At 33.4% G+C, this 59,446-nt stretch overlaps 8 protein-coding genes and 1 pseudogene across 19 annotated transcripts; 5 read left to right on the forward strand and 4 right to left on the reverse strand.

Moving 5' to 3' along the window:
- The first annotated feature begins 1,585 nt into the window (after nt 1–1,585).
- Nucleotides 1,586–2,885, forward strand: LOC107413273 (putative glycine-rich cell wall structural protein 1). The gene has a single exon (XM_016021182.4). The coding sequence runs from the start codon at nt 1,887–1,889 to the stop codon at nt 2,556–2,558; it is 672 nt and encodes a 223-aa protein (XP_015876668.2). The 5' UTR covers nt 1,586–1,886; the 3' UTR covers nt 2,559–2,885.
- Nucleotides 2,886–6,454: 3,569 nt separating this feature from the next.
- On the forward strand, nt 6,455–7,605 carry LOC107413264 (putative glycine-rich cell wall structural protein 1). The gene has a single exon (XM_025072045.3). It carries the CDS (start codon nt 6,814–6,816, stop codon nt 7,309–7,311), a length of 498 nt encoding a protein of 165 aa, XP_024927813.1. The 5' UTR covers nt 6,455–6,813; the 3' UTR covers nt 7,312–7,605.
- A 1,137-nt stretch (nt 7,606–8,742) lies between these two features.
- Nucleotides 8,743–15,948, reverse strand: LOC107413279 (protein BTR1). 7 transcript variants are annotated; one of them, XM_060819654.1, is made up of 9 exons: nt 15,713–15,948; nt 15,489–15,618; nt 12,838–13,076; nt 12,637–12,743; nt 11,612–11,805; nt 10,758–10,882; nt 9,521–9,619; nt 9,379–9,440; nt 8,743–9,291 (listed from the first exon to the last, which is right to left on the reverse strand). In XM_060819654.1, the coding sequence occupies exons 1-9, from the start codon at nt 15,713–15,715 to the stop codon at nt 9,195–9,197; spliced, it is 1,056 nt and encodes a 351-aa protein (XP_060675637.1). In that variant the 5' UTR covers nt 15,716–15,948; the 3' UTR covers nt 8,743–9,194. The 7 variants fall into 7 exon arrangements, with proteins under 7 accessions (XP_060675637.1, XP_015876674.2, XP_015876678.2 ...); XM_016021188.4 differs by having other exon boundaries at nt 15,489–15,621; nt 15,713–15,947; XM_016021192.4 differs by having other exon boundaries at nt 15,777–15,946.
- A 2,867-nt stretch (nt 15,949–18,815) lies between these two features.
- LOC107408356 (histone H2B.3) lies at nt 18,816–19,481 on the forward strand. Its single transcript, XM_016015738.4, has one exon. It carries the CDS (start codon nt 18,906–18,908, stop codon nt 19,332–19,334), a length of 429 nt encoding a protein of 142 aa, XP_015871224.1. The 5' UTR covers nt 18,816–18,905; the 3' UTR covers nt 19,335–19,481.
- Nucleotides 19,482–19,640: 159 nt separating this feature from the next.
- On the forward strand, nt 19,641–22,614 carry LOC107408469 (uncharacterized). Its single transcript, XM_048470386.2, has 6 exons — nt 19,641–20,021; nt 20,169–20,359; nt 21,007–21,052; nt 21,441–21,523; nt 21,626–21,742; nt 22,257–22,614. Exons 1-6 carry the CDS (start codon nt 19,793–19,795, stop codon nt 22,326–22,328), a joined length of 738 nt encoding a protein of 245 aa, XP_048326343.1. The 5' UTR covers nt 19,641–19,792; the 3' UTR covers nt 22,329–22,614.
- A 743-nt stretch (nt 22,615–23,357) lies between these two features.
- Nucleotides 23,358–28,286, forward strand: LOC107413263 (probable sulfate transporter 3.5). The gene is made up of 12 exons (XM_048470515.2): nt 23,358–23,881; nt 24,005–24,212; nt 24,405–24,576; nt 24,714–24,779; nt 24,876–24,989; nt 25,141–25,257; nt 25,589–25,715; nt 26,296–26,582; nt 26,945–27,135; nt 27,217–27,305; nt 27,759–27,835; nt 27,955–28,286. The coding sequence occupies exons 1-12, from the start codon at nt 23,566–23,568 to the stop codon at nt 28,111–28,113; spliced, it is 1,923 nt and encodes a 640-aa protein (XP_048326472.2). The 5' UTR covers nt 23,358–23,565; the 3' UTR covers nt 28,114–28,286.
- A 10,163-nt stretch (nt 28,287–38,449) lies between these two features.
- On the reverse strand, nt 38,450–45,978 carry LOC107413262 (uncharacterized). 6 transcript variants are annotated; one of them, XM_048470924.2, is made up of 13 exons: nt 45,832–45,951; nt 44,819–44,861; nt 44,485–44,556; nt 41,102–41,820; nt 40,886–41,020; nt 40,384–40,794; nt 40,075–40,289; nt 39,890–39,974; nt 39,716–39,808; nt 39,515–39,610; nt 39,303–39,440; nt 39,019–39,204; nt 38,450–38,900 (listed from the first exon to the last, which is right to left on the reverse strand). In XM_048470924.2, exons 4-13 carry the CDS (start codon nt 41,744–41,746, stop codon nt 38,715–38,717), a joined length of 2,190 nt encoding a protein of 729 aa, XP_048326881.2. In that variant the 5' UTR covers nt 41,747–41,820; nt 44,485–44,556; nt 44,819–44,861; nt 45,832–45,951; the 3' UTR covers nt 38,450–38,714. The 6 variants fall into 6 exon arrangements, 5 of the variants coding, with proteins under 5 accessions (XP_048326881.2, XP_048326883.2, XP_048326880.2 ...); XM_048470926.2 differs by lacking the exon at nt 44,819–44,861 and having other exon boundaries at nt 45,832–45,956; XM_048470923.2 differs by lacking the exons at nt 44,485–44,556; nt 44,819–44,861 and having other exon boundaries at nt 45,832–45,977.
- Nucleotides 45,979–47,330: 1,352 nt separating this feature from the next.
- On the reverse strand, nt 47,331–49,738 carry LOC107413260 (probable CoA ligase CCL5). The gene is made up of 4 exons (XM_016021170.3): nt 48,223–49,738; nt 47,863–47,930; nt 47,640–47,742; nt 47,331–47,541 (listed from the first exon to the last, which is right to left on the reverse strand). Exons 1-4 carry the CDS (start codon nt 49,642–49,644, stop codon nt 47,416–47,418), a joined length of 1,719 nt encoding a protein of 572 aa, XP_015876656.3. The 5' UTR covers nt 49,645–49,738; the 3' UTR covers nt 47,331–47,415.
- Nucleotides 49,739–56,027: 6,289 nt separating this feature from the next.
- Nucleotides 56,028–59,446, reverse strand: part of LOC112488823 (oxysterol-binding protein-related protein 1C-like) — a 3,738-nt pseudogene continuing 319 nt past the window's right edge.

The raw sequence follows: 59,446 nt of genomic DNA on the forward strand, positions 1-59,446 counted from the left end.
GATCTTCATGGAGAGTGTAGAACCTTTCAGTTAAACCTCAAAGGTTTTAATCCTTTTGCGCGGGACGTGACATATAGCTTTAGAAATGACCATCCCACGCAAAACTACAAGGTGTTAGTTTGTGTTATTGCCATTTGTCATTTTAAGGTTGCATATCCAAAAAGGAAGACAAAGCCCCACCACTATGTAATATCATTATTATTATTATTATTATACAATATATATATATACATATATATATATATATATATATATATATATATATATTTGTTTGTGAGAGATTTCTAAAAGGAATTTTGGTTGGTTGGTGGCTTATATAGTGGGTGTGTTTGTGGCCTACAGTTTCATTCTGTTCTATCGGCGTTTCTAGTTAGTATATCTAAAATAAGAGACTTGATACGTGTTAGGCTAACTCAAACTTCTTCTTGATGATCATTTGACAAAGATGATCATATTTATATATATTTATAATACTCTCTCCTCAATACTAATTATTGAGGACGAGATTTTATGGGATTAAGGTAGAAAAATCTCATTTACTATCACATTTCATTTTTTCTTTTATTATTTGTTTGTATGTGCGTGTGTGTTTTTCTTTTAATCCATCGTCCAATTTCAGGCAATTCCTTATTGTTAATGTATATGCATTTGTCTTACACAAAATAAATATATCAAATTTCCAAATTATATTGTATCTTCTTGTTCTTTTTTTCATCAAATATGTAGATATATGGAACATCTTCATGTAATATTTTAAGCAACATGGCATATGTGGACTGTTTGTTGAATATATATATATATATATGTGTGTGTGTGTGTGTGTGTGTGTGTGTGTGTGTTATCATTATGAGAGGATTGGTTTTGCTTCATAATAGACGTATCTATTATGTAGGTATGACGTGTTAGAGTGTCCGTTCTATTAATACAAAATAGATAAAATTTCATTTAAAATCATTGGAATTTGTTGTAATTACATTTATAACCAACATTTGTCAATTTTTATTAATTAATTTTAGCAATTTTTTTAAAAAATAATATTTTATTATATTATTTAATTACAAAACACTGATTTTTAGAGTCTACAAATAAATAGATGAGTCTCCTTGGTAGATTATAAAAAACTAAACAAAGATTAATAATAATTTTCCAAAAGTGGATTCTAATGTAATTAGAACAAAACTTAAAAACTACCAAATTTGTCCTGCAAAATACAAAGTATTGTATCTTGAACTAGAAATGATTTTTTTTTTTTAAATCAATATCATAGAGAGGAATATCTCGATTACTGTGCCCAATATTCGTGGCTAATAATTGAGCACACGCATATGAAACAAAATCAAGTAAATCTATTTGCTTAATCATAAATTAAATATTTTCGTCAAAGGTGGCATACATAACAATAACATAGAGGAATAGGTGTGAGAAGCAGCTTACTGGTCAGAATTATAAACTATAAGGTCGACTCCCTTCAAGTCAAAAGTGGAAGCAACACTTATCACATAGGAGCTAGGGGACTTGCCAATGAAAAGGACCTTAAATTGAGAAAATTAACATTAATTATTACTCACAGTACCACCACCACCGCCACCAACACCACAGTCCAAAAAAACTCAATGAAACACGTTCCAAATTATTATCATAATCTAATAATTAAATATAATATACAGAAGCTACTAGAATATATCAAGAACAACTCTTGAAAAGTGGTAAACTTTTACAATGTCTATATAAAGGGAGCTCTATCTTCAACTTATTCTCATCCCCATTGATGCGAGTTGCTTCTCATATATAATATATACAGTGAGTGATATATACTCATAGACACAAAAGAGATCGAGAAACAAGAAGTGCATTTCGTAGACCAAACGCACATTGAGTTTAGCAAAATGGCCAGCCACAAAGTGATTATTGGTGTTGCATTCTTGATCTTGCTCCTTGTGGATGTTTCCCTTGCTGCAAGATCTTTAAAGGGAACTAAAGGTGGTGGTGGTGGAGGTGGTGGTGGTGAAGGTGGAGGAGGTGGCGGCGGCGGTGCTTCGGGCATTAGCGGTTATGGTTCGGGCTATGGCTCGGGGTATGGCTCCGGAAGTGGTGCGGGTTATGGTGGTGCAGGTGGGGGAGGGTATGGTAAAGGAGGGGGAGGAGGTGGAGGTGGAGGTGGTGGATCCGGGTCGGGTGGTGGTAACGGCGGGTCCGGATATGGTTCTGGATATGGATCTGGAAGCGGGTACGGATATGGGTCGGGTAGTGGGAATGGAAGTGGTGGAGGAGGTGGAGGTGGCAGAGGCGGCGGAGGAGGTGGAGGTGGAGGCTCAGGATCAGGAAGTGGAAGTGGGTCGGGTTATGGGTCGGGATATGGAAGTGGTAGTGGATATGGAAGCGGAAGTGGTAACGGTGGAGGCAGCGGCGGAGGTGGAGGAGGCGGCGGCGGCGGAGGTGGTGGTGGCGGTGGCAGTGGCTCTGGAAGTGGATCAGGATATGGTAGTGGTTCGGGTTATGGATCGGGCTATGGATCAGGATATGGGGAAGGAGGAGGAGGAAATGAATTTTCACCATGAACATGAACATGTACAACCATTTTTACTTGTTTTAGATGGCATTCTGATAGTGTGTTTAGGATTTGTTAACATGAAATAAGTTGCAGCCATGTCCCCATCGCCTTATATTATTGAGCGAATATGTAGGTGGGATTTGTGTACGTAGCAAATTATTTAATTAAGTATGCGTCATGAATGTTGTGTTTGGTATTGTGTCGCATATTGCAAACTATATATATTTACTTGTGTTTGATACAAGTAAAAAAGGCAAAACGTTTATGTTTGTAACTTTCAAATTTTAAGCATACGTGCTTTTTCTCTTTTATGTCATGGACATGAAAATTTAAACCAAGTGTGTATGACTGTATAGATATTTTGGTAATATCTAATTTTTCCCTACTCAATTTTATAGGTTTAATTAATTAGGTCCCCTACTAGCTAGTAAAAGGAGAAAATCTATAATTCTTTACAGATATATTGTCTTAACAAATTACTTTTACTAGAATACTAACTAACATTCATTCGAAGTAATTAAGTAAATTACACAAAATTAAAATATAAAAAATAAAAATGCATTACTAAGCCGCTTAATTAGATTCTGTTCTCCATTAACAATTTCAGGCGAATTAGCGATGGATAATTTTGATGGGCTAAATCTGAATCAAGTTTAGATTAAAAAAAAAAAAAAAAGTTAGGTACGAAGTTCAAATAAAATTGGGTTTAAATATTACTTAAGCCACCATCAACTCCAAATAGAACCTTAATTTCAATAACGTGTGACGACCTCCTCTATGCTTCTGCTATACTTTAATTTTTTATTTGCTTTTGAAATGGTGGGTGCTTTATTGGCAATAACTGAAATGATGGGTATGATAGAGAGTTGAAAGGTCTGCTTTGTGTTCTAGAGCTCCTCCACACTGATGAGGAGTCATATTATTAATATTATCATTATTATTTACTAATATTATTTTCATGCTCTAGTATACTTCTAATTCTACATAATTTAGTTTTCTTTTTTTTTTCTTTTTTTATTTACATGTGGCAAATTTAATTAACTAATAATTAATTATATTGGTCAATTTGTCTTAATTTGAATTAAATTCTTACCACCGAAAAACTAAACAAATAGGCTGTCTAATTTTACAAAAACTTGTATATATAATTCTGACTCTTTCAAAATTGATTAATCCTCCATTTAATTATGTCAACTCCCTTCAAAAGCCACATCTTATTATATAATCAATTGCACACCTCCATTTCCCTAAATTTAAATAACCAATTTAAAAAGAAAAAAATTCACAAACAAATCTTGAAGGACTTATGGTATATACAAACTATATCTAGCTTGAACTTGGAATATAGAGGAACTGACTCTCTCTTTAAAAGGAAGAAGAAAAAAGATAGATGAAGAAGGAGATCGAGTTTCCACGGACAGAAAACATATTGTGATGATGATATGATGATAATTATTTCAAATATTATGCTTGTGATGGCTGTTTAGGAGGCCACAAATACCAAAGATGTGAATCATCCTTCTTGCTATCCTTTTAAGTAGAAACTAATTGTTATGGTAATTTGGTATGGATGACAATTTTTTACATATAGAAATCTAATTAATTAAAAAATATTTTTATTAGGGATGTAATATCCTTTTAACATTTATCATGTCATCATTATTATTATTATTTTTTTTTTTTTAATAAATTGAGAGATCATTGTCAAAAATATATATTATATGTTTATGTATAATTTTTTTCTGTAGTGAACGAGGTTTCCCATTTATTGTTAGGCTTTTTTATCGTATTATTAGTAGTTAGACATGATAAAGCAATGGTGAATGCCCATGGACCAGTGGGCAACCTCGTCTATATTAATAGAGTTGTATAACATGTGTATATAAATCAAACTCTTACTGTTGAGAAATTGGACTAACATATACCATATTGTACGCGTACAATCTCACTATAACAGAGTTGCTATGCAATTTTGTATGCATATATATGTATATATATATATATATATATAATCAATTAGTATCTTTATACATAAATGAAAGTCCATGGTTGATAAAAGTGTATTTCTTTTTTTTCTTTTTTTCCTTTTTTGGTAATTAAATAGAATAAAAGTACTCGGATGGTGTTGTATAGGAGCTTATAAATGTTTTGCATCTAAAGTACTTTTAATTAATTGTATAATTAATCTGTGTGCATTCTTTCGTGCAGACGAATGTCAGGTGGACTGCTGTACCTGGGAAGCTACCGAGATATATGTGTATGTATAATGTATATATGTGTATTGTGTGTATGTTTTTCATAATTTTTTAGGTCAAAAATAATTGTATCAGGGTCAATTTTAAGATCGATATGAACTAATATGTGGGGCCTTATGGTGGATGCTTCATGGTTTTAATCTTCATGGAAACTTATGCTATAACCTTGCTATAAGATAATTCCTATGTATATATATAATCACTCTAACAGAGTGATTTTAACCTATCATGGAAGCTCAAAAGGCATATCTCTCATAATTAACCTATATATGCATGAATGTATTAGGATAAACCACTTTTTACCTAAAATGCATGCATATAGATAAAGCAACACTACCATCACTAAGAAAGTAATCATGAAATAAGTCAATTAAACTAATCAAACGGAAATGAAATTGTTGGTTATAATAAGAAATTAATTAAAGATTAATTTCACAAAAAGCTAAGGGAATCAATTAGGAGTCAACAGAAGGGACAAAGAGCGTTTACTATTTTGGCAAAGATTAGAGATAGGGCATGATTGAATATGCAAAGTGCATGCAAGCTATGGCTTTGGAAATGAGCACTCACACACACACACACACACACACACAAAAAAGTACAGAGAGTAGTACTCTATTATGATTATTGACATTTGTCACGCTATATATAGAAGAGTATATATGAAGAAAAGAAAGACAAAGTGGGTGCAATAGTAGGTGCATGAGTGGGGTTGTTGTTGTTTGTGGTATTATATATGTATGGGAATTTAAGTGTCTTCCCTCATCTATTATTTTAATCATTATTACAAGAAAAAACTTACTATCATTTCACCATTAGACCTTCATACGCGTAAACCCCTTCAACTGTGTCCTTATTTATCTTACTCGGAGATTGCTGAGGTTATCTTTGTATAACGACAAGATATGATATATAAGTTTCGACCACTAGCGACAATTTTTTAGATTAAAATGGAAAATATATATTATGATGTCAAGGATTATTATTTGTTCAGTTACATTTTTTGTTTTAAATCATTTATTAAGAAAAATTATCAGTGCACTTGGTGTGACTACTAGTTAATAAAGCTTTAGAGTTGAATTGGAATGGCTTGAGTAATATTCATATGGATAAGAAAGGCGTCTTTAACAAGAGCCACATGAAGTGAAAGTTGTGCTTAGGTATGTTAATTACAAATTCATAATTAGTAGAATTATAACACATAACCAAAAAAACTGCCATATGAAATATTGGAAGACTACTTTTATGTCAACGTTTTCTTTGTGGCTGATTTTCATAACCTGCTTTTTTCATTTGACATTATATTAGTATCTTTTTTTTTTTTTTCCTTTTTTTTTTTTCCTCCGTCTAACATGTGTATAATATCTTGTTCTTAAATAATGTTGTTTTGGTAATTTGGGATTATGACATTCATTAATTGTAATTGGGTCCATTCTAAACATATGCAATAAAGGTGTTGCTTCCACTTTTGACTTGATGGGGGGGGGGGGGGGGGGGGGGTTGTCCTAAATTCAAAAATGATGTATATCCACGTATCCATCTTTTTCATATATATATATATATATATATATATCCACGTATCCATCTTTTTCATATATATATATATACATCATTTTTGAATTTAGGACCCCCCCCATCAAGTCAAAAGTGGAAGCAACACCTTTATTGCATAGGACAGAATTTCGCATGAAGGAACAAGAAAAAAATATTCCCACCATATCACAAATCCCACCACCACACCAACACCACTTAGCAAAACCCACATACACGTTCCCATAATAATTATCACAATCAAAAATGTACTGCGATTAAAAAGAAACAATTAGAACTTCATGACCATGCCCTATATATATATGGACTCCTACCCTAATGTTTTTCACCATACACAAATTTTTGGTTCCTCAAGAGAATTGAGTTTATACCTACCCATATATACGCATTGTACCAAGCACTTATCATTTTCACAGCCAACACGTCCTGCATTTAGTTTTGCGTCTTATAGAGAAAATGGGCAGCGCAAAGGTGATTGGTGCTGCATTTTTGGTCCTATTCCTAGTGGACCTCTCCCTTGCTTCTAGGTCTCTAAGAAATGTTGGTGGTGGTGGTGGTGGTGGTGGAGGAGGTGGTAAAGGAGGAGGAGGTGGTGGTTCGGGTCTTGGCTCAGGCTCGGGTAGTGGTTATGGGTCCGGATATGGATCTGGATATGGTTCAGGTGGTGGGAAAGGAGGTGGTGGAGGAGGCGGAGGCGGAAGAGGAGGTGGTGGTGGTGGAGGGTCAGGCAGTGGAAGTGGGTCGGGTTATGGATCAGGGTATGGATCGGGATATGGAAGTGGGTACGGAAGTGGAAGTGGAGGTGGAAGAGGCGGAGGAGGAGGAGGTGGCGGTGGCCATGGCGGCGGAGGTGGTGGAGGCGGTGGATCTGGAAGCGGATCAGGATACGGTAGCGGGTCGGGTTATGGGTCAGGATATGGAGGAGGGGGAGGGCACGAAGAATATTCACCATGAGCATCAGCTTATATACTATTTCTTTAATTAGCAATCAATCCTAAGCATATGCAATACTTAAATAAATTGAAGAAATTCACCAACCGTCACCTTATATATATATATATATATATATTTACGTGCGGCGGTGGACGTTGCATGTGTCTGCGTTTTTATTAGTTTTATATATAAATCATATTTTACAGATATTGTTACTTGTATAATTATAATACAAGTAATAAAATTATGTTAATTTTTAATTTTTGTACATTTATGTTTTCTTTATAATAATTATCTTTTATCTTTGGATTCTAATATTGTTAGTTTTAATATTATTTTTGCGCGAAAATAAAACAGTTAAAAATATTAATAATAAATAAAAAATGGACTAAGGGAATAACGGATTTTGAATAGATTGTAAAATATATTTGTTTAAAAAAAAAAAAAAAAGGTTAATTTTGCTAAGAATTGTTCATAAGGTATCCGATTCTCTTATTCAATGATCTTTTCTCTTGTTACCTTCTCTAACCTCAAGTACCTGTTTCTCTTATGTAAAGGAATTTTTAATTATTGTTATACGAAAGTCTTAAATCAACTAAATTTTCTAGTTATTGTATTGGAAAAACTTGTCAGCTCTTCATTTATTTATTTTTTTTCATCAAGTTTCTCTCTTAAGTAAACGAATTTTCTCATATCGAAAAGCAACTCTCATTCACAACTTCAAATAAATATCCACCTCACAATTTTTGCTAATTATAGTGTAAACTTAAGCAATTTTATATTTTATAGCACACTTTTTAAATGCAGGCTTAGAAGTTACCTAATATAAAGAGCAATGAAACAAATCAAACGAGATGGATAAACAGACAACGAATCTGAAGTCTCGTCTTTTTAACTACTGAAATTTGACACCGTCAGACACCATCATTTGCTAAAAGGGGGAGTACATTCAATTACGTGAGGGTATGTAGAAAGGACTTAAATTACAAAAAGGTCCACATTATAAATTCTCTTTGATTTTTTTTTTTTTTTTTTTGGCCAAAATAGGTACCAAAAACCAAGCCGCCGCCGGTGCCGAATTGAATCTCAGTGGTAACGAAAAGACCCAGATCTGGCACTACGATTCAGTGGGGGCTGACTCAAAGCCATTCTACACATCTCACCCAACTCGCAGGCTATTTGTCATCTGAAAATGACAATTATCTAGGATAAAAAAAACCTGAAATTGGTATCAAATCTGAAAAATTATTCTTATGCATTAAAAAACTTTGAAAACCACCCAGCCGACAAATAAGATTTCGAATTTGTGAGATTGACACAATGACATCCACTCCCCAAAAGTGTTTAAATATCTCAATAGATAAACAAGGAATTCGTCACTCAAATAGAATACATTGGCGATTAGTGTCTTTAAGAAAAGTACACCATTATAACATTTGAATAGCAGAAAAATGCCAAAACAAAAAGATTAATAAATCCATTCCAATCCTCAAAAAACTCAAGAAAGTTTATGTCAAACAGAATTTCAAATGAAGGTATGGACCAAAATAACAGCTGTTAAATTTAGAAGTTACAACTGTATAAACAAATTAAATAACGCTAATCATATTCTATCTGGTCAATCAATAATGCTTCTTTTTCAACATTTTCCTTTTTCTAAAATTTTAATTCTTCATCTCAGACAAGTCCCTATAAAGATTGATTGCTCTCTCTTCCCAGACAAAAAGAAAAGAAATTTCCCGTTCATACCCCTAACCGGTGTTACTGATTTCTCACCAAATTATCATCGCGTGAGAAAAGTATAGCGGACGCATTTAAAATGATGACCAAATCGCATATTAATATTTGTAGGTAGGTCCACCACAAGGTTCTGAAAAGGAATGAGTTTTGCAATAGTTGGGAAACTAATCCATCACCCTCTCAGAAGCATAAGCTACTTTCTGCATGATCATGGACTCGGCTGCACGGATAGCCCTCTGTGACCCTGTGATTGTAACTTTCCTGCCAAACAAAGCCAGTTGATTAAACATCAAAACATCCGAACTCATCCCATGGAGCAGCAGATTCATGAAATTGAAGTCGTTATACCTATCAGTTGTTCCAGACATGAAATCACCTCTATCCGATATCTTTATCCTGGCCCCACTCGCCTAAAATATAACGCAGTGCTTTAGTTTAATGCACATGTAAATTTTATGGAGCCTAACGAAATCAGCTGCTGTTTTTATACCTGACTAATTTCCATTATGTTCCTTCCGCCACGACCCACAACCAATCCAATATGGCCGTCAGCTACACCAATAGTCACAGAGTTGTTTCGATCCTCCTGCTAAACATTAAGGTCTTGTCAATCAATTAAGAAATCTAAATCTTGAATAATATAACACATATTTTGCTTCTAAAAGAAAAAAACTACCTACTTTTGTACCCTAAAAGTAACATTAAAACCAAACTCTAACAGTAGCATTATACTTTCATTGACGAGCATGGGCTCAGTGAGATTATCTGCAACACGTCAACTTTTTGATGCAATGCTAGTAGTTGGCTTCCAAAAGAAATAATGGGATTTCTATTCTCATCCACTTCCAATAAAACGTAATATAAACCACACTAAAAATATGTGATGTTCAACATGGCAAGGAGAAAACTCATAACATGATGGTTAATCCCTAAAAATTTGAGGGAGAATTGTTTCTCATTCATGCCTCCAACCTTAAGGAGATGGTAAAAAGAGATTTTAAAAACCAATTTTTAGATGTCTCAAAAAATAATTATAAGGGAAAAGAAAAGCATTTAGAATTACCACACCTATACGTCTTTTAAGTGCACCCTTCCCATAAGCAATTTTAATGTCACATCAATATTCATGTATTATCTAAAAACCTATGCACCTTTATTCAGGCACCTATTTTGATTAAATAACAAAGTTTTGCACTTGAGTATTGCAATATAGCTACAATTTAAAGCCTGACGAGATTAGACTTCATGCTATAAATTCTCCAGCACAAACTAATATCAGTCATGATATTTCTAATATAACTATGTCTATATCAATCATCACACATATCAGTTCCAGAAGTATGATCTACAAGAAGGGGCATCAAATACTTCATCCGTGACAGGAAAGATAATATTTGGCTTATCAAACCCAACAATAAAACCAACTAGCCAATAATTTGCATATTACCACGGCTAATCTTAAATTTTTGAAAATAAAAATTAAAAGCATGCTTATTCTCACAAATAGCCCTTTTTTTTCCCCAATAATGATCCTTTCAATGTGATTCAACAAGTCTCTTTAGAAGACAATAAAGAACTTAAGAAAATAAAAGAATAGACTATGAGATAATATCTTTCCAGAGAAAATCAAATAAATGACAAGCCAGATTTATAATCTGCCTGAGAAATTGACTGTACATAGAAACCAACATACAGATCAAATTTAAACATTGTGAAATAGGATGAACCTTGGTATTCTGAAACTTCCCTCCCGCCCCATTTGGTCCATAGCTCATTGCATTGTACGGTGCTGTTGCAACAGAAGGAAGCATATATGGATATGGAATACCATGAAAACCCGAGAAGAAAACACCTAAAAATTCAAGTTGAAGACAACTTACTAGAAATCAAATTCCATCATAATAATTCTAGACATAATTCTATGAGCGATAACTGTCATATCCTCATCTTCTAGGGTGGAGGAACCGAAAAAAAAAAAAAAAAAAAACCTAAAGTGAACCACCAAATAACTAAATAATTTTATTGATTTAGTGATACCAAGTTATCAAATTTATACATGCAGCAGAAGCAAAAAGTTAACTACTAGGCTTCACATTAACATTGCATGTGCTCAAATGGAGGGGTCTAACAGTTATAAACATGGTAAGATGATTCCCGATGATGATGGCAATTAAATATCTAGCAAGCCTGACTAGTTTCAGAAGGAAGAAATAATGGCCTTGCTATTCAATAAGAGAAACCACACACACACACACACACACACACACACGGGCAAAGAGAAGGAATGTGGCATCGCAAAATTCAAACCAAAAATCATGAAACAATCTTGAAGAATGTGAAATCGGTTGTTCATTGAGCCTGGAAGCTCTCCAAATTACAACAAATGACATGCCTAATTTGAAGTAAGACAATTCACACTTCAAAGATTAACAAAAACACATAATAATTTGATGAATTCATAAAGCCCCACCAAATCAATAGCATTACTTAATGCTACAAAAAGAAACATAAACTTAAATGAGTGACATACATACTACAAGTTGGTTTACATAAAAAAAGACAATGACAAAGAAAGACAAACCTGGATATGAAAAGGGAGCATTCATAGACTGTACGTAATGAGGATCTTCAGCCAACTTAGAAATAATTAAATCAATTGCCCGCAATTGTTCCTCGAGAGTTCCTGTTAGTGTTACTAGCCTATCATTCAAGCCAAAGTAATTATTGTCCTGAGGAGATATTTTAATGCCAGCTTGGGAGTCTTCAATAAATGACCTGATCAGAGGCAAACTTAAATATTAGCAGACAGTTTCTTTTGGGGGGTGGCAAATACGCAATGACTCTGCGACATAGATTTGACTAGTAGCTGCTATTGAATCAATAAATCTGGAAAACAATGGGTGACAAAGTTAAAATTTAACAAGAATGACAACTAAAAATGTAGTGTTGCACATTCTCTTAAAAAGCACAGCCATGGAGCTAGCAGCCATCTTCCTCAGCAGAGAGCACTAGACATCAACACCTCATTTGATTAAGAAGTCAACACCCATTATAAACTCTAAAAATATATATATACAACCATTTAAAGAAGCTAATAACTCATCAAACCTTATAGACACTAGAGACAATGAAAAAAACTCGAAAAGTAAAAGAAGCAACTTAGAAGCTGAAAATATCGTTAGTATTTATGCTCCTGTAGAAGATAATATGGACAAGGACAAGGGTAATCCTTTGTTATGTAAACTACAATCCAAGTTGCAGACTTCTCCTAATGTGCCATCGAGAGCAAAGTCCCCCCATACTTAGATTCATTTGTCAATGGGCCGCCTTCATTTATATATAAGTCGATTGTATTTGTCCTGCAATAACTCTACGCAACATCTACATGACTTGGTGACATTATGCAACCAGGACTCAATGAGCATAAATAAGCAAGTTTTATGTTACAGACCAACTATTATTCAGCTATTTCTATATGGAGAGGGGGAAAAAAATTTCTAGTGCAAAACTTTACAATTCTATTGAGCAAAAAGATATGTATTATGCCAATAAAGCATAGCACGCCATACATTATGTATTAAAAAATATTAGAAGTTGTTTTCTTACTTTATAGTGGAACCTCCCTTTCCAATTATTCCACCACATGAACTATTTGGAACAATTAGCCTCACTTTCGTTCTCAGTTCAGCATCATCGCTTTCTTCAGTGTGAAGCTAACAGACAGCAGGAAAAACATATAAGTAACATCTAAATATATACATATATGTTGTGAAATATTCGAAGTAAAGTCCACATCAGAAACAATACCTCACTCAGCAACTTAGCAAGGATAAGATCCATGGCTTTAATAATTTCATTAATTGTTCCAGATACCATAATAATCCTGTCCGTTGTTCCAGGGAAAAATTCATGATTTCGTGACAACAGAATTCGTGCTCCAGATTGTGATTGAAAATCAGTTATTGTTGCACCTCCCTTTCCAATTACAGAACCAGCTGCAGCATTTGATACAAGAAACTTGAGATATGTGGGCTTCTCCATGGAATCTGGCAACAAAGCAAGCACAAAAGGACAGGTGTAAGAAGAGAAATTAATAAAGCAGGCAAAAATCTAAATATCCAAAAATAGTTATAAGCCATCGTGTTATAAGCTAACATGCAGGAAAACTTTGAACAGACTTTTAAATATAATTAGTGTAATAAAAACACACACAGAGAAAGAGAGAGAGAAAGAGATGAAGGTATTCATATTGTACCATTCAATTACAACATCCTGAGCCATCACCAAGGAAAGATTTCAGATTAAAATCTAACCAATCAGAAAACGCATGAAAAATTGCATGCAATTGTAGTACAAAAGAGACAAAGACCACAGAAAAGATAACTGGAGGTAGCTTAGTATTATATAAGAAATTTAGACGAAGTGGCTAAGATAGGTCACTCTGGTGACATCAATTCTAGAGTACTAAAAGAGCTCTGAATTTCTGATAAAATGCTTAAAACTCTTCAACTTGCTTGTATACAAAAATCCTAAAGCAGCAGAACATTTCTTCTTCAAGAAGTTCAACACACATCTGTATGAGCACATTTCAATTAGAATGTCTATTGGGAAACAAAAGAAAAACTATAATATCTAAAAACAACAATCATTTGAAATTACGGAGACTATCAAGAAGCTGTATGAGTTAAATTAAGGAGACTACCAATAAAAATAAAAAATAAATTGTACCATTTTCTATCAAGAAGCTGTACGAGTTAAATTGAAATACTTCTTTCTCATTTATCGTTGTCTCAATATCCAACTAGTTGAGCAGTTGAACAAAAATATTACTGGAATCAAGCTATAAAATATAACTTTAAAGTGTCACACATTCAGAGAAGTCAACTACAATACACAGTTTTTTGGTTACAGAAAATGTAACTTCAAACCAACATTTATATGAAATTTAACTCAGTAGCACATCAAGTTGAGCTTTCATGGCCACGAAAAAGGTAACATGCATATCTGCAAGCAGCAGATAATCGATTTCTTACTTGTCAAGGGTGCTTCAACCAATGACCCGTATTGCCAGATTATTCCTCCCTCCTTCCATGAAGGGAAGGATCGCTATCCCACATGATTTAACCTATTAACTCCATTTGACTAAAAACAATAAAATTAACTGTTTTTCCTAAGCAAATATAGCAATAATAATATCAACAGTAAACATAACAGGAAAAATTAGGCCCGGTAATTGATTCCTCATCATTACTAGTTTATATTAATTTCTGTTACTCAACATCTTAAGGATGATATCTTCACATTAAAAGGGAATTCTTGTATGATACTCCCACTGGCAAACACATTACATGCATGCATAATGGCATCAATGCACCATCAAGTACATACGCAAATACATGTATACACTGGATCATTCTCCAAGTGAAAGTGGGTGCCTCATGTAAATATTCTAGGAAATGAAAATCGAAACATCTAGCAAATTAACTATTCAGTAGATTGATTACTTTTCATTGAGGATGCAAGCTAGGACAACAGTTGTGAAGTAGAAGTTATGCAAAACCTTGTTTCTTGTTTGTAATAAATTCACAAATAAATATAGCCAACTTATCTTGAATATTCGAATATTGCAACCTCTCCTGAAACAGTAAACTTTTTCTTAAACAACAGAAGGTTCTCATGCAGGATATAAAAAATTTTAAAAATAAATAAATAAATAAGAAAATTAAGTTTCAGAGCAAACAGAAAGTAATTTTCATACACATCCTTATGATTTTCCAATCTTTTGTATTTTTTTCCTGGTTAATGTAATTGAAAAGATGGGCAGGCAAAAAAGTCAGAGATAATATATATTTTTCAAAAGTCCCCATTCAAATCTCAAAAAACACCAAATGGGATTCACATTTATCATTACTAAAATATAACTTCACGAATCTCATGCTATAAATCATTGAACACACAAGGTCTTGGCCTTTAAAAATAAAAACAGGATTAGCACTGCCACTTCCTTTGGTGGCTAAGAGACTTGCGAGTACAGGAAAATTAAGTCCTACATTTTCTCAACGTTTCAGACAAATGAAAATTTACGGGTCGAGGAACTAATTTTCTTATTCTAGTTGAGCTTTCACTAATAGGACACACAATAGAAAACTCTGATTACATCATAATTTCGTTTTTTTCCAATTTCCCTCCCATTATCTCCCCAAACAAACAGAATGTCACGGTTACACAAACAGCTAGGGCTAGGGTTTCAGTTCCAACAGACAAAAAATTGCATTATCCAAATAGCAGTTAACATTGTCCTCATCCCTATCAAACAATTTGACCACAAAAAAACCACAAACAAACTCGAAAATGGAATTCCACCACTAGGCACATGAAAACAAAAAACCTACAGAGAGAGAGAGAGAGAGAGAAACAGATAAGAGTTATAGAGAGAGAAAGGAGATCAGATCAGAAACCTGAAGTAGGTGATTTCGGCGGTGGTGGTGACCGCTTCCGAGGGGCCTCCGGAGACGACACGTATGATGACTCCGTCGACTCCATTTCTCCTCTCTCTCCTTCTCCTCCTCCTTCCTTATTTTCCTCCTCCTTCTAGATAGAGAAAGCAGCAAAATTTCACAGAGAAAGAGTATAAAAACAAACACAAACAAAAAACAAACAAACAAGCGAAAAAGACTCAGACCATTCGCAGAAGGAATTGAAAATTTTCTTGCAAGCCAAACAGAAGCTGAAAAAAGAAAGCTTACAGAGAACGAGAAAATGAGAGAACGTGGATTTGATTTTATTTAATTATAATTTTGGGTTGGTTTTTCGCAGCGTCTGTTTGCTGAGCTGTGAGTTGCGGAGCCTCTGCTACACCTACCTATCCATCTCTCTCTCTCTCTCTCCCTCTCTCTTTTCGTAGGCGCGTGTGTTTTGTGAGCGCGTGTTCATTTGTTTTTTGTTCGGTCGTGAGAACCGCCTTCTTGTTGTTATGATTTTCTTTTGCGCTTTTCAAGGTCGTCTTATCACGTGCGGATGAACACAGTCTTGTTAACGGATCTGGACCTTTGATTCTTTCGGTCGTATGGAGATAGCCTTGTTGTTGACCTAATGGACGGTGGAGATTTGAGTAGAATATTAGATAGGGAAAGCCTGCGACTGGGCAAAAGAGCGACCAGAAGTGTCACTCTCATAGGCTGCGTGTGCGTGTGCGTGCGGTCCCACCCTGTTTTGTACACAATACAAGGGGCATAAGGCCGTGTTTGGCTCACATGCCTTTCTTCAAAGTACATTTTTCATGCCCTCCACAACTGCATCACTTCTCCCTTTTTTTATTTTTATTTTTTCTCTGCTTGAAAAAATTATAAAATATACATATTGGAAGGATTACCACGTGCTTACCTTTAAATAATTGACGAAGAAAATATCAACGGTACACCGTGCATGAAAAATATATAGCGTTGATTTTTATTTTATAATAAAAAAATAATAATATATTATCCTTGTTGCATGAATTTAACTTTTCTTTTTTTTCTTTTTTTTTTTTGTTTCAATAATATATGAATTGAGGCTGGAAGTCATCATGTGGTCGAATCAAAAAAATATGTTAAATATATTACCAATAATGGGATAAAGCATGTAAAAGCTACAAATATTTCGGTGATTTTTTTTTTTTTAACAGAATTTGTTCAATTCATGATGAGACAGAATACACAAAAATATATTCAATTATTTAAGTGTTGTTTGGTAATGTGTTAATTTTTATTTTATATAATGATGTATAATTTGGTTGTCTCAAATAATTGTATTTGTAAGTGTTGTAGTTAATATTGATTAATACTTCAAAAACATAAAAGGATAAAGAAAAATAATAAATAATAAATTTAAATTATTTTCAATTTGGTGTTTTTTTTTTCCTTTAAATTTATAGTTAAATTTAATGCCTCGCTACCTTTAACAAAGATGTAAAATGAGCAAATTATAAATAATTAAAAAACAAAAATAAAAAATAAAAAAAACCTATACAAACTTAATTATAAATAATTTTCAAAATAAGAAATATAACAAGCAATTTTGTTTTGTTTTTAGCTACTATTTAGAACATTTTCAATGGTACTTTTAGATCCTTTAATGAACATTTGCCTTTGTTTTTCAATACCATAATATTTATGATCAAATCCTTATCCGTAATAATGAAAAAAAAAAAAAACAAAAAACAAAGTTTTTATTTTTAAGAAAGCATAACTATTAAGATGAATGACATATTTTACACTGAGAAGTCCAATATAACACCATTATCATCTTTTACTTTGTTATTTTATTTGAAAAAAAACCTGGATTCCTTACTTAATATTTTTCAGTATTTGTCAATGCTTATTTTTTTCTACATTTATTTATCTCTTAAATATTATTTTAAGAAAATATCTAAAAAAACAAAAACCTCAAAACATTACTGTATAACTAAAGAAATGATTAGCACTTGATCAATGAATGCTTTTGGAAAGAAGATGTAGAAGCTCTCAAGAGCAGATTCTCATTGGACGGGCAGGATGACTGGATACACGGGCGTGGTGTCATACAAATTCTAGGGCTTATTCAATGAAGTTTTATTCTTGGGTGGCATGTCAACTTCATGAAAATATTCCTTTTAAGGGAAAAGTAGTAAGAAATATGTGGTTGGTGGAAGTTTATATGGGAAATTAAAATTCCAACCAAAATTAAAGTAATTGTATGGAGAGCTTATCATGGAATAATAAGTTCTATTGAGTTTTGGACAGAAGATCTAAAAATTGACCTCCTTGAGGCACTATGAATCACTCTCCTTGGCAATCATGGAGTCCAATTGATCAACCAGCAATGTCTTATCAAAAAGACTAGAAACTATATAAAAAAGATATTTGTGAGTGTGAAAGCAAAATCAAATGTTCATAGCTTGATAGAATATGTTAACATATGATTAAGGTTAGAAAAGCTGTAAACACACTCAAGCTTAGGGCATGAATTGCTATCCTAAGTTTATTGCTTTATTATTTATTTGATATGATTAAGGAGAGTTTGCAACCTCTTGTGTTGTAGAGGTTAAGAACAGGGGAGGAAGGTTTGGCATTAGGATACTTGTGATGAAGTTTTTTAATTTCATCAAATGCCTTTATAAAAGGGTCATGTGAGATGTACATGTAAGTAAATTATTACATTTTAGTTATAGATTACACCAAAATGACATAAAAACAATAATTAGATGGTAATGTGAAAAATTTTAAACTAAAATTGTAGTGTCAAACACATACAAGTTCAAGGGGATAAAGTGTATTTTATCCCAACTAAAAATAAGCAAAATATATATACATATAACACCCTAAAAATAACTAAATATATTACCAAACAAATTATTATTATTTTCTTTTATTTATATATTAACAAATACATTGACATTTCTTTTTTTGATGTTATCAAAATGACCATTTTGTCCATTCTTACAGCCGGAGGCCCATATTGGTACCTATCATCCATTTCACCAATCCAAGCCCATCAAATTCAAATCCAACCAAAACCTATTCATTTATTTATTATTTTTCAAAACAAAAATATATTTTCCCGGAACCGCCAATCCCAAAATTCACCTCCTTACAGGTGGCGCAGAAACTTTAAAATTTCAAATTTAAAATACCGAATATGCCAACACCATCTTCACCGTCCATTACCCTTTCTCCAAATCCAAAGATCCACGTCATTGATCCGCGACACACGAATTCCAACCAATAAGATCACAGCTCCTTCCCCCTATATAAACACTTCGAAGCTAAATCCCTTACACCACAGCTTCCAAATAGTTTCCTATCAGCCAAACACTTTCTTTCTCGAGGGGAAAAAAAAAAAGTTTAACCTTTTCATCAATGGCTCCAAAAGCAGATAAGAAGCCGGCGGAGAAAAAGCCCGCGGCGGAGAAATCTCCTGCTGCCGCTGCAGAGAAGAAGCCGAAGGCCGAGAAGAAGCTTCCAAAGGAGTCCTCTACCTCCGACAAGAAGAAGAAGAGGTCGAAGAAGAACGTGGAAACTTACAAGATCTACATCTTTAAGGTTCTGAAGCAGGTTCATCCTGACATCGGGATCTCCAGTAAGGCCATGGGGATCATGAACAGCTTCATCAATGACATCTTCGAGAAGCTCGCTCAGGAGGCTTCGAAGCTCGCTCGCTACAACAAGAAGCCGACAATTACCTCCAGGGAGATCCAAACAGCGGTCAGACTGGTTCTTCCCGGTGAGCTTGCCAAGCACGCCGTCTCTGAAGGAACCAAGGCGGTCACCAAATTTACTAGCTCTTAAGGTTTTTGTGGGGATATTTTGGGGATTTTGGAAATTTCAGATGTAAAGTCTCTTTTTTTTTTGTTTTTTTGTTTTTTTTTTTGTAAGGCTACTTTGGTGTAATTTTCAGTTCTATGGTAGTAATGAAATTTCTTATTTTCACTGAAATTTTCTATTTACTGCATTTTTCTCTTTTTGTCCTTTTATATTTAACATAGCAATGCTTTTTACTGTTAGGTGCCCCACTAGTCCTTTTCCGGTTGACGTTAGTAAACAGTAGGCTGTACTGTCTAACGTGAGCCGATTAAGTACCAGTTGCTAATTCCTTGAAGGAGGAATGACTGGAGTCCCTGCTCTCGCCTCTCAAATCCAATCCATTTTTTCTTTTTCCCGATAAAATATAAGGCCTTAGAATTTTTTCTTTTATTATTATTATTGTTGGGAAAATAGTATTTGGTTTTGCAAGGAAATTGTTGTGGATGGCACTGAGCGCCTCTTCTGCTTCACTGTCTTCTTCGTTGGGATTCATTTCGCGTCCGCACGAAAACCCTAGGAGTTCGTTTCGATACAAGCATGTAATACTAGGCGTTTCGGAAGACGAATCCTCAAGGACTTCAATTCGTGTTTCGGCAAATTCGGGTTCCAGAGCCCGGTTCGTTGCTAGGAGGGAGGAATCGATTTCAGTTCGACAACTCGCACGGCCACTAAGTAATGTTAGATAAATTGGGAATTTTCTTTGCTAGGAATGGCACGCATAAAAGCTTATTTGGGTGCTCTTGGGTTTTGGTTTTTAGGGTTATGAATTGGATTTTTTCTTTTTATTTTTTTTTATTTTTATTTTTTTTTATTTGGCAGGGGAGTATATGAGCTTGCCGGCCAGTCAGTACTCTGTATTGGATGCAGAGAGAATAGAGAGAGTGGATGACAATACCTTCAGGTGTTATGTATACAAATTCAAGTTCTTTGCTTTTGAAGTTTGCCCCGTTCTGCTTGTTAAGGTTGAAGAGCAGCCCAATGGGTGTTGTATCAAGCTTTTGTCTTGCAAGGTAACTGTGATTATCTCAAAACTCAGGTTTTTAAATAGTTGTATCTAATTCGTATCAAGTTATACAGAATGTGCACGGTACATAGACCACATAAGAAGTAGATGCTGTTGCAAGCATTGTGCTTACACATTCCATACAAAGTGAAACTCCAGTAATTATAGATGCTGTTGGAGGATGTGAGCCTCAATTTGTGTGCATAATGTTGACACTGCCATCAAATTAAAAACATATAATGTTTTCATATTCAGATCTTGGAATTCAGAAAGCAGAATTGCTGCTAAATCTAGATAACTCACTACATTAATGAAAATTTTAGATTAACACGAGCCTCATACTAATGATTAATACAACAAACCAACGATATACTTGATATAGCAGTTAATATTAAAACTACTTTATCATTTTATCACCCTAAGATTTGGTGAGAACTTTTTCACCTTATCAAGGTTCGTTGACAGTGCTGGACATCAGAGATCTCACTATTTCTCCTGTGAAATGCAGGAAGTTGCCCATGTCTGACCTTGAGAGAGAGAGATATAGATAGAGAGAGGGCTACTTCTGTCTTTGATTATACTCTTATTCCTTTCAGTGTTTTATGGGTTGAATGAGATGTACCCTTTTGCCTGAATATCTTATTGTTTCTACAGCTCGAGGGCTCCCCAATGGTTGTTGCACAGAATGACAAGTTTGATGGTAAGGACATTTTATTCATTTCATTCTGCCAGTGTTGAAGAAAGTTTTAGTTAGGAAGTGGATCCAAGTATGCAAACCAATCTGACACATTAGTCAACATCTTCAATTGCCATCGCCTCTCTGAATAAAGTAATAGGTTTTCACATATTGGTTTTATTTCTGGTGAATAAGGAGAACCATTCCGTTCACTTTTTATGCAAAGTATGATGGCAGGAATACTAGGGATGTGGATCCTTGTTTTGTCTGGTTGGTTGTTTTGGATATTTCTCAATGAGCAGAAATGAAAACTAAGAGTTTCTTTCTACAGGAACAACCTTTCATTATGTTGAGTCATTTGATTTATCCTTTTTCAGGAGTGCTTTGACATTGATTTGGTATGGGAATGCAGCTTATATGGTGAATAAAATTTCGTGTGATAGCATCCCAAACAACTTGTCGGAGGAGCGACTCACTTCAGATACTGTCATTGAGGTAATGATGAGAAGAATACTCCTTTCTATTTGCAGCTCACCGTTTTTTGTAATGACGTAAAAATATCTGAAAAGAAGACATGGATAATTTTGTGAAATTCAGGTAAGCATCCAAATACCGTTTTCATTTCTTCCAATTCCAGTGGATGCAATTGAATCATCTGGGACCCAAGTCCTTCAACAAATTCTGAGGATTATGCTTCCCCGTTTTATGGCACAGGTTTGTCGGAATTCCCATTGACTATCCTTTTGTCTAAATAAAACAGGAGAAGTTGCATACTGCCAGTTTTCGCTTCATAACTTGTTTTGCTTATATTACATGCAATGTGTTTTTACATTTTGCTCCTCTTGCGAATAATCTGAGGCCTTGTTATGTATCGGTTGTTTATGATGTGAGAAAGTGCAAGAGTTGAAAAGGATGCTTCATGACATAAATAGTTGTGCGGGACCTTTGACTGTTTCGCATATGATCTATATGTAACATGTTCTCATGTGGCTAGCTAGTAGCTATGACCAAGAAATGGCCATGAAATATAATTTTGAGCCGTTGGGTCTCCATATGAGCCTCTTTTGCACAAACACATTGAATTTTCTTTGCCCTTGATTATTCAAGGCATATTTTGTGGAGCTTTCACAATAATACTAAAGTTGCAATTCAGCCTTTCGGTTCTCTGTTCTGTAAGTTTTTCGTTGGTCTTGTTCTAATATTACTATTTCTTTTATGGTGGGTGTAGCTTGTTAAGGATTATGAAGCATGGGCTTCCGGTGATACCTCAAGGCAGCCTCTTGGAACCGGTGAAATATGAGGATCTGGGTAAACTTCCGCTGGCTACTTTCAGTTGGGTCAAGTACATGATTAGTATTCAAGTGTAGTCGGAGTTTTGTTGGTACACCATTTTCACTTTTTCCCAACTTATTTTGTTCGAGGAAGGAAAGAGAAACTGATAAAATTGTGTTTTAAGAATTATCTTACAGATTATTGCTTTAGTTTCTTTTCCTTAGAAAAATTTTACACTTAACATATCGTTAAACAGTTTTTTCATCCATGCCTGTAATTTTAATATCTATAAAAGGTTGTAGTATTTATTGTAATTTTGCTTTTTGGATCCTACCCGTAGTGTAAGTTAGCTGGTAATTACATAAGTACACCCAAAAAAAAAGGAAAATTAATTACATAATTAATCGGGTAATGAATCACTAATGGGGTAATTCGGCCTAAAATTTCAGCAAAGCGGCTCCCTAATTCAACATTCATTGTCGAACAGTAAAAATAATTCAAAGGTTCATTGTTTTTGGCTCCATAGATAGTTAAACACAAGCTAACTACCGAACTGAATACAGCCTGTTAATTATTACTTACCCAAAAGATCTTGAGAGGTTACGTGTCACAATTTTTATTTTTTATTTTTTATTTTTTTTTATTTTTTATTTTTGGGGGGTTAAGTGGATACTATGAATTTTATTTTTATTTTTGTTTATTTTAGCCAATAATCCCCCAAGAGAAATCAAGTCCAAGTCCAAACATTGATTTTTGCGAGCAATATTCCACCTTTTATTTATTTATTTATTTATTTTAATTGATCTCATCAAATAGGATATTTCAATGCATCAAAATACCGATAAAAAGATTAATGTTGTCTTATAATTTCTTGTATTATCCACAGCTCCACTCTTATAAGTAGTTGTAGTAGAAGCCGCAGTTCATTATTCGCTGGGATTCAGTTGTAAATAAGCAGTTATGCGATCCTATCCGAATCCAATTAGATATTTAAAAATTCAAAAAGAGACCTTTAAAAATTAGAAATTTTCAGCGGTAATAATAATAATAATAATATTCTACTTCTAGGACGACTCAAATTCCTCTTTCGTAATATCTTCTCAATGTGAAAAACAACTTTATCTCACGGGAAAAAAGAATTATTCCAATTAAATATTTAAACACAATATATTTCCCATCTCAATAAAACTGTAAATTTTTATTATTATTTTTAATTTTGTTCCTTCAATATCCCAAGCAACACTCTCTGTTTATGCTCATTAACTATGACTTCCGAAATATCCCACCAACAACACAAAGTGAGCTTCTCATCCCCTAGAGGATTTCTAACCACCTTCAAATCCGATCTCAAAGAAACATTTTTACCAGACGATCCTTTCTCTCAGTTCCACGATGAGAAACCACACCATCGTCTTAGAAAAGGCATTCAATATTTCATTCCAATATTTAAATGGCTTCCAAACTACAAATTCTCCATGTTCAGGTTTGATTTACTTGCCGGTATCACCATTGCTAGCCTTGCTATTCCTCAAGGAATTAGCTATGCTAAACTCGCCAAAATTCCACCCATCATTGGCCTCTGTAAGCAAAAGAAACCTAAAAACCATCAAGTCGATCTGATAAGAGATTGATTTTGTATTTGTTTGTTTATTTATTTATTTATTTTTAATAGTCAATGCGGTGTTGTTGTGATTCTCCGTGCAGATTCAAGCTTTGTTCCGCCTTTTGTTTATGCGGTTTTCGGAGACTCGAAGCATTTAGCAGTAGGAACTGTGGCTGCTTGCTCAGTGTTCATAGCTGAAACCATTGGGAACCTGGTTTCGCCACATGATGATCCGGCATTGTACCTTCACTTGGTTTTTACGGCTACATTCGTCTCCGGCATCACTCAGGCAGCTTTAGGTTTCCTAAGGTTAATATATGTAGCATTAAAACAATATTATATAAATATTATAAATATATATATAGTATGCCATAGGTTAGTCCAATTTAATTTAGTTGTATTGATGCGAGACTCACTAAGATTTTATAAATATTTCTTTATTCATATATGCAGAAAAATTAACTAGGTAAATTATATATATTGATTGGTTGTTTTATGCAGGCTGGGGATATTGGTGGATTTTTTATCACATTCTACCATAACAGGCTTCATGGGAGGGACTGCCATATTGATATGCCTACAACAGTTGAAGGGATTCTTTGGAATGAAACATTTTACCAAGAACACCGATGCCGTGTCTGTTTTTCGTGCGGTCTTTGCTTATAAACATGAGGTTAATTATTAAGTTTGAGAATCTCCAAGCTATAGCTTGCTTTATTTTTTATTTTATTTTTTTATTTAATCCAAAAAAAAAATGTGTGTTTGTTTTGGATGTAAGTGTAACCCCTTTAAATTTTGTAATTTGTTCAGTGGAGGTGGGAGAGTGCAGTTGCAGGCATAATCTTCCTTATTTTTCTTCAATTTACAAGATATTTGGTGAGCTTAATTTCTAGTCTTATAATATCTCTAATAAATAAAAAATATGCATTACGTTTTGAGGTTGTAATTTTCCCAACATGAAATATTCCTTAGGGTTCAAGGAAGCCAAAGCTATTTTTTATATCGGCTGTATCTCCAATTTTGGTCGTCATAGTTGGTGGGGTTTTTGCATATTTGATACATGGACAGGATCATGGAATAGAAATAGTAAGTATTCTATCCAAATTATGTTTTTTCCCATTTTTTTTTTTTTTTTTGTAATCCAATTTCACAGCAAATGCTGTGCAATACCAAATTTGGATTAAGCAAAAGTTTTCCATAAATCATTGATTAATTTCCACTTTGTGTTTGTGCTCAGGTTGGAGAATTGAAGAAAGGCATAAACCCTCCTTCCATTCAATATTTGAACTTTGACTCTAAATATATCCCAGCGGTAATAAAAGCAGGAACAGTCACTTCCTTTATTGCTTTGGCGGTTAGCTGGTCAACCAATCCTAAAATCTCTTCTGCTTTTATATAGATATATAACCAGACTGATATAAGTTGACCTTATGGTAAAACAATAATATATTTTTACGACCCTTTTACTTTTAAGACCTGTGATTCAAAAAAAATATATTAATGATCATTTAAAAACATATTAAGGTTTCTTTAAATCCATAAAGGGTTCACTAATTTGCCCAAACAGGATTTTGTATTTTTGGTGACTAAATCATTTTTAAACATAGCTTCATATATAATTTATTTTCCTTCATTTTTGTGGGAGAATTTGTAATATGTGTTTAAATGAGAATTGTTTGATGCAGGAAGGAATTGCAATAGGAAGGAGCTTTGCCAATTTAAAGAACGACCAAGTTGATGGGAATAAGGAAATTATAGCTTTTGGATTGATGAACCTAGTTGGGTCTTTTACTTCATGCTACTTGACCACTGGTACTTTTTTTTTTTACACACTTTAAAATTAGATGACGAATAGTACTCTATCACTAAATTTAAGATTTAATTAATACCAAAAACGTCTGTCATCAATATGTTGTACATGTTTAAAATTGTGTTAATTAAATCAGTATTTCAGAATATAAGGCTAAAGTGTTACATCCCACATTTCCGGAGAGTAGAATTGGAATACATATATATATATATATATATATATAAATATATATTTGATTCTACAAATATGGGATAAACCAACTTTTTCAATATGTTATGACTAGAAATCCCGTAGCTACAAAAACAAAACGAACAAAAATTTAGTGGTAATTAATCAAATATAACATCTAACTAACAAAATTTGGTTGTAATCAAATGTAACATTTTATCAATTTGGTTGCAACATTTTATTGAAGTGACAAAAGATGTGTGTGTGTGTGTCAGTGTGTGTGTGTATATATATATATATATATAATTAATAAACCCACAAAGTACTTGTTTGTTTGTTTTTTGTTTTTTTCTTTCTTTCTTTCTTTCTTTGTATTTCTTTAGAATAACACTGAATTGATTTGATGATTTTCAGGGCCATTTTCGAAAACTGCGGTGAATTACAATGCAGGAGCGAAGACAGCGATGTCAAACATAGTGATGGCAGTGTGCATGGGACTGACGCTGGTGTTCTTGGCTCCCCTGTTTAGTCACACCCCAATTGTTGCCCTATCTGCGGTTATCTTTTCAGCCATGCTTGGACTTATTAAATATGACCATGCTATTCACCTCTTTAAGGTTGATAAGTTCGATTTCTGCATTTGTTTGTCTGCCTTCTTTGGTGTTGCCTTTATTACCATGGATATGGGCCTCATGATCTCTGTAAGTAATTCCTCACATATATACAAGATGCAATACATGCTTATATATTATGTTGATTGCATAACCAAGATATTTACATATTATATATACATATATATATATATATATATATATGAAAGATTAAATTTCCATTTATTTTTTTATCTATAGGAACCATAATGTCTAGACACACACGCTCGCACATAATAACAATAATAGATCAGTCCAATTTTGGGAGATATATTTTAAATTATAATGGATGATATATATGGCAATATGATGAATGCTATTGATAACACTTCAATAAATATAATTGAAAAAGTAAAAATATTTAATGTATGTATTTATATAATATGAAACTTTTTCATGTTGTAACTCGCAAGGTGGGACTTAGTCTACTTAGAGCTCTCCTATATGTAGCAAGGCCAGCTACTTGCAAGCTTGGAAAAGTACCAAACTCAACCCTTTACCGTGATACCGAGCAGTATCCTGGTGTTGCAGCAATCCCAGGAATGCTTGTTCTACAACTTGGTTCTCCTATTTACTTTGCAAATAGCAATTATATAAGGGAAAGGTAATTATTATTTATGTATGTATACTACACGTACTAATTGCATTTTAAATGTTGTTAAATCTTGCTGAAAGTTTTGACTAGGATCTTGAGGTGGATCCGAGATGAGCAGTCCAAATTTTCAAATTCTGAAGAAGACATCAAGATTGAGCATGTTTTGCTAGATTTAACAGGTAAGAAATATAGCAAATACAAGTTAAATTAATAATGCCATTAGATCAGCAAATTAATTTTTGTGTTTAGGAACCACCAAATTCTAGGACCATGCAAATTTTAGTCCACTTGATCATAACAATTTAAAATTATATTCTAATTATTTATTACTAACAGTGATAAATACCGATCCCGCTTTAACTGATATGATAATTATTAATTTAATTTGTTATATTTAAATTTGTTTTTATTTTTTAAAGCCAAAAGCTTAACTATAAAAAAGTATTTGCAAATTAATAATCACCATGTTAACTTTGGCAGGAGTACCGCCATTGATTACTAGTAGGGATAAATAATCTTTTTTTTTTTTTTTTTTTTGGGTTTAACATAATAAATAATAAATAAAAAAAGTCTACGATTCATTAATTACTTGTAAATGTTGGCTAATGTTATTGAAATTTGGTTAATTATAGGAGTTTCAACCATTGATGTAACGGGCATCGAAACGTTGATAGAGCTTCGTAGAACCTTGGAGGGAAGGGGAATTAAGGTACGTACAGTTATTCTATATATGTGTTCCTCTCCCCTAAATTAACAAATTTAAAATGAAAATCTTTAACCAAAATTTTAATAATAACATTAATTTGATTTTGTCTGAATATTATATAGGTGGCAATAATAAACCCGAATCTTAAAGTGATGGAGAAATTGATAGCATCACATTTCATAGACAAGATTGGGAAGGAAAACGTCTACTTGTCAGTTGGTGATGCAGTAGATTGTTGTAAACTTTCGCTTCAGAAGTTGAAGCCAAACGATGCCGTATAAGAGCACTCTGAAGCTGCTTGATGGGATTATGACCTTGCTATTCTCTGTTACTTTTTAATAGAATCACCTTAATTAGTGGTGATTCTAATTGGTGAATATAAAACAAAAATCAAACCATTCATTCGATTTTCTTCATTTATATATGTGTTGTTCTTTTTAACTTTTATTATATATGGTCCAAACAATTACTATGTTGTATATTAAACATATATTATTGTTCTAACAATCAAGAAGCAGAACTCATCCATCCACAATTAGTCTTTCGTTGATCACTACCTTGCTTTATATAAATAAATAAAAATACATTTTGTTCGTTGTATATCTCGTCGGATTGTCGATTATTTTTGCTGTCGACACAGCTTTTTGTTCGGAAAAGATGGAGAATCCACCATATGCATGAACAATTTTAAAACATGGATCGCAAAAGATTCATTGAAATTTGCACATTCACCACCTTATATACAGGTCTTTGTAGTGCACTACTTTTCATAACATTGTTAAGGTTTTCAAATTCATTTTCATTCCTACACTAATGAACAAAAATAGACGTTATACAATTATCTTGTAAACCTAAAGAGACCATGTTAGTATCTAACAACTACTTTCAGTTACCAGGCACTTTTCTTTCTCCTCTTTGATAGTGAACCACTGTTTGATGCAACTTTTGTTGGTGATAATTTAGATGTTGTTTCATATATAATGTTTTTTCTGCTTTTGATATCAGGTGGATATATTCCACGTTGAAGTCCACACACACGACTTGCAACACAAGGCGTAATCTTTCCTCAACCGAATTGCTCTCATCAACAAGAATAAAATAAATCCATATAAAAAAAAAAGCTACAAAAATGTCAAACATGAAAAGTTTTGCTCCTTCCTTCTACAATTTGGAAGAGGATCCCATATCTCAGCAGTTGCCTCTTTCACACATACAATCAACGAATACCAGTGGCCACTTTCATCATAGATGGGAATAAATACATACAATTCTTATCCAACCATTCATAAATTATTACATAATAATATGTTAATGTGGTTGTCGACCATAAAATATAAATATGAATCAAAATAGAAATATATGACCTTGTCGCATTGCTTTAAGCTTCCATGTATCTTTTCTTAAGTTGCCAAGTTTGTGCAAATCTGGCCACATCAGGATTCTTACCCAATGCCATTTGCTAACCAATGCATCAAACAAAAAGCCTTATTAGAAACGATTTAATATAAAATTAAATGTTTGACAAGAATTATGAGTTCAATCTATGAGCCAATGTGGTTTTTACTTGGTAATGGGTTGGTAGATACCACCGACGTATATTGACGTTTTTCTTTTGTCGTTCTTTATAAGTCAATAACTCAATAGCCAAACAAATCACCTTCAATTGTCAATAATTAAACAATAATGTTTATTAGTAACAAAATATATGAATAGATGCATAACTATTATTATCACTTACATCACCATGAAGCCAAGTTTCTGGATGTAGGGTGGAAATGGAGCCTCGAGTAAAATGAGCATACTTAGTTTCCACAAGTACCTCACTGATGCAAAAAAGGTTGTTCCTCTTAGTCATATATAGAGTCCAAAATGAATTTACTATCTGCTTAGATTTGTAAAAATGAGATCTAATTTTTAAAGTTGCAGAAGACCAACGATTTAATTACTATATGGTAACTAAAACACAAACAATTTCGATTTGAAGACTAGAAAGTACAAAAGGTGGCAATGCTCCTATTATAGACAACCATTCTTATTTCCAAGTCAAATCTTAAGAGTTTTTTTTTTTTTTTTTTTTTTCCTGCATAAAATATCTAGATATTTATTATAAAAAGTCTTCAATGGCCCCATTTAAAAAATTTATTAAAAAGTTGATATAGTAAAAAAAAAAATATATATATATATATATTAACCTTTTTTCAATGATATAATGTTTATAATAAATGTCAAATTTTATGTAATTTAAATATTGTTACAGTGAATTTTTACTTTTAAAAATTCTTTGACGTTTCGTGTGTTTCTCATTAATGTAAAATTTTCTTAAAAAATTAATGTTTTCTTAAAAACAAAAAAATAATTATATAATTAATTAATAGTTATAAATAGTTTTTTTGCATAATACTATTGGAAAACAAAATTTGATTTGATTATATATCTTATGCTACTTAAATATCAATATTGTTAATTTCTACACTAAATATATAGTAATTCACACGCTATATTTTCAGAGGTTTTGTTAAACTCAACAAGACAATATTTATCATAAGCTTTTTTTTTTCTTTTAAAGAAAATATATATATATATATATAAATATACATCATTTTCAATTGTTATTATTTTTTTAAAAAAAGAAAACTAAATATAAATATATACATATATCATTAATTAATTAGAATTACACAAGATCATGAGATCAATTTTTTGATTAAACTAAATATTTTTCAAGTGAGCATTTTTACGACATAGACAGCAAATCTTTCCAACCTATATACCACATGAATTAGGATCCTCTGCTTGGTTTTTTATACTTATTTATGTTTGTTTTTTAATTTTAGCTGTACATTGTTAATTTAATGGATGGTATGTATCTATTTTATTAATACAATTTTTTAAAACATAATTAAATTCAAATTAAACACATATAATTAAATATTTTCTGCGTTAAAAAACAAGCATATATAAAAATAGAAAACAAATTAACAGAGGATCAGGTCCATACCATATGAATAATATTTCATAAAGTCTAATTTTTATATGTTCTGTTACATTGCTCAATTTTCAAGAAAATACACCAAAATGTAAAAGAGGATTGATAATACTATGAATTACAAATTAACAAGTTCGAATATTCTTAATTACACATTGAGATTTGGTCCATTCCTTCTTAAAGTACCCACTACCCAAAAATATATATATATATATATATATATACTTTTACTCTTAGTGGCAAACATATATATATATATATATATAATATTTATTTTCTCTCATAAATTTAACTACTTAAAAATATTTTAAGTACACTGTTGTTACATTATTTGCTTTCCAAACTACAATGAATTTAGGAAATAAAACCATTACAATCTATAGATAATTTGCTGCTTGCTTTGTAAGACCAAGTTCGTTTCTTAAGATTTTGCCAGCAGCATGTTCTTGGAATGGCACTGATAAACCCCACTTTTCTTAGGAGCTACCTGAAAAATATTTTCCATGTAATTTACAGTAATTAACAATAATTAAACTTCAGAAACAAAAAATTATATTATTCAACTCTGTTGTGAAAAACAGCAAGAACAAGAACTTAAAAGATAAGAAAAACACACACACAATTTAACGAGGTTCGGCCAAACTATTGCCTACGTCCTCGTGCTCAGGTTCTGAGCTTCTGCTATTATTATTCAAAATGAGAACAACAAGAGCTTCACAGGTTCTTCAATGGTGAATCACTCAGAACAACACCCAAACCAACCCGTAAGCCCATATACACCCTCACTCAATCTGTCTTAACCAATCTCACAAAGAAATTGTTCTACACCTACAGATTATCTTGAAGAGTTTGTACAAAACACGAAGAACTCAATTTCCTCTCAAAATCACTAAAAAACAAACTCAATTCTTAGCTCTGCAATCTGTAAAAAACCAGTTGTTATTGAAAAGAACGAAGGCCGTTATTTATACTTAGTATTGCTGTTGCTGATGTGGCAATCCAAGATGACGTGGACCAATGATAATTAGCCCTTCATATAACCACCATAACTAATCCACATGGCCTGCACGTGATTCTGTTATTAAGATAAAACCAACATTGAGCCAATACGACGCCGTCCTACTTATATCATTAAACCAAATACAAAACGCTGTCGTTCTTCTTCTCCAAATGATATAACTGTATTATATCCAAAACGACACCGTTTCTTACTTCCTTTATGCACAAGCTTAAACAGATGCACATCAGTTCTCAACACTCCTCAACTCTTGAGGATTATTTCTTTACATTTCTCCACCTAATCCTCAAGAGTGTAATTATAGCAGAAACTCTGTGAACCCTCCTTGCAATCTTCCTTTAAATCAACATTAGCCTACCCCAATATTGAGCAAGGTTTTACATGAATTAAACCTGCTCAGGGGTAAAACTTTTGTACCCATATCAATAGGATTAAGTTCTGTAGGTACCTTCTCTAACTTGACTTCCTTCCTTTCCACCATATCCCGTATGAAATGATATTTAATCTGAATATGTTTGGATCTCTGATGGAATACAGGATTCTTAGAAAGATGTATTGCACTTTGACTATCTGAATAGAGTATGACAGCCTTGTGCAACATATCAAGTTCTGACAGTAAACCTTTGATCCATATTGCTTCCTTTGCAGCATCTGTGATTGCCATATATTCTGCCTCTGTAGTAGATAAAGCTACTATGGCTTGCAAATGTGACTTCCAACTTACACAATTCCCACAAACAGTGAATGCATATGCTGAGATTGACTTTCTTTTATCTCGATCCCCAGCATAATCTGCATCTGTGTAACCAAGCAACTCTATTCCATCTTTGCTGCTTTTAAACACCAATCCTTCATTTGCAGTGAGTTTTAAATACCTTAAGAGCCACTTTACTGCATCCCAATGGCTCCTTCCAGGATTTGACATAAATCTGCTAAGCACACTTACTACATAAGCCAAATCTGGCCTTGTACTGATCATAAGGTACATAACTGAACCTATTGCACTTGAATATGGTACAGTGATCATATCTTCTCTTTCTTGTGCATTACTAGGACACTGTTCCATTGACAACTTGTAATGACCACCTAGTGGCACAGATACAGGTTTAGCTTCATTCATACTGAACTTGGACAGTATCTTTTGAACATATGAAGTCTGATGCAGTTTCATTTTTCTGTTTCTTCTGTCCCTCTCGATTGTCATGCCCAAAATCCTTTTTGCCTGACCAAGCTCCTTCATATCAAACTCTGAACTTAGTAACCTCTTGACTGAATCAATTACTTTTGCATTTGGTCCTGACAGCAACATATCATCCACATACAAAAGCAGAAATACAGCATTTGAGCTTGCTGTCTCCTTGAAGTACAAACAACTATCAAAGTTGCTCCTCATAAAACCAGCCTTCACCATAAAAGTGTCAAACCTTTTATACCACTGTCTTGGTGACTGTTTTAAACCATAGAGAGACTTCTTTAGCATGCATACTAGCTCTCCACCCTTTCTAGTCACTTCATACCCCTCTGGTTGTTTCATGTAGATAGTTTCTTCCAAATCCCCATGAAGGAATGCAGTCTTTACATCCAATTGTTCTAGTTCCCAATCAAAATGTGTGACTAAAGAAAGAATAATTCGAATAGTGGTATATTTGACTACAGGTGAGAAGATTTCATTATAATCTACACCTTCAACTTGAGTAAAACCCTTTGCTACCAACCTGGCCTTGAATCTCACTGGATCTGACTTGGTCAACCCTTCCTTAACTTTATAAATCCATTTACAGTCGACAACTCTTTGTTTTGCAGGTGCCAACACCAGGTCCCATGTATGATTATCATGAAGTGACTGCATTTCCTCATCTATTGCTTGCTTCCATTTTGATGATTCTGAAGACTTCATAGCTTCTTTATAATTCTGAGGCTCATTATCAGAGAATTCTTGAAATCCAACTAAAGCATATGCAATAAAATCTGCATAGCTGTATCTCTTATTTGGGATAATCCTCCTTCTGGCTCTATCTCGAGTCAACAGATAACCTGGTGATGCAACAGTTCTTGAAGGTGAAGAAAGCTGTTGTCCTTGCCTTTCTTCATCTGATTCTGACTTTGAATGCTCAGGAGTTCCATGGACTTTAGCTTCTGATGATGATTCCTTTGGTTCACTTCCTTCATTGTCTTGAAAATCAATTTCAGGTATTACCAAGTCCATCTGTCTTGACATGTGTTGTGGTTGCTCACTTTCAGTACCTGCACTGTTAGTATTCTTGCAAGGCATAATATTTTCATTGAAAATGACATCTCTACTAACAATGACTTTAAAACCATTGCTGTCCTTAACCTACAGCCTATAGCCTTTGACACCTTGAGGATATCCTAGAAAAACACATTTGATGCCTCTAGGTTCAAGCTTACCTTCTGACTGATGTGCATATGCTGCACATCCAAACACTCTCAAATTATCATAATTTGGCAACTTTCCAGACCAGACATACTCAGGTGTTTCAAAATTTAAAGCAGTCGATGGTGACAAATTAACAAGATGCATAGCAGTTATAACTGCTTCACCCCAAAACAACTTTGGCAAGCCTGATGACACTAACATACATCTGACCTTATCGAGCAAGGTCCTATTCATCCTCTCAGCAACACCATTTTGCTGAGGGGTATGCTTGACAGTTCTGTGTCTCACCATTCCTTGAGTCTTACAGAAATTATCAAACTCCCTATTACAAAATTCAAGACCATTATCTGTTCTCAAAGCCGTTACTGTTCTATTTGCTTGTTTTTCAACAAGTAGTTTCCACTCTTTAAACTTATTGAAGGCCTCATCTTTGGACTTCAATAAGATGACCCACACTTTCCTAGAATGGTCATCTATGATAGACATAAAGTACCTGTTTCCACTCTGAATGGAGACTTTAGCAGGACCCCAAAGATCAGCATGAACATAATCAAGCACAACTTTAGCTCTATTTGAATTCAAATTAAAACTGAGCCTATGTTGCTTACCTAAAATGCAATTTTCACAAAAATCTAATTTGCTTATCTGATCCTTACCAAAAACTTGTTGCTTATTCAGATAATACATACCTTTCTCACTTATATGGCCTAATCTATTATGCCATAACAGAGTTTTATCTGCAGATGTCTGAATTGAAGCATTGCAAGAATTAGACACAGCTTCACCAAGCAAAACATACAAACCATTTTTCTTAATGCCTTTAAAAGCAACAAAAGAGCCTTTTGAAATTCTCATTTTTCCATTCTCAGTTTTAGTGGTATAACCAGCCTCATCAAGCATTCCAAGAGAAATTAAATTTCTCCTTAAACCAGGCACATATCTAACTGAGTTTAGAGTCTTAACAGTGCCATCATCTAGTTTAAATTGAACATTACCTAAACCAACAACTTTACAGGAATGATCATCACCAAGGAGAACTTGTCCTCCTTCATATTCCTTATAAGACTGAAAAATATCAAGTATAGGACTCATATGGAATGAACACCCTGAATCAAGAACCCATTCAGTCTTATTTTGTTCAGTGTCAGCCACAAGAACTTCACCAGACTCATCACTCGAGGTGACAGCAGCAAGATCACTGCTCACCTAAGTCTTACTTTTGTCATCTCTCTTTTTCTTGTAGCAAAATCTCATTATATGACCTTCCCTCTTACAGTAATAACATTTTCGACCTCTAGTTCTTGATTTGGATCTGGAGTGATCTCTACTCCTGGCTCTAAACTCAGAATTACCAAAAGTCCTTGTTTGACTTCTTCCTCGAACATTAAGACCTTCTGCCTTAGACTCAGATTTCATTTCAATATCCTTAGATTTTAAAGAACTTATCACCATATCTAAGGACAAGAAATCACGGCCATACTTTATGGCATTCTTGACCTCTCTATAAGACTCAGGTAAAGAGTTTAACAGAATCACAGCATTGTGTTCATCATTAAAAGTGACTTTACAATTAGCAAGATCAAGTATTAAACGATTAAACATATCAAGATTAGAATCCAAATTTTTATTGGTGTCCATCTTAAAGCCAAAAAACTGCTCAAGCAAAAGAATACGATCAGGTAGAGACCTCACCAGATATAATTGTTGTAGTTTATGCCACATTTCAGAAGTGGTAGTTACATCATCTACCTTTCTCAGCACATTATCTGACAAGTGAAGAATGATCATACTTAGAGCAATCTCATCCATCTCCAATTTCTTGTCTTCCGAGAGATCTGCAGAGAACGTTCCATCTATGGCTCTTGCTACTTTCATCTAGACAAGAATAGCCTTCATTTTCTTCCTCCAAAGCAGGAAGTCCCCTTTGCCATTGAAGATCTCCACCTCAATCTTTGATGCCATTCTTGATCATATGAGTTCTTGATACAGAATCTCCACCAACCTTCCTATCCTAGCTCTGATACCACTTGTTGTGAAAAACAACAAGAACAAGAACTTAAAAGACAAGAAAAACACACACACACAATTTAACGAGGTTCGGCCAAACTATTGCCTACGTCCTCGTGCTCAAGTTCTGAGCTTCTGCTATTATTATTCAAAATGAGAACAACAAGAGCTTCACAGGTTCTTCAATGGTGAATCACTCAGAACAACACCCAAACCAACCCGTAAGCCCATATACACCCTCACTCAATCTGTCTTAACCAATCTCACAAAGAAATTGTTCTACACCTACAGATTATCTTGAAGAGTTTGTACAAAACACGAAGAACTCAATTTCCTCTCAAAATCACTGAAAAACAAACTCAATTCTTAGCTCTGCAATCTGTAAAAAACCAGTTGTTATTGAAAAGAACGAAGGCCGTTATTTATACTCAGTATTGCTGTTGCTGATGTGGCAATCCAAGATGACGTGGACCAATGATAATTAGCCCTTCATATAACCACCATAACTAATCCACATGGCCTGCACGTGATTCTGTTATTAAGATAAAACCAACATTGAGCCAATACGACGCCGTCCTACTTATATCATTAAACCAGATACAAAACGCTGTCGTTCTTCTTCTCCAAATGATATAACTGTATTATATCCAAAACGACACCGTTTCTTACTTCCTTTATGCACAAGCTTAAACAGATGCACATCAGTTCTCAACACTCCTCAACTCTTGAGGATTATTTCTTTACAAACTCGAGAAGGGTAGCCTAAGTCAAGGGCTGTATATAAGAAAGAGACCTGGCGAGCAACATATTCAATGATATCGGCTTCTATGATCTCAGGATCATATACATTGCATGTAAAGCTAAAGACCCAGGATTGCATATAAAACTCAATACCAAGGACTTTGTGAAACTAATTTCCACATTCTCTGTCCCTTCAGAAAACTTTTATCTTTCTTTTGCTCTTCCTCTTCATTTGGTGAGCACTTCCTTCTTCATCCCACTGTTTTGAAGCTGAACATCGTAATATCTCGTCAGATTGTCGATTATCTTGTCGACGACACATCTTTTTGTCCAAAAAGATGGAGGATCTACCATATGCAGGAACAATTTTTAAAACATACTCACATTTATTGATGAAAGTTATTTATGAAATCTATATGTGAATAAGATATACGATACGTCCGTCCCATCAAAGATTATATCCATAAAACAAAGCTATTTCTTTTTTCTTTTTTTAATTTTAACTTTTAAAATCATAAAGAGTTTTTGTTTTTCAAATAATAATTTATGGACTTTATCCATTAAAGTGTCTCTTAATGAATCAAAACATCATGTTCCTAATTATTTTAATATGAAAATTGGATTCTATGTATAGATTAGACGTGTAGAACAAATCCAACAGCGGGGGCGCTTCTTATTTATTATTTATTTATTTATTTATTTTTTTCAATCTTTAGTGGGTTTATAGTTTTCACATCGATGTGTAATTTTTAGTGGCTTAAAATGATACAAACACGAAACTTTAAAATTATATAATCCTCATTTGGTCATGCATAATAAAAAAAAAAAAAATTCCAGTTTAAAAAGGGTAAATTGTTAAGTAATGTTGTTTAAAAAACCAATATGATTAATTTATGATCAAAACGTACTCGATTTATCTTTTAAGCTTGAAATTTACAGAAAGAAAAAGAAAAAAAATATGGTAGGCTTTTAGTTTGATTGTTTGGTAAAGAAAATGGGAGAGAAAATTAATATAAAATAAAATAAAATAAATATATAGATTTTATTTATTTTTTTTGCGTTGAAAATTTATAAATGTTAATCTATCATGTAAATATGTGAAAGCTTTTTTTTGTATATTCCATTTCAATTTTCCTTCTTTAATGAATTTTTTATTTTTTAGTTTTTTATTTTTTTTTAATTCTAAACATAACTACAATTAACGAATCCCCAACTTTGTGAAAGGAGGAACAGCACACAAGGAAACAAGCAGACATATAATAGAACCAAGCAGATTGGGCAGTTTATTAGAAGATTTGAAGGCGCAGCACGTCAAAAGGCTAGCTTGTTTTAGGGATACAGGTATATTTGAAGATCAATGGATCGTGTTTAACATTATCAGTTTCAGAAAATAACTAAACTTGTTTCTTCTTAATTTTTGTCCTCTTCCTGCTTTAACGAATTACTAAATTTGTCAAGGTAATTAGAGACCCAGAAAACCAAAACTAAGTAATTTAGTGGAAAGCTCTTTGTGCTTTTGGAACAAAAGTTTCTTTCTTTTTGCTTCTTGAGGCAGATAGGCCTTACATGTTGCATATAGTGTTTGACACAAAAAGCATGCTATAATCTCCATTAGTGCCTGCACTGCAATTTTGCAGACCCTCTCTTTCACATGGAAAATGAAGAGGAGCCAAGTAACTGCAACATGCAAAAGGCTCAGCTCCACCATCTAGCAACCAACAACTACTTCCCGTTACTTGGCACTTTTCTTTCTCCTCTTAGATGGCCAACCACTATCTGATGCAACTCTTGTTGGTGCTAATTTAGATATTGCTTCATAATGTTTTTCTGCTTTTGACATCAGGCGAATATATTCCATGTTGAAGTCCACACACACAAGTTGCAACACAAGGCGTAATCTTTCCTCAACCGAATTGTTCTGAAAAATTTAGTAAATAAAGAAAAAATAAACATATAGCCAAAAAAATATTATTCCAAAAAAAAAAAAAAAAAAAAAAAACCGTTATCAGGCATGCTATGTGAAGTAAATATCTTACAAGGTGGTTCAAGTCATTAGCAATGCAAGAGTCTTCCATATACTTTATCACAAAAATGCCACAATCATATCCATTCGGTTGTTTAGGGAGATTTTCTGGAATTTCTAAATTGAAATCCTCAAACCTTTTGCTTTGGTGAAAGACACAATCAATTTCATCAGCAAACACTATGTCCAACGACCGCAACTGCCATTTTATAATAACCATCAACAAGGATAAAATAAAACTTTCTATATGAAAAAACTACACATATGTCAAACATGAAAAGTTTTGTTTTAACTTACAATTTGTCGGGCATTTTCTTCTCGATAATTCCTCCTCCTACGATTTGGAAGAGGATCCCATATCTCTGCAATTGCCTCTTTCACACATACAATCAGCAAATACCAATGGCCACTTTCGTCATAGATGGGAATAAATATCTATCCAACCATGAGTAAATTATTACATGATGATATAAAAAGTATATAAATGAATCAAAATAGTAATATATGACCTTCTCGCATTGCTTTAAGCTTCCCATGTATCTTTTCTTCAGTTGCCAAGTTTGTGCAAATCTGGCCACATCAGGATTCTTACGCAATGCCATTTGCTAACCAATGCATCAAACAAATACCCTTATTAAAAAGGATTTAATATAAAATTAAATGTTTGACAAGAATTATGAGTTCAATCTATGAGCCAATGTGGTTTTTACTTGGTAATGGGTTGGTAGATACCATCGACGTATATTGACATTTTTCTTTTGTCGTTCTTTATATGTCAATATCTCTATAGCCAAACAAATAACCTTCAAATGTCAACAATTAAACAATAATGGTGATTAGTAACAAAACATATGAATAGTTGCATAAATATTGTTATCACTTACATCTCCATCAAGCCAAGTTTCTGGTCGTAGTGTGGAAATGGGGCCTCGAGTAAAATAAGCATACTCAGTTTTCACAAGTACCTCACTGATACGAATTAATAAATTCCGTTAGCTAAAAAGGTAACACAAAGAATTAGTAAACTTCAGATTAATACAAACTATAAGTTATCACAGATTAGAAATACCTATGGTCAAGGTTACAATCAAATATGTAATGAACAATTTTCAAATCCCCCTCCTTCGAAGGAGTTGGAAAGGAAAGTAGACAGGCATGGTATTGACATTCCACCCATCCTTGAATTACTTTATCAAAAGGTGACTGCATATAGAGACATGGCTTCCTTTCTTTCAACGTTTGTGTTTGCTTAACCGAGACACAAACACCACTCACTTTGTTATTCTATATAGGAAAACATTAAAAATAGGTTAGAGATATAAAGACAAATGGAAGCAATATCAAGTAATGTTCTAACAGTAAATACTCTCAGTCGTACCTCCTTTAGTTTTAATGCATTCATATCAAAATTTTGAAGTTGTTCATCGTTAAACAAAGAGGAATTATTTGAATTAACACAAACTATATGTTTTTCCTCTATATTGGCCTGATTTTGAACTTCGACAATGGGAGAATGTGGATGGAGCAATGCATTGCCATTAGCAACTTCAAGTCCATGCTTATTACCAAATGAATTTCCATGTGGTGATTTTGGAATGCCACTACTATTAGATATCAACCCCTCTATTGCTCCTTCAATCCATGAAATGTCCTCCTGCATGCATGAAAGGTCTCCTTTCATACATGAGAGGTCTGCCTTCATTTGATGTTCTTCAACATTCTCAATGTTTAAGCTTTTAGAGACCCTTGGTTCATTGCATACTTTGTCATCCACTTCTCTTACATTAACCTACAAATGGACCAACAATAGGTTACAAATTTTATTCAAATTTAAATGAAATTGTAATTATAAAATTAATGATATGGTATGATATACATACCCTTGAACCAACACCACCACGTCCCTGTAAAAGTCTCATGAAATTTTGGACTTCTACTTCCCCCCATGCAAATATTGCCATTACTGATCTATCCACAAGTGGCTTACCAAACCATACAACATCCATGTAAAATAGCTACATCACATAAAAACAATCAGACATTTTATTAATCTAAAACCATAACGAAACACATACACATTGATATATCAACTCTACCTGCAAAAGTAATATACAACCAGAAATTCGCTGTCTACCAGATTTTTGCTGTTCATATCTTTTGTATCTGTGTACACTCTCGATTAATGAACTGAATGTCCAAGAAGCCCAATTTTTTTGCCTTATGCTATCTACGTTTTTCAGTAGATGCAAATAAGATGCAGGTAGCTTCCCACTCAAACCAGGACACAGTATCGTTCCAATCACAAACAAAGTGAATCTAATTTTAAAATCGTCATTAGCAACAGTTGCTTTAGATAATCTTTTGTTTAACTGGGCTATAGAGATGCGTTGTTCACTTGTGCAATGCTTCTTCATCATATCCTCCATATCGGGGGTAGGCTTAATAAGCTCAACTGAACTTCCACTATCAATTAACCCCATCAATCTCTCAACATCTTTTGAACTTATTTTGAAAACCTTACCATGCAGATCAATGGAAGTAGTAAGAGGATCAAACTTCTGCACTAACCAAATGCATAAATCCTTCCTTATCCCACATAAATTATTATTTATTAGGGAACCAAACCCTATTTCTTGAACAGCCTTCCTCTTCTCTTCAGAAAAAGTAGCAACTAAAGCTGACAATCGATTTGAGGAACATCTTATTTCAAAACTTTGTTTCATCTTCACATTTAGCTTCATTGACTATTGTTTCACAATATTTTTTTTACACAATCACCTAGATTTCTCTAGGATTGTCCCATCACCTTTCCAACCTAAAGAATACAAAACATTTTTTTGTGTCATATATAATTGATACATACAAAAAATGTTTAACTAACTAACATTTTTTTTATCTAATGATTCTATACCACCTTTTCCTCCAATGGTTGCATCTTACTTTTACTACAAACAACATTAATCAGTGAGTGAACTCAAATTCTACATATTGGTAGAACTTGTCTTTTATCTAAATTTAAATAACATGCATACACACAAATAATTTATCTAAGAAAATAAATTATATATAATGAGTACTTGGATCCTTCATTGACATCAATTAATGGCTTGCTTTTACCCAAAAAGATTGGAATCCATTAAACATGATCAGACTTGTGCAGGTAGAGACAAGCAAGAACTTAAATCCAAACTCTTCAAGTAAGTTGATTATAAATTTATAACTCTCTGATTAAAAAACTTAGTAAGCTTAATAATAGATCAGACTTACTGAACAATAAAAGGCAAATGCATCTCAAAATTAATCTTCCAGCATCAAACAGAGCATAATGTTGTATATCAAAGTTTAACAACTAGAATACAAGGTTTTACTACTAGCTTTTTGTTTAAAAACAATTATGTTCTGTTGGGTTGCCCAACATTGTTTTGCATTTATTTTTTTATTTATTATTATTATTATTATTATTATTTTTACTTCAATTGTTCCTTAAATAAGAGGTATCAATTCAGACAAGTACATTTTAGGAATCAAATAAGTTGAGATTTGTGCTTCCCTAGGTACTCATAATTTATGAATTAGAACAAGGGAGATCTAAAACCTTCTTTTTCCTATCTTCCATTTTCACTGACGATAAACAAGCCAGCAGAAAATACTACTTAAATAAGAAGCTTCAACCAACTTTATTTCATTACTAAAAATCTTTGAAAGACTACACTCACTAAGACTAAGGTTATAGTTAATGGTTGATGAAGCTTAAAGGTCATTTTCATGTGCCCTGGAACCCATAAAAAAATAAAATTAAAAAAAAGGAAAAAATAAATCATGAATCCTTTAGGTTTCATTATTTGGTTCCTTCTCAGACGCACAAAGGTACACTTACTAAGCTTGACGCATCTACATGCTTACCCCATATGAGTATTCATTTTAATTTTCTTGTAATCTAAATTTAGCAACAAATTTCACTCTCAACTTTTGGTGTTGCTGTTGTTTTCTTCTTATGCTAACAATGATGTAACTAGTTTTGTGATTTATTATTTCATCTAATCGTTCGACACTAACAATTGTTTTGACTTTTAAGTAGTTTTTATTCCCTATTTTCATTTGTGAGCTTCATTTAATACTTATAATAACTAGTTGATCACTACTCTAATTTATTGTGTGAAAAAATATTTCTGTTAAGTGTTTTTAATTTTACACTTAACATAGAAAATTCCAAATTAAGTGACTCTGATTATAGAATATTCTATAATCTATCTATATGCAATTGACAGAAAATTTTGAGATTTTTAAAAGTTCTACTTCATGTTTAATTGGATTACTATGCTTATGATTGTTTTCATATGTTAGGTTGAAATTCACGTGCTAGTTAATTAACACAGTAACCTTAATAATGGGCGAAACTTTCTGAAAAAAAACGAAAATGCTACGAATTCCAACATTCAACAGTGTGAAATGTTTATGCCAAAACAGTGCATAATGTTGTATGTACAGTTTTACCACCAGCTAAGTTTAAGACACTATTATTCCAAGACTTTGATAGTATTTTCTACTTTTCAGTTCCTTAAAACAGAAGAAATCAATTCAAACAAGTACATTGAAAGGGTCGAATTAGTTCAGATTTATGTTTCTCTAGGCATTTATGGATTAACAAAGAAGATCTCAAGTTTTCCTTCCTTCTCATATTCTGAATTTTCTTGGAAAACAACCAGTGAAGCATGGAATACTACATGATCAATAAGAGGCTGCTATCAATCGTATGCATTTGTATCCTTCATGGTTTCACACTTTCACTACTTCAAAATTCAATAAAGACAACACTCCCAAAAGAAAAAAAAAAAAAAAAAACACTGTGGTTTTTACTAATAGCTGTTCACTACGGTCTCAATATCTGAAAACATATAAGACTACAAATTTTAAACAAGTTAATGAGAGTTACTTCCTTACTTCCACAATTTTAACGTTTCTTAAAGAATTGCCAGTGATTTGTTCTTTAAAATTTCTAAACCGGAGTCTTTCTTTTCTTGTTTCCTAAATAACAAAAGCAAACAATTTTAATAAATTTTAAGATTATTTTACTGAAGAAGTTAAAGATAAGCCTTTCCTGCTGCAATCTTTTAGAGAGATGGAAATCAACCAAATGTGAGCTATGTATATATATATATATATCAAAGGCAGTTCAATACTATGCAAATGTATGATTTGCTAATAAATTGATAAGATAACAAACTGTGTTCTTCCACCAAAAGAAGATTACACAGGCAGAGGGAACTAAAGAAAACATTTTCCTAGAAGATGAAATCAAAGTGCAGCTTCTATACCAACCTTAAGGATGAAGTAACATTACAATGTCGGACCGACCAGTAGATACTAAAGGAAAGATTGTATCAACAGGCTGAAGCAACAAGATTTTAACATTTCTGAATTTCAATTCAGTAACAGGCTGAAGGAAATGTAATATCAACAGCCAATGGTAAGGACTAACCTGTCTTTTCAGACACTCGACATCTTTATGACATTTGAAGTCAACCTATTTGACATGCTACTCAGTTGAAAACTACAAACAAAAAGACATTAAACATAATGCTGTCAAATTTAAATGTATTGAAAAATATCTAAATTGACAGCTCATTTGGCTACCAAATTCTTCCACTAGCTTTCTAGGTACTTGTTTACAACCATTTTGAATTGATAGAGAAGTCAATTGCTGTTCATTTAGTTTCAATCTTATTCTAATTTCAGTTTTAGTTTAATTTTACCAAAACAAACAAACAAATGAATCAAAAGAAGACACTAAACTTCTAGTTTGGAAAATGAACCTTAGTGCTCTCAGCTTTATCTTCACATTCACCTTGCTTTTCTCTGAGAACGATTCAGACTAGTAATCAAATTAATATTAAATATATCAGAGTATTAGCCACTACTACCCTTTGTGCAATTACATTCAATTACTAAATAACAGAAAGCATGACAGCGAATAAGGAGACACCATAAACAAAGCATCCAAAAATTGGATACACTAATAGTCTTATGGCACTATAAACATATAAGTGTAATCTTAAGGCCAGTCTGTATGTAAAACAAGGATTAATGACTTTAACTGACTAGTAAATTTACTTAAAAACCCATGTAAAAATCGCATTAACTAAAATAACACCTAACTGATAATATGAACCATCACTAGTAAATCGAAACAAAAATATAAACTACATTATGCACTTACTATTTATGCAAGTCAAAACCTTAACTTCACAAAAGGAGAGGAGAGTTTCTAGTAAATTAATTGAACAGTAAAGAACTTGTTCAATAATTTATTAGACATTCAACTTACAGATTAAATCATACATTGTTTATAGAAAGGTCCCCCAAAAAAAAAAAAAAAAAAGCAAATAAATTAGATTAGTAGAATTAAAAATTAGTCCTCATAGACTTCCATTAAGAATTGGAAAAGTCTAATATCGTTTTGCCTCTAGAATGGAAGAAATTAGCTGGAAGCTAGAAGGACACAAAAAAACAGAAAGGGGAATTAGGGATTTTCAGGAAACTGAAATTGTCAAAATATATATAAAAAAAAAAAAAAAGTAATCTTTACGAATTAATTAATTAAGAAGTGAAGTGTGGGAAAAGAAAACATAGAATAAAAATCTTAAACACTAATGCACTGCAGGAAAAATCCACAAGCTTCAGCACTCCACATTAGCAGAAGGAAACAAAGAGGAAAAACAGAGAAAGATAAACAATGGGTATAAAAAAGAGCTCTTCCCCAATATGATAGTAAAAACAAAACAAAGCAAAGCAAAAAAGCATGCAATATATACAACCAGGAGCTTACATGAAGGGTCAGTGAGGGATAAGAGAAACCGAAAAAACAAAGCCATTGTTAATGCAAAGCAAGCACTTTTCCAGAGAGAGTTGAGTGGAAATAGTACACTGTGGTGGTCAGAGAAACAACATACAAGGGAAGTTGGTAAAAGCAAAAACAATAATAAATAAATAAATAAAAACGAAACCAGACGAGACGAAATGGAAGCCCAAATGGGTGTGAAAATGAGCAGAAATGAGATAGTAGATAGGCCCAGCTACTAGCTCGCGGGAGCCAGAAATCCATATTGGGGGCTAAATTATAATTTTCTTTTTTAGCTGGTCAAATTGTAATTGATGATAAAATTATAGATAAAATTCCTAAAATAATTGTTATTAAATTTTATAAAATCGCATATAATTATTTTTTAAACATCTTGATAAGTATTCTAAATTATTAAAAACAAGTGATGATATTAGATAATATATTTAGTGAACAAAATTGGGACTACCCAGAAACTAAAATATTTTTGTAAAAAAATATTATATAATCGAATTAAAATTTATAAATTAATAGATAAAAAATATCAGTAATAAGCGACAAAACAATTTACTGAAAATTTTGCAAAATATATACCACCTAAAACAAATACTAAGAACGAAAAGAAATAGCATTAATACTCTACACTCAAACATAACTATAATATAAATAACAAAATAAAATCAAAGTTCACATTACTTAACTAAATTTTCTAAACTATAAAAAAACTAAGTTTTCTAATTAATAACAAGAACAAAATTAAATTTCATATTTTGAAATAACAAATAAATTTATATAAATATTATACTTCAATTTACCTTCTTTTTTTTTTTTTTTTTTTTGGGGGGTGAAATTACTTCGATTTAGGATTGGAGTGGCCAAATATACTATTTAAAGTAATTAAATAACTATTGTTCTACTACAAGCTAATATATATATATATATATATATATATAATTTTAAAAACCATGGCCCTCCAAATTAAAGGGTGCTTCTGCCCTGGCTTCTTCGGATAGGCTTAGGAGTAAACTGGGGTACAATTTCATATTTAAAAAGTGATTCCCTAGCTAGGTTTCAACTTTGAAGAATTTGAGTAAAATTTATTAATTTTAGTTTAGTGGAAAATTAATGAAAACTTTCTATATTTTGTTAGCTTAATATTCCCTGTGGTTACTTTTTCTAAATTTTCTTATAGGAGATTAATTAATTTAGTCGGTTGGTCATTTTAAACATTTCTAAAATGGGTAAAATACATTAAACCATTTAAATATGAATTATAGTTACAATTTACAAATAATCCTTTCAAACAACAAATAACCTCACAAATATACTAATATATTACATATCTAATAACGATTTATATTCTTGATAAGCTTGATCCAGTAGTAAAAACAACTGAAAATGCACTTAGAGGAGAATATGTTCCAATCTCGTTGATCTTCAAACCAGAGAACACGGCTGCTAAATTTTCAAGAAAAACGCACCAAATATGTACAAGAGAAAATTATTATTGCATTATTTGCTTTCCAAACTCCATTTAAGTAAGAACAAATCAAGGAAAAGAAATTAAAATAATCACAATCTAGAGATGATTTGCTGCTTGCTTTGTAAAATTAATTCTTTCCTTAAGATTTTGCCAGCAGCTGATCTTGGAATGGAACCGATAAACCCCACTTTTCTTACTTTCTTGTAAGGAGCTACCTGAAAAATATTTTCCATGTAATTTACAAATAATTAAAAAATAATTCAACACTAATTAAATGGTGGACAAGTATAAGAGAGAGAGGGCAGGGAGAGACCTGGCGAGCAACATATTCAATGATATCAGCCTCTTTGAGCTCAGAACCAGCTGCTCTCACCACATACGCCATTGGTATTTGTCCTGCTTCTTCATCTTCAACCCTATAACATAACCATTCATTGTATGTTACAACTTAGAGAGAGAAATTAATCATAGAGAAGTATAAAAAATAAAAAATAAAAAATCGAGAGAGGGGTTAATTCCATGGAAAATTTTCATACGGTATAATTGCTGTGTCAAGAATCTGAGGATGACCCAAAAGTATTGCCTCCAATTCTGCTGGAGCTACCTGCATATATAGTATGTACACGTTCAAACAAGTATGTTACATATATATATATATATATACATATACAAAATTGTCTACCAGACAAACTCCAATGTATATATATATATATATACATATACAAAATTGTCTACCAGACAAACTCCAATGGACAACTTATTAAGTTCATATCTATTTACGCATGTATATATACTTAATACTATTTTCATAAAAGTTAAAACTAAACCGCCACATACTTGACCAACTTGTTATTCCATAAAATTTTACAATGAAATGTGTTGTAGGCTGTAAGTACCTGATAACCATTATGCTTGATGAGCTCCTTGATACGATCAACAATATAAAGGTATCCATTCTCATCAAAATAACAAAGATCACCGGTTTTCAACCACCCTTCCGCATCAATAGTCTCAGCGGTCGCCTCTTCCTTACCCAAATACTCTTTCATATTAGTCCCACTCTTCACCCAAAGCTCACCTTCTTTATAAGGCGGCAATGGCTTCCCTGTCTCAGGATCAACAATCTTTCCACACATCGTCGGAAGCAACCTCCCGCACGATGATGAACGGAACTTCGCATCTTTATCGGAAACCGAGAAAGTCGCAGCGCCGCAGCTCTCCATCAATCCATAACCGGGTCTCAGCTCCACCCATGGAAACCTCCTTCTGAATTCTTCCGCAACTTCGTTGCTCAGCGGCGCCGCCCCCGATGACATCCTTCTCAACGAAGACAAGTCGCAGTTAGCTCCTTCTCTGCTTGCGTGCTTAACAAGCCCTAGAATCACCGGTGGAACAGCCGGAATGTTGTTCACTCCGTAAGCTTTAATGGCTTCCAGCATGGCTTTGAGCTCGTATCTCGCCATCAAAACGGTTGTGATTCCGGAACAGAACAGCGAAAGGACGTAGACTGCTAGGCCGTAGATGTGGAACATCGGGATGAAACAGAGAAACACGTCTTCTTGTGCTGACGTGATGTCCACGCACCATTTGAATATTCTGATGACGGAGATGAAGTTAGAATGGGTTAGGACCACGCCTTTGCTGGTCCCCGTCGTGCCGGAGGAGTAAAGTATCGCCGCAGTGTCCGACTGATTCGGCCGTTCATGATCCAATTCTAAATCATCGCAGTTCTCGATTAGTTCTACTACCGAAAGCGAACCATCGTCGGAAATTGTTGGAATGATTGGAACTCCGGTTGCAGCGAGTTTGTGAAGCTCTTCTGGTGCAGAAATGGCGAGTTTGGCGCCGGAATCAGTTACTTGCTTGGCGAGTTCGGACTCGGTGTTGAGCGGGTTGGCTGTGGTTAGTATTGCACCGACTGATAGAACCGCTAAGCAGATGGTCGGGTACAGGAGTGAATTAGGTGACAAAAGGAACACCACGTCACCTTTTCGGACCCCGAGTGCATGGTGTAATCCCGAGGCAAGTGATCGGATGGAGCGGTGGAGCTGCGCATATGTGAGCTGTCGGCCGGTGGCTGAGTCGATGAGTGCGACTCGTGACTCGGCTTGATGTGGGGATGGGAACTGTGAGAGCACAAATGTGGCAGTGTCAAGATCAGGCCTAGTGGGGATTTTATAATATTGCTCACCGAGTTCGTAGAGGGATCGGTAGATCCCGGTGACGGAGTCGAAACCGGCGGTTTTGTAGAAATCTGGTTGATGGTGGTCGGGAATTTTTTCGGCGGTGGTGGAGGTCCATGCTTCTTCGGCGGACATGATTGCTAAAAGTTAGAAAGTGTGATGCATAGAGTGTAACACTTAGTTGTACACGTCCATATAATATGGAAAAAATAGGTGGATATTTGTTGGACTTCACGGGGGGGACAAGTTCAACATTTTTTCATTGTTAAATACGTCAATTAGAATTCTAAGGTATACCAAATTTATATGTGTTAATTGCCGGCTGATAGGATGAGAGGTGACCAATTCTAACGATTTTTTTTTTTGTTTTTGTTTTTTTGGTATAATATACTTGAAAGAAAGACAAGTACTAAGGCTTAAGGAAGTTAGCAACACAGAAATATTCCTTATGTTATACTATAATACAAAGAGAAAAAAAAGATTAAAAAATAAAGATGTTAAGGATTCTTAATTATACAGCTAATTATCGAAAGAGAAATAATCACGTACCGCTGCCGCCTAAAATACAAAAGAGTCAACAAAAGTACAACTGCTATGTGGTAATTTTCAGATGGATATTGGGCTTTTTATATATTGGGAGCATTTTCACGTCATTGTCATATGAATCACAATTTTTTACCTCGTTATGATGGGAACTTACAAAGATGACATGAATGATGGATCCAATTAGTTTAATTTTGTATTTGGAAATTCGATTTTTGTATAATAGAAAAATGGACTTGAGGTCTCAAAGAGAAAGCATCAATTCTATTTATGGAGTACTTAACTATTTATGTATATTATTCCCAAAAAAAAAAAAAAATGTACATATTTATATGTAACAATTATATATTATTGTGTATACATTAAAGAGCCTATTTGCTTTGGAAATTGGAACTTCAATTAAAGTTTAATTTGATGCTGGTGCTGACTTGATCTGTTCCCTTGTAACTTCAACTCCCTCAACTTTTAATTGGTAAGGCTATGTATGAGTTTTGAGGATGAAAAGTGTCATTTCTCGTTACGGTTCAACATAAGTGGGTCTTACAGTTGATATAATGATTTAATTGGTAGATGATAAGTTTACTTTGCTATATAAATTTTTAATGGCTATATGAATTATGTTCTCACCAATGATTATAATGATTATTGATAAATAACAAAATTCTTACAACACACATAAATAAATAGGTAAACAAAAATAATGATAAACAACTCACACTCTCACTGCAGGCTAGTTAAGAGCTTCAGAGTACGGCCTGGATTGATCACTATCATGGTCCATTTGGCCCCGATGGGCCAATTCAATGTTTGATGGCCCAACTCATATAGGAAAGGCTTATTTAAGTAATTTCTCAAGGGAAATTTGGCCCAATATCCTTATAGGGAGGAGGTTAACGATTTTTGCCCCCTCATTTGATATTTTTTTTTTCTACCCCTCAATATCTATTTTAACTTTAAAACAAAAAAAAAAAAATTATTTACATATCCTGTTATATTTTAAACAAAACAAAAATTTGTTTGAGCATGTTAGAGCTGAATGCAGTCGCAAGCTTTGTGAGGGTAACTGTCAGATAATCATATGCCTCAAATTGCATATTTGGCAATTGTTGGTAACCCTTTCACCCCTCCAACTTCCATCGCTTTCAAGGCACATTTTCTGTGTGTTTGGTACAAGGATGGGCGATGAAGAATGAAGAGTTGATCTTTGATTGGTGTAGAAGCGTGGTGGAACGTCCCGTGGCCATGCAAAAACTTTCCTTCCAAAATTGGAATGATTGGACTCTTTCTGCGATCATAAAGCCCCCTGATCCCTTCCTTTGTCTTTCATCCCCCCTGAACAGAATAAGTAAGGCCTCGTTCTTTCTAATTCAAAAATGAAAATAGAGGCGAAGCGCCCAAATGGTGAAGGCCCCAAAGCAAAGTAATATATAGATGTAGTTTGTATTTCATTCTTTTATTCTGCCATTTTATATCAAAAACCATAAGCCTTGCATGCTCTGTATCCTTTCTCTAGTCATTGTACGTACTAGATTACTCTTGAATTATTGCTTAAATTTCAATTTGATTCTTCAGCGTTTACTGGTAATACATCTAGAACTAGGTCTTTATGTCTAACGAGCAATTTCTATTATCAATCTGTTAAAGAAAAAAGAGAAAGGAACTGACGAAAAAGGAGAGAGAAAAAATAAGAACAAGTCAAATAAGTGGATAGTTTGTAGTGTCGATGTGGGTCAATATACATAGTGATGTGAAAATGCCATCTTCCTTCTCTTGCACTGAAAAGCAATTTCCCACTAAAAGTTATGAAGCCATTCTCAACTCAAATCATTTATTTTCCCAGAAAAAAAAATGGTTATGAAGCCATTCTCAATTCAATCATTTATTTGTTGGATAAAAGATTATGGGTATATCTACTATGGATCTATAAGTAAAACATTATATTTGTTGGATAAAAGATTATGGGTGTATCTACAATGGATCTATAAGTAAAATATTATACTATATTGTTGGATAAAATTACATTTTTGAAATGGAATAAAAATAAATTTTTTTTTATACACTTGAATATTGGAAGATCATATCATCTTCTCAAATTTATCAAGTTTCTTCACCCTCTGCATAGACCTAGCAAACAATGCCAAAAAGACTCTTGCACAATCGCATAAAAACATACACAAACCTAGTTCAACTTCATAGAAAACCAGAAAAGAAATCTTTTATGCCCAGGTCTTAGAAGGTTAAAAGTCTAAAACGTCACCTGCACCAATGAATGATCCATTATCAATAACTTGACTGCCTTGGCTGCTTAAAGTGAAAAAAATACGATGACTGTAGACCTTCGGTAATTCCCAATGAAACCCTCGGTAACCAACATATACCCTCTGCAAAAATTACCGAAGGTTTCGTCGGTAATTACCAAAACCCCTTTGGCAATCACATTTTACCAATTTTTTGGGCCCCATAAGTCCCATAATGCGTGTTAAATGCAAAAACATGCAGAATATGGATTCTAAAATCATCCTAAGGAGAGAAAATCCCAAAATTGCTTAAAAATTTCTCAAATTAGCCAAAAAATACGATGACTGTTGACCTTTGGTAATTCCCGATGAAACCATCGGTAACCAACATATACCCTCTGGAAACATTACCAAAGGTTTCGTCGGTAATTACCGAGACCCCTATGGCAATCACATTTTACAAATTTTTGGGCCCCACAAGTCCCATAATGTGTGTTGAATGTAAAAACATGTAGAATATGGATTCTAAGATTATCCCAAGGAGAAAAAATCCCAAAATTGCTTGAAAATTTGTCAAATTTTCCAAAAAAATACGATGACTGTAGACCTTCGGTAATTCTCGATGAAAACGTCGGTAACCAACATATACCCTCTGGAAAAATTACCGATGGTTTCGTCGGTAATTATCGAGACCCCTATGGTAATCACATTTTACAAATTTTTTGGGCCCCATAAGTCCCATAATGTGTGTTAAATGCAAAAATATGCAGAATATGGATTCTAGAATCATCCTAAGGAGAGAAAATCCCAAAATTGCTTAAAAATTTCTCAAATTTTCCAAAAAAATACGATAACTGTAGACCTTCGGTAATTCTCGATGAAATCCTCGGTAACCAACATATACCCTCTGAAAAAATTACCGAAGGTTTCGTCGGTAAGTATCGAGACCCCTATGACAATCACAATTTACCAATTTTTTGGGCCCCACAAGTCCCATAATGTGTGTTGAATGCAAAAACATGCAGAATATGGATTCTAAAATCATCCTAAGGAGAGAAAATCCCAAAATTGCTTAAAATTTCTCAAATTTTCCAAAAAAATACGATGACTGTAGACCTTCGGTACTTCCCGATGAAACCCTCGGTAACCAACATATACCCTCTGCAAAAATTACCGAAGGTTTCGTCGGTAATTACCGAGACCCCTATGGCAATCACAATTTACCAATTTTTTGGGCCCCACAAGTCCCATAATGTGTGTTGAATGCAAAAACATGCAGAATATGGATTCTAAACTTATCCTAAGGAGAGAAAATCCCAAAATTGCTTCAAAATTTCTCAAATTAGCCAAAAAAATACGATGACTGTAGACCTTTGGTAATTCCCGATGAAACCCTCGGTAACCAACATATACCCTTTGGAAAAATTACCCAAGGTTTCGTCGGTAATTACCGAGACCCCTATAGCAATCACATTTTACAAATTTTTTGGGGCCATAAGTCCCATAATGTGTGTTGAATGCAAAAACATGCAGAATATGGATTCTAAAATTATCCTAAGGAGAAAAAATCCCAAAATTGCTTGAAAATTTGTCAAATTTTCCAAAAAAATACAATGATTGTAGACCTTTGGTAATTCCCGATGTAAACGTCGATAACCAACATATACCCTCTGGAAAAATTACCGACGGTTTCGTCGGTAATTACCGAGACCCCTATGGCAATCACATTTTACCAATTTTTTGGGCCCCACAAGTGCCATAATGTGTGTTGAATGCAAAAACATGTAGATTATGGATTCTAAAATTACCAATGAAACCTATGGTAATCAATTTGTCGTTACTGGAAAAAATTAGCTGAGATTTCATCGGTAATTGCCGAAACCCCTATGGTTATCATATTTTACCAATTTTTTGGCCTTCCATAAGTCCCCTAATGTGTATTAAATGCAACAATATGCAAAATATTTTCCACTTTATTCGACAGTTAATGAAAAATGAGAGTATATGAGAAATGGAAGATGATTCCATTTATTTGACACTTTCATATCCATTTATTTAAATATTTTTCACAACTGCACAATTAATTCGCTCCTAACTACTCTCTTTTGGACATACTACCATGAAGCCGCATTTTAAAAGAGATTGGAAGAAGCTTTCAAGCTAGGAAAGTCCAATTTAAAACTAACTAAATTTCAATGCATACCATTCAAACAAGTTCAAATGGTCCCAAACTAGAGAGCCAATATTTGAGAACTCAATTACCATCTATTTAAATTCTCATCCTTTTTATTTCTTGCTTTTCCACATCTCAAACAATATGGAGAATTTAATAATGAAATTGGGCCCTTACACTTCATCTTGACATAAGAATCATGTAGAAAAACTAAAAACTAAACCTGAATTAGCAAGAGAAAAATGTACAAGTGTTTTATGAATAAAATCTAGAGAATATTACAACTCCTACAAAAGGCTCTGTTGGTATCAATCTTAATTTGACCCAAAGTTCCCTATCAATGTCAAAATCTCGAACACCAACTGGCACCACAATTGGTATAATGCCAAACTTTAGTGACAGCATTAAAAGCATACGGGGCACCTCCACTATAACGGAGACCAATTTGATACCTGGATGAAATCAAATGAAATATTTGCGGTTAGTTACAATATTTAGCATACAAGTTTCAAAGAAAATAATTAAATATCTGAAGTATCCATAAAGAAGTATAAAGGTTCAAATCAACAATTGAGGCAATAGCTCATACCCAGTAATAATAGAGGAAAGTAGTAAAACATACTTGCTTTCATGAACATTAAGGTAAGACCCAATTCCGTGGCCTGTACCGTGCTGATAATCAAGACCATTTTTCTATAGTGGAACTCAAGCAAGAATGTCTAGGACATTACCTGTAGGAAAATGAACATGTACCTTCCTATCACACAATCTTACAAGAATATAGTCAATACACTTCACTTAAAATGAAATACATAATTTAAAAAATAAAATAAAATACCATTGGTTCCATTAGGAAATTGAGCATGCCCAAGTGCAATATAACCCCTGAGGACCTACAAAATGAAGCAAACAAAATTACTTTGCAAGACTTGAAAAAATATAATAATAATAATGATAATAAAAAGGAAAAATAAAATAGATTAGCACTTACTGCCGTATAGCATGCTTTAAATAGATTAGCACTTACTGCAGTATAGCGTTTTCAACTATATCACTTTTTAACAAGAACATTTGAAAGTAGTTGATAAAGTAGGAATTAACATATCCATGTCAAAGTTCATTTTAAAAGTGGAAAACCCTTTATTTCTCTTGATATATTGGAATTTGTTATTCATAGAATGTCATGCTAGCTTTTGAAAGTGGTTGCTAAACTAGGAATTAGCATATCCATGTCAACGTTCATTTGAAATTGGAAAACACTTTATTTATCTTTATATGGTGAAATTTGCCATGCTTGCTTCAGAATCAGGTTGTGCCCATGCAATATAACTTAAGAACCATTACCACTCATGTGCATAACTGACAATGTCAGAGATACCTCTTTTTAAGTTCACAGATATCATATAGAATTTTCAACCATTACCACTTATTATCATATAGAATTTTCATTTGAAGTTCACAGTACCTTTTTTACTGCACGAAAACTCTCCAGCTTATCGCTTGCAGTTACCTCTGTCAATTTAAGTGTTTGCCTACAATCATTGCATCATTGTTTGATTAGTGTGTATTGAAACTACACAAGCAGAGCATTGCATGCAGACACATAGAAATATACACAAGCTGTGTATTGACAAGTTGTCTGATACGGTTTATGTCCTTTTACATTCCTCTTTCAGGCAATATTTAGACCACAATACAACTAGTATTTCAATCAAATGTTAGATGTTGCATAACAACCTAAAAAAAAAAAAAACAAAAAACAAAAAATGAAATTACAAACCAGCATTAAACTAAAAGTAATGTCAGAGAATTACTTTGGGACGTTCTGAACTATTGTTTGAATCTTGGGGTTCGGATTTATCATTAAGACCAAGCGATCTTGATATTCTTGATTCTACCCTTGAAGCATTATTCAATATTTTGGTAGTTCCGGTTTCTGACGCTACTATTCCTCAAAATTCTTCACTCACAATTAAAGTAGCTAAGATATCCATGAATGACTCTTTATCTGCTTCTTTAGAATACTTTGTTTCTTCTTTCACAATCTAAAGCATCAATGTTAGTGGATTCTGCCTCAGCTTTGTCATCCTCTTCATCCTCAACATATGCTTTATATGTCAGCCGAAGTAGTATTTCTCCATAAGAACTCTTTCTAGAAAGTCCCCAGCCTTTTTGCATCCACATATGCTTTTCTAGTTTCCCCAGCTGAAGTAGTATTTCTGGTTTCCTAGAAGCCAACTAACTCTCAAGCTGCAAAGAAAACATAATAATCAACATGTTGTTATGTACCTCGGGATACAAGCTTCAGGAAATTATAACTTAAATGAATAATTTAACAACAACGGTTACTTAAATGTATGTTACCTGTGGCAAGGGATAAAAAGTTGTAGCAATCAATGTCTAGATACCTTTGATCAGGCCTGAGCCTTAAATCTATAGGGGACAACTTTTCCTGCAACTAAAATCAAGATTAAGAAGTGCTCCTCCACTCACACAATAGTAAAATTAAAAGCACTTGAATGATTTTATTTTGTTTGCATGTTCTAAAATCTCTTGTCATCAATTCATGTCCATGCTAAAAATGCAATTGGGAAAAAGAAAAAAAGAAAGAAAAAATGTTCCAGTGCAGTGTTTCAAACCAGGGCATTAAGTAATAGTAATGAAGTCATCGAAACTACCTTTAATCCAAGGGTGAGTTCATTCATGGTGATGGCAAAGCGTGGCAAGTTATATCTTGTAGGAAACTTGGGTGGCTTGCTCCGCTTCCAAAGCAACTGGGCATCAGGTCAAGACTCCAATCCTTTTGCCTTTCCAGAACAATTTCCATCCACATAATGCATGCTCTCATCCCATTTTCCAAATAGTATTGCTATCGTTTTTCCATTTCTATCTTGAACTAAACCATGTACCTGACCGAAAAAGAAAACAGCAATAATTTTAAAAGAACAATCCTTAAGCTTGTTAACAATATTATAGTACTTATTAACAGAATCTATACCCTCAATCCATTCTGTTCACCCAAAAATAGAATCCTTTGGTTTGATGTATTTATTTTAAAAAAATAAAAAAACGGGCTTTCTTCTAGAAGCAAAATAAAACCAAAGGGGTAAGAAAATGATTCATGCTCCACCTCTCATAATCCATACATATTAAATGATTCATGCTCCACCTCTCATAATCCATACATATTGTTCTTGCAGACAACTTCAACTCCCATAAAGGATTAACTAATAAAAATTTTTGTTGCTGTCAACTCCAACCCCTTTGGAGGATTCGAAGTTGGTATCATTATATTCAGAAACTAAAGGAATTATATATCCAATATAATGGGATTATAGGCTGTCCAGACTTTATTATATATTAGGCTTTCAAAAAAATAAAATAAAATAAAATAAATCCTTTGTCAACAAATATGGAGAGAGATTTCAATAATTTGATAGCCTCCACCTAGTATAATTTCAGTCAAATTAAATAAAGTTATTAAACAACATAATTATATCTCATTCCACAAAGAAACAAACCAAACAATTGAAGAAGTTATGCCAAATTACATTCCTAGAGAAAAAAAACTGCCATGCTTTTTTTTAGTCATCCAAGAAGACCTCCAAATATCCATATAAAACTATATGCAAGTAAAGCATTTGAAAATTAAAAGATAAAGAAAGAATACCTGGTGAGGATTTTGGTCAATGATAGATTGCTCCTTGAATTTCAGCTTGCAAGAATAGTTATGATTCCCCTGTATACGCATTGTACCACAGTGGTCACAATAAAGCTTTTCCAATATAAGGTTGTTAATTGATGTCGTAACCTGGCAGAAAAAAGAACAGAAACACAACAACGAATAAATAATATAAAAAATATTTCTTTTTGGTTAATGGAATATTAGTCGAATCATTAGTCATTACCTTACTCCATTGAAAAATTTCTCTGTCGTCAAATTCCACCGTTAAAAGAACAACATGATCAAGCTGAATTGAGTGACCCTAAAGTTTACTCTTCAAATTGCTATCACGCCAAAATTTCCATCCTTTACCCTCACAGTGGCAAGCAACAATCAATCGATGATGACTGACCTGACACCAAAAAGATGAAGAATATTCAGTATGTATGCATAAGGTTTTGAATGTCCAGAGTCTGTTAAAGGAAGTATACAAGATAGATTAAACCTAGGTACCATTTGTTCTTCCTCCTTTCCTCCCTCACAATCTAGTACTTATAGGGCTACTTTCTATAGAGGATTACCCAAAATTCAGCTATTGCCAGCTATATATTCTACACTATTTTGGCTGAGGTAGTCATCTTTATGTGAAAATAATTACTGGTCTTAATATCATAAAAATAAGCATGAACTTCCTTTTCTCTCACAATAACTCCTATTGCTCTCTCCAAAATTTATAAAGCTATCCTTTTTATTGTCACTGCAACACATACCATAATAATGTCATCAATTTTCCTTTTCAAACTATGTATAGTAATGCTTGAGTGCGATATATGCATTTACGTTTAAGATGAAATATGCATACCACATTGTGTCTAGCTTTTAAATACAAATGATTTATATAAAACTAGCCAAAGTGCTCCTAGTATGAAATTTGTTTGAAGCAGAACTATAGGTTAGCATTTGAAGGCTCACCAAACCTCCTTTTATAAGGAACCCCATTGGACTGAGCTTTAAATCACAGTTTCTTCTATTTCCATGCCCTAACAAAATAAAAAAATAAAAAATTGCATGGGTTTTGAAAATTTTTTGAAGCAATACCCGATTCAAGTGAGAAATTGATGAGAAATTATAGGAGATACCCAGGGACAATATAGCTTGAAATTGCCATGGTTCAGACAAAATGTCAGAAACAAAAAAGAAAAGAAGAACAGGAAAGACAAAAAATGGGGAGGGAAACAAAAAGTTATAATGTGTATTTTTTTTTTCCCTTATGAAATGAAAACTCACCCAAAATGCTTCTTTTGTGTTGGAGTTTCGATC

The sequence above is a fragment of the Ziziphus jujuba genome, chromosome 8 (assembly GCF_031755915.1).
Source record: "Ziziphus jujuba cultivar Dongzao chromosome 8, ASM3175591v1".
NCBI lineage: Eukaryota > Viridiplantae > Streptophyta > Magnoliopsida > Rosales > Rhamnaceae > Ziziphus > Ziziphus jujuba.

Excerpts from the sequence above, each read along its gene's own strand:
- LOC107413279 (XM_016021188.4), bottom strand. Across the intron at positions 13,077-15,488 it reads GCCGAAATCACCTACTTCAG|ATTCCATGGAGAAGCCCACA; the intron begins GTTTCTGATCTG and ends CTTTGTTGCCAG. Across the intron at positions 9,292-9,378 it reads ATGTCTGGAACAACTGATAG|GAAAGTTACAATCACAGGGT; the intron begins GTATAACGACTT and ends TTTGTTTGGCAG.
- LOC107413260 (XM_016021170.3), bottom strand. The coding sequence starts at position 49,644 with ATGTCCGCCGAAGAAGCATGGACCTCCACCACCGCCGAAAAAATTCCC. Across the intron at positions 47,931-48,222 it reads TCAAGCATAATGGTTATCAG|GTAGCTCCAGCAGAATTGGA; the intron begins GTACTTACAGCC and ends CTATATATGCAG. Across the intron at positions 47,542-47,639 it reads TTGAATATGTTGCTCGCCAG|GTAGCTCCTTACAAGAAAGT; the intron begins GTCTCTCCCTGC and ends AATATTTTTCAG.
- LOC107413273 (XM_016021182.4), top strand. The coding sequence starts at position 1,887 with ATGGCCAGCCACAAAGTGATTATTGGTGTTGCATTCTTGATCTTGCTC.
- LOC107408469 (XM_048470386.2), top strand. The coding sequence starts at position 19,793 with ATGGCACTGAGCGCCTCTTCTGCTTCACTGTCTTCTTCGTTGGGATTC. Across the intron at positions 20,360-21,006 it reads TCAAGCTTTTGTCTTGCAAG|CTCGAGGGCTCCCCAATGGT; the intron begins GTAACTGTGATT and ends TTGTTTCTACAG. Across the intron at positions 21,524-21,625 it reads CTTCAGATACTGTCATTGAG|GTAAGCATCCAAATACCGTT; the intron begins GTAATGATGAGA and ends TGTGAAATTCAG.
- LOC107413263 (XM_048470515.2), top strand. The coding sequence starts at position 23,566 with ATGACTTCCGAAATATCCCACCAACAACACAAAGTGAGCTTCTCATCC. Across the intron at positions 24,990-25,140 it reads AGGATCATGGAATAGAAATA|GTTGGAGAATTGAAGAAAGG; the intron begins GTAAGTATTCTA and ends GTTTGTGCTCAG. Across the intron at positions 25,258-25,588 it reads CTTCCTTTATTGCTTTGGCG|GAAGGAATTGCAATAGGAAG; the intron begins GTTAGCTGGTCA and ends TGTTTGATGCAG.
- LOC107413264 (XM_025072045.3), top strand. The coding sequence starts at position 6,814 with ATGGGCAGCGCAAAGGTGATTGGTGCTGCATTTTTGGTCCTATTCCTA.
- LOC107408356 (XM_016015738.4), top strand. The coding sequence starts at position 18,906 with ATGGCTCCAAAAGCAGATAAGAAGCCGGCGGAGAAAAAGCCCGCGGCG.
- LOC107413262 (XM_048470923.2), bottom strand. The coding sequence starts at position 41,746 with ATGAAGCTAAATGTGAAGATGAAACAAAGTTTTGAAATAAGATGTTCC. Across the intron at positions 39,809-39,889 it reads AAACTTGGCTTGATGGAGAT|GTTATTTGTTTGGCTATAGA; the intron begins GTAAGTGATAAC and ends TGACATTTGAAG. Across the intron at positions 39,441-39,514 it reads GCTTAAAGCAATGCGAGAAG|ATATTTATTCCCATCTATGA; the intron begins GTCATATATTAC and ends ATGGTTGGATAG.